Source organism: Muscardinus avellanarius (genome assembly GCF_963383645.1).
Source record: "Muscardinus avellanarius genome assembly, chromosome: 18".
Lineage (NCBI taxonomy): Eukaryota > Metazoa > Chordata > Mammalia > Rodentia > Gliridae > Muscardinus > Muscardinus avellanarius.
In genome coordinates this window covers 7976134-8040034 of record NC_137804.1, presented here as the reverse complement: position 1 = coordinate 8040034, position 63901 = coordinate 7976134, and the positions used below count along the sequence as shown (strand labels likewise).

The 63901-nt window shown below is 60.3% G+C and overlaps 2 protein-coding genes across 2 annotated transcripts; one reads left to right on the top strand and one right to left on the bottom strand.

The window, feature by feature from the left end:
* Positions 1 to 7512: 7512 nt before the first annotated feature.
* Positions 7513 to 25886, bottom strand: PTH1R (parathyroid hormone 1 receptor; the record flags this gene model as incomplete). The annotated part of the gene is made up of 14 exons (XM_080715823.1): positions 7513 to 7899; positions 8271 to 8312; positions 8383 to 8524; positions 8729 to 8823; positions 9010 to 9076; positions 9281 to 9341; positions 11094 to 11247; positions 11319 to 11505; positions 11946 to 12040; positions 12122 to 12240; positions 12311 to 12421; positions 13612 to 13746; positions 14750 to 14852; positions 25812 to 25886. The coding sequence occupies 14 exons, from the start codon at positions 25884 to 25886 to the stop codon at positions 7513 to 7515; spliced, it is 1773 nt and encodes a 590-aa protein (XP_080571949.1).
* Positions 25887 to 43401: 17515 nt separating this feature from the next.
* Positions 43402 to 47338, top strand: MYL3 (myosin light chain 3; the record flags this gene model as incomplete). The annotated part of the gene is made up of 6 exons (XM_080715807.1): positions 43402 to 43542; positions 45430 to 45457; positions 45576 to 45725; positions 46148 to 46321; positions 47149 to 47226; positions 47310 to 47338. 6 exons carry the CDS (start codon positions 43402 to 43404, stop codon positions 47336 to 47338), a joined length of 600 nt encoding a protein of 199 aa, XP_080571933.1.
* Positions 47339 to 63901: the final 16563 nt, after the last annotated feature.

The following is a 63901-nucleotide window of genomic DNA, read 5'->3' as shown; positions in this document are numbered from 1 at the left end:
CACTAGGATTACAGGCGTGTACCGCCCTGCCTAGTGAAACCCTATTTCAGAACTTAAAGAAGGGGGGTAGGGGTGTAGCTCGGAGGTAGAATGCCCCTAGGTTCATTCCCCAGTACTGAAAAGAAGTAGGAAAATAAATAAACCTTCTCCTTAAAAAAAAAAAAAAAAAAGATGTTTTTTCTGAAGGATGCCTCAAACTGTAGGGCACATTCCTGGGGGAAGTCAAGATAGAAGGAGGAATGAGGGGAGAAGGCGCGTGGCTCGGAGACATCGATCTCACGACAGAAACGTGTTTGGAGGAAATGCTCCTGGGGCACTGGGGACAGTTACTGGGACCTTTCTGTGCTCCCTCTTTCATGAGTCTGCATCTCAGAAAGCAGAACTTAACTATATAGGCCAAAGACGAGCAGGTGAAAGCTGCGCTGGGGCCTTTGCCCTGGCACGGAAGATGGAGCCAGGGCCTCGCGTGCCAGGCCAGGTTGTCACAGTCGCGCACCGGCCCTGGGTCTTGACTGTCCCGCCGCCCGGTGCTGAGGGCTCCACGGGTGCTCGGGAGGCAGGAGGGCCTCCGGGCTAGAGGCGCAGGGAGGGAGGTCCTGGGGCCGTGCCCAAGAGGGCGTTGGAGCCCTGGCCCTCCTCTTCACCTGCTTCGGGCTGTGAGGGGCGGCTGGCTCTGCCCTGTGCCTCAACCTGGAGCCTCCAAAGCTGTGAGCGGAAATAAACCTTTCCTCTCTTAAATTCATTGTCTCAGGCTTTGTTATGGTGACAGAAATCTGACGGCATGTTAAAATGTCCCTGTAATGCCGGGCATGGTGGTGCACGCTTCTAATCCCCGCGCTTGGGAGGCTGAGACAGGAGGATCACGCAGGTTCGAAGCCAGCCTCAGCTACTTAGTGAGGCTCTCAGCAACTTAAGTGAGACCGTGTTTCCAAATAAAATATAAAATGGGTCTGGGAGTATAGCCCGGAGGTAGAAAGCCTCTGGGTTCCACCCCCAGTGCCACACATAAATAAATAAATAAATAAATAAATAAATAAATAAATATAAAATGTCTGTGTATGCCGGACGTGGTGGCACATGCTTGTAATCCCTGCGCTTGGGAGCCGGAGACAGGAGGATTGCGCAGGTTCAAAGCCAGCCCTGCTGGCTTAAGAGACCCTGTTTCCAAGTAAAAAAAAAATATAAAAATAGTCTGGGAGTGTAGCCCGGAGTTAGAAGGGCTTCCAGGAACCCCAGTACCACCAAAAATAAAGAATTAAAAAAAAAAAAATAGGGCAGGGGCTGCAGCTTAGAGGTCAAATGTCCCTGCGTTCCATCCCCAGATCCGCAAAAAAAAAAAAAAAAAAAAAAAAAAAACCGCAAAAAATAAAATAAAATGTCTGGATGTTTGCTCTGTGTGTGTGTGTTACTGAGGATTGGATTTAGGGGCATTCTGCTTCTGAGCCACACCCCAGCTCTATTTTATTCTTCTTTCCTTCCTTCCTTTGATTTATTAGTTCATTTATTTATTTTGCATTACTGGGGATGGAACCCAGGAGCATTCTACCTCCGAGCTACGCCCCCGGCTCTATTTTTTATTCTTTATTTTGAAACAGGGTCTCACTGAGTTGCAGAGGGCCTCACTAAGTCGCTGAGGCTGCCCACAAACCACAGTCTTCCTGTCTCAGCCTCCCGAATGCTGGGATTGCAAGTGTGCGCCACGCCCGGCCTTATTCTTGTATTGTAAAGCAGGGTCTCCGTTGTGGAGGCCTAGCTAATTGCTGAGGATGACTGTGATGCCACAATCCTGCCTCAGCCTCCCAAGTGCTGGGATTACAGGTGTTGCATTACACACTTTTTTTTGGGGGGGGCAGTATTGGGGATTGAACTCAGCTATATTCTACCTCCAAGTTATACCCCACCCCCTCTTTAAAAAATTTATTTTGAAATAGTCTTGCTAAATTGCAGGGGACCTCAACTAAGTAGCTGAGGCTGCAGTCCTCCTGTCTCAGGCTCCCAAGTACTGAGATTACAAGAGTGTGCCCTCATGCCTGGCTCAGCTTTATTTTTATTTAATTAATTAATTTGTGTGTGTGTGTGTGTGTGTGTGTGTGTGTGTGTGTGCGTGTGTGTGTGTTACTGAGGGTAGAACCCAGGGGCTTTTCTGCCTCCAGGCTTTACTCCCAGACCTATTTTTTTATACTTTATTTGGAAACAGGGTCTCACTAAGTTGCCAAGAGCCTTACAAAGTATCTGGGGCTGGCTTTGAATCTGTGCAATCCTCCTGTCTCAGGCTCCCAAGCGCTGGGATTAGAAGCGTGGGTCACCATGCCCAGCTTTTTTTTTTTTTCTTTTCTTTAAGATTTAAAGAAGTTTATTAGAAAGATAGAAATACAGAAAATAGAAATACAGCTCCATACCAGACTGGCATGGAGGGGTGACTTGAAATGAATACACCCTAGGAAATTAAATTTAAAGGTACTATTTTAGTATGTTTCTTTTTTTAATTTATTTTTATTGGTGCATTGTAATCATATCTCACATTGAAATACAAGACTTGAGAGGATATACAGCACACATCATCCAATTAGCCCTCATCCAGCCCCCATCCCATCCCTCCTCCTCCCTCGATCCCATGCTTGTTTGGTGATTAACTTTGACACATTTGTTTATGTACCTCCAGCATTTTAAAGAGGCTCCATCCTCCCCTATTCCATACCCTCTCATTGGTCACCTTAGTTGCTTCACTATAGGGCCCTTTCTATAGCTCGACCTCTTCCTGTTGTCCCTTTCCTCCTAGTTATTGCTGATTAAGGGAAGCATCTGGTTTTTATTTTCTGCGATATTTCTCTGTGCATGTCACGTTGCAAGTACCGATCCCACTCTTGACGTCCCCAGTAGTGGCCTGGCCACACGGTGGACTGATCCAGACCTCGCTGGCTCAAGCAGTGGCCTTGCCTCATGGGAGGCCCTGATTCTGGTCTCGCTGGCCCCAGCACCAGCCTAGCCTCAAGGCAGGCTCCGATCACGGCCACGAAGGCCCCAGCACCGGCCTAGCCTCACAGCAGGCTCCGATCCCGGCCTCACTGTCCCCGGCACCGGCCTAACCCCTCGGCAGGCTCCGATCCCGGCCTTGGTGGCCCTAGCACCGGCCTTGCCTCATGGCAGGCTCCGATGCCGGCCGCTGGCCCTGGCATCGGCCTAACCCCTCGGCAGCCAGCTTTTTATTTTGAAACAGGGTGTCACTAAGTTCCGGAAGGCCTTGCTAAATTTCCGAGGCTGGCCTCAAACTTGTGATCCTCCTGTTTCAGCCTCCCAAGTAAGTTTTCTGTGTGTGACAGACTCTTCCTGTGGAGAGGCTCATACAGCTCAGCACAAGTTGCTGAGAGTCCTGCACGGCTCCAGGAGCAGGCCTGCCACGGAGCTCGAGATGGCCGCCAGGCCAGTGCCCAGCTCACCAGGTGCTGCTTCAGGACAGTGCTGAGCAGCTTGGGGCCTGGGGTGTCCTGTGACAGCATGGCTCCCTCTTGCCCAGCAGAGGACAAGTGAACAGCCTGCGGCTCAGGGAGGCAGCAAGGGGTCAGAGGACGTGGGCCTGGAGTCCCGGGGGCTTGGCCAGGCAGGCACCCGCAAGGGCAAGCACTCAGGTCCAGCCAGGAAGGGGCCTGGGATGAGCCCCTGTCTGCGAAGGAGACTGCCGTCCAGCTCCGTGCTGCCGTTCCTGCCTGTGAGGTGCCCAGCCCTTGAGCCGTGTCCAGGGCCTGCTGTCAGGGCAGTGTCATCCTGGTGCCAGCACTGGCCCTGGGGCTTACCTCCCGGAACCCTCGGGCTGGAGAGGCTCTAAGCCCCAAGCACACTGCAGTCTCCCTGCAGCCTTGGCCCTGTTCCTCGTGTGGCCGCTGGGGGGCAGCAGGGGTGTGGTCTCCAGCAGGGCACCCGGGAAGGATCCTCCCTAGCCCAGGGGCCTGTGCCAGAGATGACCCAGGGGTTCAGCCCCCAAGGCCCAACACTCGCATCCTGCCCTGGGCCTGCTCCAGGGTGCAGCAGGCTTGCAGGGTGTCTGCAGTGCCTACCCAGCCCTGAGGACGGGCCCAGCCTTGCCCGCCCCCTCGAGGGTCTGCGTGTGTGGGAAGTGTACACCAGCGCAGGGGCACCTGCCGCTGAGTGGGAGCCGGACTCCCCAGGCGCCCATTGTCCACCCTGCGGCCTGGAGGGGGCAGCGATCTCCCTCAGAGACCATCAAAGAGCACACCGTGGCTGCCTCCCAGCTCAGCCTGGCAGCTGCGGGGGCTTCCCTGACCAGCCACCCCTTCACGTGCTTCTGGTCCTTAAATGTCCCCATCACTCAGGCCCTCCCTGGCACCGACACAGGAGATCCCACACGTGGCCCAGCTGGGAACGCAATCCCCCAGAGACCGAAGAGGTGAGAGCACGCCAGACCATGGCACCCGCGCGTGCCCGCACCCCCAGGCCATGTGCACGCCTTTACCACACTCCATAGGCTTTGCACACGCATGTGCAGCCTTCCCACACACACAACGCACACGCATTCACGCACACGCGTATGTCACTCGCGCACACTCCCCGGTAGCCAGGCCCCCAGCTGGGAGCACAGGCTGTGGCCCACAAGCGCAGCCCTTCCCAGGCCGCGGGGCGGGAGCACAGAGCCGGCCCTGCACAGCTCGGCAGGGAGGGGCCTCATGGGAACGCAGGCCGCAGGCTGCCAGAGCTTCTGAATTTTAAGAGAAGCTGGAAAGCTGAATTTTTATGTGAAATATCCTGATTTTAAAATGTTGGCTCAAGATGTTGAAAATACTGTGAGGGCCAAACCAAACATGCCTGAGAGCCAAATTCTACCCACTGGCGGCATTCGCCGACCATGGTCCACACGGACACACATACACACACACAGCAGACACACACACACATACATGCAACCAACAGTACACACGTGCGAAGACACGCAGATGCGTATACACGTGCATACACGTACATGCATGCAAACAACACTACACACATGCAAATAAAACATGCAGGCATGTATACACATGCAGACAACAAAGTACACATGCAAAAAAATAAACACACGCAGACACATACACACATACATAGACGCGTGCCCGTGTACGCACAGCAAGGCACGCCTGCCGACAGCCACATAGACTGTGCGCCTGCAGGGATACGCTTCCTTCTGTGTGATGCATGCTTGCGGGGTAGGCCACGTGGCCTCGCCATCCTGCACGCTCACACGATGCCGGAGGTGCTGGGCAGAGCGTCCCAGTGAGGCGGGCCAGGTGGTGGAGAGCCTGCCCTCCACACCCAGAGCCCGTCCCGCAGCCCATCCACAGCCCTCCGACCCATTACGAGCCGGCCGCGAGCTCCCAGCGGAGGAGCCAGGGCCACGTCCCACGCCGGTTTCTGTCTCACCACACTGGGAGGACTGGCTGCAAACCCCCAGCCTCGGTGCCAGCCCGCTGTCCCTCACCACCCCTGGTGGGTGGAGGTGCAGTTCACACCCCCCAGCCTCCACCACCTGCAGGATGGACACTGAAGACAGGAGCCCAGGGTGCCTGCCCTCGGGTCCTGAGGGGCCCACTTCTTCTTGAGGGAGGGATGGGGCCTGTCCAGGCAGCTAAAACTCAGCCTGGGCACGCATACTGGGGAGTCAGATGGGCTTCTGAGCCCCCCTGGTCAGGAGGCTTGAGCAGTCAGAGGCCTGACCTCTTGGGAGAAGCCGGGACTCAGAGAGGGCAGGCGGCTTGCACAGGGTCACACAGCCTGAGCCTGCCTCTCTGCGCTTCTTGGCCAGTGAGACCAGCCCCAGCCCAGCCTGCGTCAGTTGGCCATGGTCACCTCCAGCTGGGATTACCTGAGGAGGCATGGGGGCAGGGAGCCAGACTCACCAGATCACGTGCAGAGCAAGCCCCGGCCCCATCTCCACTGGGCCCAGCCTGACCTAACACCCAGGCTGGCGTGGGACCCTGTCAGAATCTCAGGGCAGGGCCATAGCCTCCTCCATCCTCCAGAGAACACAGCCGGTTCCCTCCCACCCACCATCCCGTCCACCTCCTGGCAACCACTGGGGCGTATGGATGACTGGGGCCTGTTCACCCTGGGCCAGGGCCCAGCGTGGCCCTCCTTAGCAGGGGCTTGCTGGCAGAGGGGCAGAGCCAAGAGCTGCGAAGCTGAGCCTGTGTCAGGGACTGGTGGGGAGACAGCCATGGGGAGTAGGCCGCACGCACACCCAGGACAGGTGGGAGGTGGCAGCGGGTCTCCAGCACCTCCCAGCCCGCTCAGCGGCTGTTTACGTGTTCCCTGTGGCTTGGCTGAGCTGTGGGGCCTTGAAGGGAGAAGTGACCACCTGGCTCCGGCTGCTGCCTGAGGCCAGCAGAGACCTGACCATCTGCCAGGCTTGCCCAGGGCTCCCGCTTCCTCAGCCAGCCACTGGCCAGCCAGGCAGGCAGAGCCTGAGCAGAGGCCAGTCCAGGCCCAGGGCTCCAGGCTGAGGGAGAGAACCTTGCCTAGGGTCTGAGTGATGTGAGGTCAGTCCCATCCTGGACACTGAGCCCAACGAGGGGCCTGGCCTGGGCACAAACATCCTGTGGGGCGGTCTTCCTGTACGAGTCCACCATGGGGGCCCGGCCTGGGGACTCGCAACCTGAGATGGGCAGTTAGTCCAAAGGGGAAGAACGGCCCTGTCTTGGGGGCCATGCACAGGCAGGTCTGGGGGCACAGCCCAGTCCTGGGTGGTGGCCTGAGTGTATCGGGGTGTGTGGAGACCCACCATGGTAGACGCCCTGACGGAGGAGCCCGGGCTGAGGGGGGCCAAGTGCCCGCCGTGGTCTCAGGGCTTCGCACTGACTCTTTGGTGTCTGGTCTCCATGGGGAGGGGGATGAAGGTCTGCCTGACTGCAGCCCTTCTCTGGCCGGTGCTTCACTCCGGCCACCATCTCCCCAATGGCTTCCTGCCCAGCCACCCCTCCCTAGGCGCCACACCGGCACTGCTCCTAAGTGCCACTCAGGCCTCACTGCTCTCCCTGTAACTCAAGTGGCCCCCAGACACACAGGCACGCGTGGCTCGGCGGCGCCCCACCGCTCACTGCGTCCTGGTGCACCAGGCCTTGGCGTGGTGCTCGCCTTGCCTGCCACGAGCCCGGCTGAGCAGGGCCTGAGGTTGCTCGGGCAGTGGTTGGGGGCCAGCAGGACTTGGCTCAGGGGTGCCAGTGTCCTGGGTCCTGCGTAAGTGTGGGCAGTGACCAAGGGGACAGCTGAGACTCAGGTCTCCCACGACTCCCGGCCTTCCCACTCCATGGCTCCAGGACCCATCCTCCAGGGTGAGAACCCAGTGCAGGCCAGAGAGCCACGCGGTGCTTCTTTTTCTTTCTTTCTTTCTTTTTTTTTTGTTTTTTTGTTTTTTTCTTTCCCCATTTCCCCTCCTGGCCCAGCCCTGAATGGGCAACAGTCCATCGGTCCCCAGGTCTCCGGGTTCATCTGTCCATCTGCCCGCATCAGCAGGTCCCCTGGTGGTGCCTGTCACATGACTGTCTCCCACTCCTCCCTCAGCAGTGGGGCTGGCCGCTCGGGCCCCGAGGCCTCCTCGTCCAGGCCCGAGCAGGAGCCATTGAGGAAGCCATCCTCCTTGGAAGCCACTGCGGCAGCCGGCGTGGTGTCCTGGGCGTCGAGGGCTGGAGCCCCGGGCTTGGCATGGCTGGGCAGTGGGCAGTGACCGTTGGTGGTGGCAGCAGGCAGCAGGCGGGGGCTGAGCGGCAGGCTGAGCCCGGTGCGGGGACCCACGTTCGTTACGCTGGTGTGGGACACCATTGGGCCGTAGCTGTAGCTGCTGCTGCCGCTGCGAGCCTTCCGCTTGAAGTCCAGGGCCAGGGTCCAGCGGCTCCAAGATTTCTTGATCTCAGCCTGCACCTTGGGGTGGGAGAGATGGCAGTTGGGAGTGCCCCGAAGCCCTGACAGCCCCCCAATGCCCCTGCCCCACCTCTGGGGGGCCCTGCCCTGTGCTGACGGGTAGGGGCCCGCTGGAAGACTCCAGGCCAGGCAAACCCCACATTCTCGGAGCGTTGCACCTGGCCGCAGGCAGCCGGCACATCAGGCCCGCAGGCTCCAGGGCTCCCAAGGTGACCGTGCCTTTGCCTGGGCAGGAAGAGTGTGGCTATGGCCCAGACCCGGGAACCCGCAAAGCCGAGGGCGTCCTGAGCCTGGCCGCCTGCCAGGACCTCTCCTGCCACAAAGAAGGATGGCAGAGGATGGAGGGGCACGGCCCACGCGAGGCCACTTACCTCCCCATTGCAGAAACAGTATATGATGGCGACGAAGAATCCCTGCGGAGAGACGGTGGGTCAGGGCTGCCCGGGAGGGTGCGGGTCGGCCCGAGCCCCGCCCCGGCCGCACCTGAAAGGAGTTGAAGACCATCTCGTAGTGCATCTGGATCTGCCAGAGCGTGCCCGAGACCTCCGTGTAGGGCAGGGCCATGAAGATGGTGTAGTGGACCCCGAAGAGCGGCATGAGCACCAGGGTGGACTTGAGCAACTTCCTGGGGGGAGGGGCGGTCAGCCGCCCGCCCCGCAGGCGTGGAGGCCCACCCAGCGCATCTGACGGGCAAGACCCATGGCTGCGGCCCGGCGGCGGGGTCAGGAGCTGGACCCGCCTGGCCCGGGTTTGCCTGGGGACCTCTGTCTTTCTCTGCCCGGTGCAGGCTGTCAGGGGCCCGAGGAGCCAGGGCGCGGGGTGAGCTCACCGGTACTGCTGCCGTGTGTCGCAGCGGCCGGCGTTGGTCTCCCGCAGCTTGGTGGCCAGCACGCGGACGATGTTGATGAAGAGGATGAAGTTGAGCTGAGGGAGGGAGGGTGGAGCCGCTACCGTGGGGCAGCGAGGCTCGGCCCCGGCCCGCGCGGGCTCTGCTCTGCCTCCCCAGCCCCGGGCGGCTCCCTGGGACTCGGCTTCCCCTGGACTGCAGGGGGGTGGGCCCTGGGGAGCTCCCGGATGTCCTTGTCGGCTGGTGCCGGGGCCCCTGCTCACCACAACGGAAGCCAGGATGGGCACCTGGATGATCCACTTCTTGTGCCCAGAGCTCAGATCCCAGCACCTGGGGGAGGTTGAGACATCGGCCTCTGGCCCCTCCGGTACCCGTGCCCAGCCTGCCCGCGGAGGAGGCCCAGGGTACACAAGTGGCCAGGCCCCCGCCTCTGCGGAAGCCCTGGGGTCCTGGCTGGGGCCGGGGTCAGGAGGGGGACCAGGGCTGTTTCTGGCGTGGGTCAATGCCCCTGGCCCCTTATCCAGCTGGACCTACCCAGTGTTGGCCAGAGTGGCTCTGACACCGACCCACACGGCCACGAATACGGCAGGCAGACCTGTGGGCACAGAGGGTGTGAGGGTCCACGATGCCGCCCCGCAGGTCGCTCCCCGTGCCCACGACCTCCAGCTTCTTCCTCATGCCCTGACACCCTTGCCCCAGGCCCAGGTCTGCAGACAGAACCACGCTCAGCCTGTGCCGCCCTGACAGCCTCCTCTGGGGCTCAGCCCTCTGTCCGTGTGGGTCCTGTCCCACCTACGTGGGTCTGTCTCTCTGCCCTGTGTGGGCCTGCTGGGCACCTGATCCAGCAAGAAGGCACAAGCAGCCCAGCCCTCCCTCCCAGTCCTGCTGCCGCTGCCCCCACTCGGCTTGGGGCTCCCATGGGAGGGGGCCTATAACCAGCACTCTCTTCTCTCAAAGTCCCACCTCTTCCCCCAGTTTGAAAGGTCCTAGCCCCTGCGGGGTGTGGTGTCGCACGTTTGTAATCCCAGCATTCGGGAGGCGGAAACTGGAGGATCACGGTTCACAGACAGCCTCAGCTACTTAGTGAGGGCCTTCGCAACTCAGTGAGACCGGTTTCAGAATAAAGAATTAAAAAACAAAATAGGGCAGGGGATGTAGCTCAGAGGTTGAATGCCTCTGGGTTCCATCCCCAAACCCGCAAAAAATAAAAATAAATAAATAAAATTAAATTAAATAGCCAGGTGTGGTGGCGCACACTTGTCATCCCCGTGCTTGGGAGGCGGAGACAGGAGGATCGCTCAGGTTCTGAGCCAGCCACGCTGGCTTAAAAGACCCGGTTTCCAAACATTAAAAAAAAAGCATAAAATAGGTCTGGAAGTGTAGCCCGGAGGTAGAAGGGCTTCCAGGAACCCCAGTACCACAAAAAAAAAAAAAAAAAAGAAAGAAAGAAAGAAAGAAAGAAAGAAAGAAAGAAAGAAAGAAATAGGGGTAGGGTATAGAATGCCCCTGGATTCAATCCTCAGCACAAAAAAAAGAAAAAAAAAAGGCCCTCATTGGGTAGGTGAGGGTTGGCTCCCAGGCTGGGCAGGGCCCCAGGATTCTGCCTGCTCCTTGACACGTGTGTTTCCGGCCCACCTGGACCCTCCTGGCTCCCAAGCCACCATGGTCCCTGGGACCAGGCGAAATCCCCTAGCTCTGGGGCAGGGTGAGGGCAGGGCAGAGGCTGTGCCTGTCCAGCAGGGGCCTCTGGGTGCTGAGTGCGGTGGCTCCGGCTCCCGGCACGCCCTCTGCAGCCTGGCTGGCTGGTGGCCCCGGAGCCCGGCCAGGCTCCAGAGCTGCCAACACTAACGGGTCATTATCGGTAACTGGATCCCGGGCCTGTGGGGCTGGAGCAGCGAGACCCAGGCACCCACTCTGCAGGGGTTGCGGGGCCAGGTGCTGCCCTGGACCACCAGGGAAGCCCTCTCCAGGTGAGAGGACCAGCAGCTTCAGAGGCCGGCCCCGCGAGCTCCGGGTGGGGAGGGTCGAGCCCCAGCTGAGCTGACTCCAGGTCCCTCTGGCCCCAAGCAGAATCTCCTCCCAACCCAGGGTGGGGGCCTGAACCCAGAGCCTCACACTGGCCAAGCAAGTGCTCCACCACCAAGCCATGTAAACTGCCGGCTGCTCTGGAACGTGAGATCCTCCTGCCTCGGCCTCCTGTCACTACAACTACCGGAGTGGACCGCTGTGCTGGCCCATGCTACATCCGGGCCTGAGGGTCCCCTCTCCGCCCTAGGTGAGCCAGCACCAGGAGAACCCGAGCCCCTGGCCGGCGTGATTCCCGGACCTGGGCAGGCCTGGCCCATACCCCAGCCGAAGACGGTGAAGCCCCACAGGTACTTCTTCTCCGAGAAGAAGGCCATGAAGATGAGGCTGTGCAGGTACAGGCCCTCCACCAGGATCCAGTAGTAGTTGGTGGCCAGGAAGTAGAGGAAGAAGGTCACGGCCACCCGGCAGCCGGCCTAGGAGAGCATCGCGTCAGCCCCGGGGCTGGCAGCCGGGGGCTCGGGGGCAGGGGCGGCCGGGCACTCACGTAGCCCACGGCGGGCGGCGGCGGCGCCTGGGCGATGATGTGCAGCTCCTCCTCCGTGAGGCGCTCCGCCTCGTCCAGCGTGAAGCCCGAGTAGAGCACCGCGTCCTTGACGAAGATGCTGGCAGCGCGCAGCATGAAGGACAGGAACATGTGCAGGTGGATGTAGTTGCGCGTGCAGTGCAGCCGCCTGCGGGACGCGGAGGCGGGGCTGAGCGGCAGGTGCGCAGGCCCCGCCCACCGCGAGCCCCCTCCCCACCCACCGCGAGGCCCCTCCCCGCCCACCGCGAGCCCCCTCCCCACCCACCGCGAGGCCCCTCCCCGCCCACCGCGAGGCCCCGCCCCGCCCACCGCGAGGCCCCGCCCCGCCAGCCCCGAGGCCCCGCCCCGTCAGCCCCGAGGCCCCTCCCCGCCCACCACGAGGCCCCTCCCCGCCCACCACGAGGCCCCTCCCCGTCAGCCCCGAGGCCCCTCCCCGCCCGCCACGAGGCCCCTCCCCGCCAGCCCCGAGGCCCGCCCCACCCACCGCGAGGCCCCTTCTCCCGCCAGCCCCGAGGCCCCTCCCCGCCCACCGCGAGGCCCCGCCCCGCCCCTCCCGCCGCGAGGCCCCGCCCCGCCAGCCCCGCCCACCTGAAGTAGGCCAGGATGAGCACCGCCACGGTGAGCGAGGCCAGCGACGTGGAGTAGCCCACGGTGTAGATCATGCCCAGGCGGTCGAACACCTCCTGCGCGGGGGGACAGAACGGGGCTCAGGGCGCGCCGGGCGGCCGGGCCGGGGTGGGGGCGCCGCGGCGGGGGGCTCGCACCCGTTCTCGCGTCTCGTTGGTCAGGAACTTGAGGCACTCGCTGTAGTTGGCCCACGTGCGGTTGTGCCCGGGCACCACCTCCCAGCTGCCGTTGCGGTCGCAGCGCCGGTAGGCCTGGCCTGCGGGTCCAGGGGGTCAGGGCCGGGCGAGGCTGGAGCCGCCGAGCCCCAGCCCCGCTCCCGGCCTCACCTTTGTGATTGAAGTCGTAAATGTAGTCGGGACAGGGCACGGCCACCACCTCGCCGGGAGCCCCCAGGGGCCAGCACACGATGTTGTCCCACTCGGGCAGGCAGGGGCGTCCTGCCCAGACAGGTGGCAACACCAGGGGAGGTCAACTCAGCTACTCCGGGGTCAGGTGTGCCCGGGCGGGGGCGCAAACTCCAGGCTGTGCCTGGAGGTCCCCCGCAGCCTCAGAGCTTTAGGCCCCGGAGCAGCAGGCTCTGGCACCGCGCCCCTTTCCCAGGGCGCCTAAAGAGGCCAGGAGAAGCGGAGGCTCGGGGACCACAGGACCCTGCCCCTGGAGGCTCAGCCCCGCCAGGCCTCGGCTCCTGGTCCCACGCTCCAGACCAACACCCCGCGCTGGGAGGCTCCCTACACGGACGGCAGTGGGGAGCTCGGCTCCTGCAGCCCCAGCTCTAACGCCAACGGGGAGGTCCCATGGGGCAGCCCCACGGGGAGCCCAGGCCGCACTGCTGGGACGCCAGGTGACCGCGGAGGGTCCCCTCCTCGGGGTCCCCCCTTCCCCCGGGCTCTGACCACAGGGCTGGGCTCCTGGAAGCCTGCTCCATGCCTGCACCCGGCCCGTGTGGTGAAAGGCTCTCTGTGCTGGGCGCCGCGTTCCCAGCCCCACCCAGCCAGCCCCACAATTCCCTCTGGTCCCAGGGGAGCCACAGGGTGACCACAGGCTCCCAGATGTGGCCCATCTGGAATCTACTGCCCACCCGGCTGGTTCCACCCAGCCCCATGACCACAGCCCGGGCTGTTTCTGTCTCTTGGACTCCCGCAGGGCCTGCCCGGCACCTCTGCTTCTCCTCTGCCGTGCCGCTGCTCACAATGTGCCCCAGGCCCTCCATCTGTGGCTGTCTTTCCACCTGTGTGTGCATCTCTCCCTGCCTCTTCTCAACAGTGTGTGTGTGTGTGTGTGTGTGTGTGTGTGTGTGTGTGTGTGTTGCCAGGGATTGAACTCACGGGGCACTTACCTCTGAGCTACCCTTTATAATTTATTTTTGTTCTGTTTTGAATCAGGGTCTCCCTGAGAGTCTTTTACTCGCTGAGGTTGTCCTCAAACCAGCCACCCTCCTGTCTCAGCCTCCCGAGCACCACGGTGCGCCCTGCCCGCTTCTGTGCACCTCTTCCTGCCTGTGACTGGCTCAGCCCTGGGTCCTCTCTGCTCGCATCTCCCTGGGTTACGAGCCTATACAGGCGCCGCCCTGCTTCCCGGGGCTCCGTGTGCACATGCGCAGTGGAGCCAAGCCATGTCCTGGACGTACCTCGGCGCCTGCTGTCGGGGGGTCCCTCCTTGCCCTCCGTGGACTCAGGGTAGAGCTTCCCGGATGCCTTCTCCTTCCTGGGCTTCCCCGACGTGGATGCGGGCGTCCATCCCTTGTCTGATTCCATTATGTTGGCTGAGAAACCGGGCAATCCGGGCTGTCAGTGTGCTACAGGGCTGACCCTGGGACCCCCGATGCGGGCTCCCCCTGCACAATGGGGTTGGCCCCTGCCCAGGCTAGAATGCCTGGGAGACCTGAGACCAGGAGCAAAGTGCTTGCCAGGAAGAGAGGCATCAGGAGCTACCCGAGTGCGGGGTGAGCTGGGCTCAGCAGTAAATGTTGGCCAGACCCTGCAGAGCCAGTGAGCACAGCCTGCAGGGGCCGCCAGGGGGCGCACTGCAGAAACTGACCGAGGGCGGTGCTTGGGGAGCTGGGGTCAGAGGGTGGGCCCTGTGTTTGAGGTGGCTGGTGATGAAGTCCACCTACCCCTTCCTCCTACTTGAGTGGGGGTGTGCAGTTTCCAGAACTCACCCCGGAGACGCCCCTGGCTGGGGCCTGCCCGGCCTGTCTCCCCAGTGGAACAGTGCTGGGAAGTCTACTGCTTATCCGACTTGGGGGACCTTTAGCTAGTCCCAGCCAGACCCCTGACTCCCAAGCTGAGCACCCTGGCTGTGACCACCCTCCTGCCCCTGCCCTACACAGGCCACCTACCCCCAAACCAAGCCCACAGCAGCTGCAGCAGACCTCCACCCCTCTCCCACCGTGGGTCCTGCCTGCCCCAGAGCCCTGTCCCCCTCTGCCCAGGTGGCCATCCCCACACTCTGCTTGGGTGCTCCTCCCTCAGGAAGCTGTCAGGCCACCCTGCGGGCAGCCATCACCCTCGTCAGAGATCGGAACCGTGGCTCATGGGGCTCAAAGCCCACGGGGTGATCTGGCCTTCGTGCCACCCTGCCCCACCGAGAGGAGGCCCAGGTTTCCAGGCCAGTCCTGCAAAGGCTCCTTCCACCCCGAGCCACCACGTTTTTGAGAATGCACACTGCTGAGGGCTCTGGGATCTGGGGCCGGTGGTGGCGGTGCGGGGCTGCTGACTTCACCCCAGCCTGCCCACCCTCCCCTGACTGGGCCACCCGGGGCCCACCTGCAGTGCGCAGGACTTCTCTGAGCAGCTTGTCGCACTGGGCCTGGGCGCGGTGCAGCAGGAAGATCTGTTCCTCCTTGGTGAAGACGTCGTCTGCGTCCACCTGTGAGGTCAAGGGTCAGACTGCAGCAGCACTTCTGGGCAGCAGGCTCAGAGCCAGCCCTCCCTCCAGAGGGCCCCTGGCTTTGAGCTGTGGCCCTGGCCCAGACCGGCCCATCCCAGGGGAAGGTGAGGCTGTCCCCTGCCAGCCCAACACTCTGTGAGAGCAGGCGGAATGTCCCCATGGGCCTCGCAAGGTCGCTGGGGACCAGGGCAGGAGAGGGGTGGATGAGGAATGGGGCCGCAGGAGGCGGTCGCCCACGTGGCCAGGCTGCGTCCCGGTGGATGCTGAGCCCCTGGCCGCCCATCCGGGTCTCCAGTGGGGGAGGCTGGGGCACACCAGGCAGCCACAAGCATGCCATCGGAAGCTCCTCCCACAGGCCACTGGGAAGGACCTTCCACTATGGCCCTCCCCGCAGCAAAGTCCTCCCTTCCTCCCGGCTGCATACACCAGGAGCTTGCTTTTGTTTTTTGGTATTGGGGATTGAAGCCTCCAAGCTATACTTCCAGCCCTATTCATTTTTATTTTTTATTTTATTTTTTGTGGCACTGGGGATGAAACCCAGGGGCATTCTACCTCTGAGCGACACCCCAGCCCTATTTTTTATTTATCTTGAAACAGGGTCTCATTGAGTTGCAAAGGGCCTAAGTAGCTGAGGCTGGTTTTGAACCTACACAATCCTTCTGTCTCAGCCTCCCAAATGCTGGGATTAAAAGCGTGTACCACTTGGGAGGCTGAGACAGGAGCCTCCTCTTGCATAAGAGACCCTGTTTCCAAATAAAAAATATAAAATAGGTCTGGGAGTGTAGCCCAGAGGTAGGAGGCCCCTGGGTTCCATCCCTAGTACCATACACACACACACAGAATAATAAATAAATAAAGAAAGAAAGAAAGAAACAAACAAACAAAATAAAAGCATGTACCACCACGCCCAGCCTTATTTTATTTATTTATTTATTTTTGTGGTACTTGAGATGAAACCCAGGGTCATTCTATGTCCAAGCGACACCCCAGCTCTATTTTTTGTTCTTTTTTATTTTATTTCATTTTATTGCAGTACTGGGAATGGAACCCAGGGGCATTCTACCTCCAAGCTACACCCCCAGCCCTATTTTTTATTTTGAAACAGGGTCTCACTGAGTTGCAAAGGGCCTCACTAAGTAGCTGAGGCTGTCTGCGAACTACAATCCTGTCTCAGCCTCCTGAATGCTGGGATTACAAGTGTGCGCCACCACGCCTGGCTCACTAACATCGTTTTAAGGAAGGAAGAGGGAACCCAGTGAAGGTGCAGGGCCTCACCCTAGCAGGTGGCTGCAGGTCTGTGTGGGGGCAGGGGAGTCAGAGGGTGGTCACTGCACCCTGCACCCTGCCTGGAGCACGCTCATGGATCGGTGCATCCCGAGGACCCCCCAGGATGGAGTCTGATGCCCTGGACGTCTGCCTGGACTCTCCAGGCCTGGGTTCCCGGGCCTGAGTGCCGGGTGGCGGGAGGGAGAGCAGGGCGGGCCCATCGCATGGGGCGGGGCGGGAGGCTGCCGGGGAAGCTAATTGACCGAGTCTCTTGGCGGCGCAGCTGGGACTTCCAGGACAAGGAGTCTCCAACTGGCTGGCGGCGGGTCCTGCTGGTTTTACTTAGTGCAGGAGGAGTGCCATGTCCTCCGAGCGGCGGTGGCACGCACACTGCGCAGTGTCCTCCCATGGGGACTGTCTGGCGCAAAAACGTGAAGCTGGAGTGTGGAGTTCACGTGAAACTCGCGTGGGAGCCCGTTCTTTGCGGACAGCGGCCCAGGTGTACATTCCTTCTTAAAACATTTTTGTGGTGCTGGGGATTGAACCCAGGGGCGTTCTACCCTCTGAGCTACACCTCCAGCCCTTTTTATTTATTTATTTATTTATTTATTTATTTATTTATTTTTGGTGGTATACTGGGGTTCCTGGAAACCCTTCTACCCTGGGCTACGCTCCCAGACCCATTTTTATACTTTTTTTTTTAAATTTGGAAACAGGGTCTGTGGCTGGCTTTGAACTTGCACAATTCTCCTGTCTCTGCCTCCTAAGCCTGGGGATTACAAGGGTGGGCCACCATGCCTGGCAGCCCTTTTTATTTTGAAACAGGGTCTGGCTGAGTCTCTGAAGCTGGCCTTGAAACTGCAATCCTCTTGACTCAGCCTCCCAAGTACTGGGGTTGTAGCAGTGTGTCTCTGAGCGCCCAAGTCCGTGCTTCCCTGCCTCCGGGGTCTGGGGCGCACCCTAGATCTCCAGTGGTCCAGGAAAGGCAGGAGTGGGTGCCCATAACCTGGCTGCTGGCCCCACAACTACTCTCCCTCCTACTCCGCTCCCTGGAGATAGAGGAAGGGCAACTTGGCTGGCCAGGACCCAGAGCCTCCAGAACCAACCTGGAGTGCGCCCTGCACCTCTGGCCTTGGGATCTAGGCTGCTGAAGGGTCTGAAAGTTTCCACCCTACTCTGACTTCAGGACGAATTTGCTACCATGCCTTTGTCCTAAAGAATGCCTCCATCAATAAATAACTCCTCCCTGTTACCGCCACCACCACCACCACTAACATTACCAACACCATCACCACCAACACCAAAACCACCAACACCATCACCATTATCACCATTACCAACACCAACACCACCATCACAATACCAAAATCACCAACAATACCATCTCCAACACCAACACCAAAACCACCAACACCATCAATACCAAAACCACCAACACCATCACCACCATTATCACCATTACCAACACCACCAATGCCGTCACCACCACCATTATCACCAACAATACCATCACCATCACCACCACCACCACAATCACCATAACCACCACCGCTGCCGCCACCCCTGCACCAGCCTCGGCAGCACTGCTGTAACCTCACTGCCATCACCATTTGCATCAGCATGGCCGCCGCCCCCCAGCACCACCACAGGAACACAAACAGTGGCGGCAGACCACCACCTGCCCCATAACCAGTCCTCACCACCGTGCCATCTTCCTGTCCTTATTCCCTCCCACACTGGCCTCCTCTAATCCCCACACAGGAACAAAGGCACCAGCTCCCAGAGTCTGAGGGACCAAGGCTCCTGTGGGTCCCCAAAGGCACACTGATTGACCAGCTCTGACCAGCCACCGGCCTTACAGCTAGACCAGGGCAGGCAGTCACAGGCTGAGAACCGAGATCTGGCAGACTGACGAGCAGAAACCGACCCACGCACCCTCCCCGGGCCCAAGGGGCCTCCAGGACCTCCACCTGCTTCTGCCCCTCCACCCTCTCTGAGGCCAGGGGCTGCATCCTTCCCAGACGCAGAGGGACATGCGCTTCCTGCTCCCTCTGGCCCCAAAGTCCTTCGTGCACCACAGGGGCGAGGCCCACCCCACCTCTGGCCTCCAGGATTTTTTTTTTTTTGTGGGTCTGGGGATGGAACCCAGGGGCACTCAACCTCTGAGCTGCACCCCTGCCCTACTTTTTATTCTTTATTTTGAAACAGGGTCTCACTAGGTTGTGGAGGACCTCACTAAGTAGCTGAGGCTGTCCGCGATCCATAATCCTCTGGTCTCAGCCTCCCGGATGCTGGGATCACAAACGTGCGCCCCCATGCCTGGCTGGCCCCTGGGGCTTTGAAACCCATTTTTCTGCCGTCCAATCAGAGCACGGTGAGACATGTAGGGTGGAGTCAGGGAGGCATCCCCCTCCACGCGTCTGCAACGCTTCCCACCCAAGGACTCTGCCACCAGCACTTGCACTACAATCCCATCCCGTCCCCAAGGCACTGTGCCCTTGTGCCCAAGTGGCTTGCCCTTGCTCTGGGTTCCCTGTAAGAGCTGGGAAGGTTACTACAGGGCCATGGCATGGCCTAGATGGCGGGGGCTAGGGAGAGCTCCTGGGGACCCCCCAGGGACGCTGCTGCCAGATGACGTGGAAGCCCCAGCCTGGGAATCAGGGGTGCTGCATCCAGGGGCCCACAGCAACAGGCAGACGGGTGGTGGGGCCCAGGGAACGCCTGCTGGGTCAGGGTGCTTGGCTAGCTTTGGGGTAGACGGACACCTAGCAACTCCCTGCATTTCTGGATCCAGCCAGGACTCAGGCCAGAGCTCAGATCAGCGCCAGCCCCCGAGCTTGTCCTCTGTGGGGGCAAGAGGGGCTGGGGCGGCCTCATCTCGTGGGGCGGGGTGCGGGAAGAATGCTGACAGCTCTGGCGGGCCTCTCCGTCTGGAGGCTCTGTCTGCAGCTCCCTTCCCCCACGTGGTGGCTCTCCCCTAGAAGACGCCGGCTCTTGGCCCCGCTCCAGGGTGCGGAGGACTCAGACTTGCATCCTCTTACACCCAACATCTGCTTGTCTTGGGCGGGAATGAAGGAACTGGGGGCTGGGTCATGGCCAGGGGCCAGTCAGCCCAGGAGGCACTGACCACTGCCTGGTACCTGCCCCCACAGCCTCTGTGGTCTTGGGCTGGGGTGAAGTGACTCCCTCTGGCCTTCAGAGTCCCTGCTGTGGCGGCCCTCCTGCCCAGCCTCCAAGAGGGAACCTTCCTGTGTGCACACGCGCACAGACTGGGGACTCACGGGAGCTGATGTGCACTGAGCTACTTTTTTTTTTTTTTTTTTTTTTGCAGTACTGGGGATTGGACCCAGTGGTATTTGAGCTACAGCCCCCAGCCCGATTTTTTTATATTCCTATTTGTGTGTGTGTGTGGTCCTGGGGGTGGAACCCAGGGGCTTTTCTACCTCCAGGCTAACTCCCAGACCCATTTTTATACTTTATTTGGAAACAGTTTCTCACTAAGTTGCTGAGAGCCTCACTCAGTAGCTGAGGCCGGCTTTGAACCTGTGCAATCCTCCTGTCTCAGCCTCCCAAGTGCTGGGATTACAAGCGTGCGCCACCACGCCCGGCGTTGCTACTTCTGAGCTCACAGGCTTACTCCACTGAGGCTGGGGCAGGCAGAGGTGGTGACCATCCGGCCATCGTCCAAGTGAGGGCCACTCCTCTCCCTCTCCTGCCTGCCAAATTCTACACCTTTGCTGCCTGGAGCCCAGCAGGCTGAAACTCTCCCCGGGCAGAAAGGAAGGCAGGCCTCTGCAGCTCACTGCCCAATAAGGGCGCCCTGCATGGTGCTGGGGTCATCCTGGTCCCTGGGAGAAAGCCGCAGGAGCCTCTGTGCCCGAGCCACCGCCACCGCCCCCGGGGCTGGCCCGCGGCCCCTCACCTGCCACCAGGCCACCAGGCTACAGAGGGGCTGGAGGCCAGGAGGGGGATGGAGCTGAGGGGCCTCACAGCAGTGCCTTCCAGACCCCATTCCAGCCTCCGCCCCACCAAGCCAGCCTCTTTGCGGCCTCCACACTGAGGCCGGTGGCAACGGTGCTGAGGTCCAGAGGCCCCTGGCCTTCCCTCGGCCCACGTGCAGGCCCACTCCTGGGACCTGGCTGGCACCCCCGCGGTATGCAGGCCAGCTGGCCGCATGGCGCTCTCGCCTCTTGCTGCCCTCTGTCTGTCTGTCTGTCTGTCTGGCCCAGGCAGGCTGGGACGGCTCCTCATCAGCAATGCTGACAAGCGCTGGCTTTTCCTCCCCCTCTGGCCTTCCTGAACAGGCTGCCTGTGTCTGGGGCTGGGAGGGTGGGGGGAGCTCAGTGACGCCTCTTATCCCGCCAGCCAGCGTGGCCAGCTTTGGGGCAGGCAGCAGAATGGCCCGGGATGGCGGAGCTGGCGCTGGGACACGATGGATCTTCACAAGCGCCCGAGGCCTGGCCTGGCCTGGGGACTGTGTGGCCTAAGCCACCTCTGGCTGGGCCAAAGCTGTGGGGTCCGCCCAGTCTCACTCTGGGCACAAGGGTGGCCTCAGAGTCGGGATTCTTAAGGGACAGGCGATCTCTGAGTAAATCCTGGTGCTCTCTCCCCGGCACGCCACGCTCCACAGGCAATTTCAAGGGTCTGCAAAAAAATAAAACCTTACCCACCTCTTATTTTTCCTGGGGCTCTCTGAAATAGCTGCCTACCTGATGTGGTAGCCGGGCCAGAGAGTGTCCCCAGAAAGCCCGCAACAGGAATCTGGGGGAGGCCGCTTGGCGCCTCATTACAACATTCCGAAGAAAACCCCAGTTCCCGGGAGGGCTGGCTCTCTCCTGCCGCTCTGTCCAGCAGTCATGAGAGCCGGGGCAGAGGAGGATGTGTTTAAGGGCAGGTGATATAAAAAGCCCCGACAAATCAATGCGAACGAGATAAATAATCCATAGGAAGACGGTAATGGCTCTGGGCGAGCTCCTCTGAGAAGGTGGTTATAATAAGCGCAACGGCCAACCACGTTGGTAATCAGTAAATTAAAGTGACAGTGAACGCCACCTATAGAAGGCATAGTGAGACCACTCTCCCTCCAGACGGCCGCCTTGCTCTGCAAGTCCATGCGATACATAATTCTTACCCACCCTCTCTGTGTTTAATCGCCCTCCGGCATGAGAGCTAAAAACGTGGAGGTGAAGAGGAAGGACCCTCACCCCGTGAGAGAGGCTGGGGGACGGGGAGTCCAAACCCGCAGGAGCTGCTCAGAGGGCAGTTTGACCGTGGCCATTAAAACGGAAGCGTGTGTGTTCTCAGACCCAGAGGACAGAGAATCTAGAAATATCCTACTGGGAAACAGTCATATGGGGACGCGGGAGGGCAGCTCAAGGAGCTTGCCTGCTGCGATCCGGAGTCTTACACACGTACACACGCTTGCACACACATACAGGAAAAAGCAAAAGAGCAATCTCAGTGTGCATTCCTGTCCTGGGGTGTGCCAGCCACTCCTGAATTTTGGAATAGTATGCAGGACTTAAGAAGATAGATTCAAGCAGGGCACAGTGGTGAACACCTGAATCCCAGCACTTGGGAGGCAGAGACTGGAGGATCAAAGGTTCTAGGCCAGCCTGGGCAACTCAGTGAGGACGGAAAATAAAAAGGGCTGGAGATGTAGCTTAAAATAAAATGCTCTAAGCCGGGCGTGGTGGCGCACGCTTATAATCCCAGCATTCGGGAGGTTGAGACCAGGGGATCTCGGTTCGTGGACAGCCTCAGCTACTTAGTGAGGCCCTCCGCAACTTAGTGAGACCTTTTTCAAAATAAAGAGTAAAAAGTAGGGCAGAGGTTGTAGCTTAGAGATCAAATGCCCCTGGGTTCCATCCTCAAACCCGAAAAAAAAAAAAAGAAAAAGAAAAAGCTCTAGGATCAATTCCCAGTTCAAATAATAAAATAATTTAAAAAGATTTAGCCAGGCACTTAAAATCCCTGTACTTGGGAGGCTGAGACAGGAGAATTATAGGTTCACAGCCAGCCTCAGCTATTTAGTGAGCCCTCCACAATTTAGTGAGTTTCAAAGAATAAAAAATAGGGGTGGGTCCCAGGCGTGGTGGCGCACGCTTGTAATCCCAGCGCTTGGGAGGCTGAGACAGGAGGATCGCACAGGTTCGAAGCCAGCCTCAGCTACTGAGTGAGGCTCTCAGCAACTTAGTGAGACCCTGTTTCCAAATAAAATATAAAATAGGTCTGGGAGTGTATCCCTGAAGTAGAAAAGCCCCTGGGTTCCATCCCCAGTACAAAAAAAAAAAAAAAAGGAGGTGGGGGTGCAGCTCAGAGGTATGTCCCTGGGTTCAATTCCCAGTACTGCAAAAAAAAAAAAAAAAAAAAAGGTAGATTTATATTTACTGACTAAAGATATCCAAGATCCACCCTGAAGTAAAAAGAATGCCTGTGGCGGACCCTATCTAGTAACTGATACCATTTAAAACAACCAAGGAAACTGAACAGAAAACAACAGAACAGAGCTATCTGACTGATACACACACAAAGAGGCGCCAGGCAGGGCGGGAGGCGGCAGTACCCCACCCAGGACCCCCACCCCGCAGAAATGTCTTTTTCTGGAAGGGGGGCTGGGGCTCGAGAGCAAGAAGGATTTGTTTAGTTTGTATTAATAGGAATGAACATACAGTTGTGAAAACAATCGGGAGGCTGAGACAGGAGGATCGCGGGTTCATGGACAGCCTCAGACGCTTAGTGAGGTTCTCTGCAACTTAGTGAGACCTTGTTTCAGAAATAAAATAAAGAATAAAAAACAGGGAGCTGGGTGTGGTGGTGCACGCCTGTAAACCCAGCATTTGGGAGGTGGAGACCAGAGGATCGTGGTTCGCGGACAGCCCCAGCTACTGAGGCCCTTTGCAACTCAGTGAGATCCTGTTTCAAAATAAATAATAAGCCGGGCGTGGTGGCGCACGCTTGTAATCCCAGCGCTTGGGAGGCTGAGAGAGGAGGATCGCACGGGTTTGAAGCCAGCCTCAGCTACTTAGTGAGACCCTGTTTCCAAATAAAGTATTAAATAGATCTGGGAGTATAGCCCAGAGGTAGAAAGGCCCCTGGGTTCCACCCCCAGCACCACAAAATAAATAATAGGGCTGGGGGTGTAGCTTGGAGGTAGAATGCCCCTGGGTTCCATCCCCAGTATCATAAAAAAAAAAAAAAAGCCGGGGTAGGAGGAGGGAGCCCCAGGGCCTGCTCCTAGGTGGACAGGGGCCTCCAGGAATGGCAGCTCTGGCCTGCTTTGGAGGAAGCTGCTCAGTGCAGAAGTCTGAGGACGTTGGTTCAAATCCCACCTCTGTCAGACTCTCTTGTGGCCTGGGGCCTTTCCTGTAAAATGGCTGAGTGAGCAGGTGGAGTGAGAAAATGTGTATGACCCTTTCCAGCTAGAGTCCAGGGACGGCCCTGCTGAAGGCATGCTGGCCCTTCCTGTCTAAACGCAAGCGCGTCACAGCTGCCCCGGCCAGCCGCAGGGTCCTGCTCTCAGCCTGCCCTCCAGGGGACGAGGTGCCCCCAGGGAGGGCTACCCTCTGGCCGTTGCTTCTCCAGACCCCACCTCCCAAGATTCTCCCCTGTGAGGCCCAAGAAGGGTCAGGGCATCTGACTGTGGCCCTGAGGTCACTGGAGAAAGAAGCTGGTGTGGGCCGAGACTGGTGGGCTCGCACGGTGGACACGCTTCTGATCTGGACGGATCAGCAGCCTGGGCTCAGCGGAGGGGGCGGGTGGCTGGCCGGACTCTTGCTGGCTGTCGTGGAGCCCCGGGGGGTCCACAGGGTGGCGGTGGGTCTGCCGCTGAGCCACATCCTCTGCCCCCGAAGCCAGGGAAGGTCCAGTCCACTCATACCTTGGCAAGGTCGGGCGGACTCCAACCGGCTCCCACCCTACCCTCAGCCTTGGGCCAGCCTAAGGCAGGAAAAACGCACCTCCGCTTCTGTAGAGAGCAGTAGGGGCTCTGAGGACCCACGGCCAGATGGAGGCACCTGGCTCTGTGTTTGGTTAGCAAGCAAGAAAGAGTGGCCTGTGATTGGGCTCAGTTTAGACACAGGGACACTCCCTTGGTCAGAGAGTTATGGAGAAGGTTAAATTAGCCAACACACACAAAGCGCTCAGAAAGGGATCTGATAGTAGGCAGTCCAGAAGCTTCCCGGGCGGCGGCTGAGGCAGGAGGACCCGAGCCTCAAGGCCAGAGTGGGCAACTTAAGAGACCTTGGCTCCAAATAAAAAGGGCTGGGGACATAGTTCAATGGAGGAGCGCCCCAGGGTGCAAAACCCAGTGCTGAAGAAAAAAAAGACCTGGGCACGCACACATGCACACAAGATGTACATCCATACACACTCAGGACTGCTTATGCAAGATGTGTACAGACCCACAGCTTCAGGCACATGTGAACTGACCATGCTAGGTACACAGGCCCACAAAACTCGGTAAACACCAGGGCCGGAGTCCTGCGCTCCGTAACATACATACTGCCTCTGAGAACACCCACAGCACCCACCCACCCACAGCGCACACTGCCCTCGGGGCTCCCTGGGGAGGTGGGGAACGGCCGGCCCTGGAGCAACAGTGCTTGCAGCATCTCTCAGCACCAGCATCCCAACCTGCAGGTCCCCGTGGGTGGGTCTGGGGGGTCCTTTGCTGGGAATCTTGAGGACCAGGCACTGGCTAAGGGAGTAGTGGACAGAATTGCATGAGGAGGGCAGAGCCTCAGATTAGGGCAGCGCAGAGAAAGTGTTCCATCTCTTTACAGATTGTGTGGGGCCACACAGGCGTCAGGCTGGAGGAAGCCCAGCGCTCCTGTCTCCCCGCTGGGGCTCTGTCCTGCAGAGGAAGCTGGTGCTGGGCTGCCTGCCCTCCAGCCTCAGTTGCAGGCAGATGCTCCCCCCAGGCTGAGCCGGGGCGGCAAAGGCTTTAAAGTGCTCGGCAATGGGCTAGTGTCCTGGGATGGGACTGAGAGGAAGGGGCATCCTCCTCCCCAGGAAATAGCCCCAGACCCTGGCCCGGGATGACAGGCCCGTCTCTCCCCATGTGTCTGCTGTTCTGGGCCTGTCCTGCCTGGGGAGCTCGGCTCCACAGCCTTCTTCTGCCTCTAGCTTTCCACCACGCTGCCTCTCGGTCTCCACTCTCAGGGGTTGCACAGTTCCCCAAGGGAGCGTCTCAGTTACCCGCATCCCCCCAAGCATTGTGTGCAGAGCCACAGCACAAGCCCTGTGCCCTGGGTCAAGCTGGACCTGTGGGCCGCGCAGGAGAAACCGCTGTGCGCTGTGCTGAAGGGCCCTAGGTCCTACCCCTGCCGGGGACTCTGACCTCGGACCGCAGCTCTGCTTTGGACTGCAAGCAAACTTGCAAGAAACCCCCCAGGCAAAGTCTGCGACTCCTCCTGAGAGCCAAAGTCCTGCCCATCACAGGTCCTCCAGGAAGGGCACAGTCAGAGGGCCGGGACGCCGGCCACACATCCCCAGACCTGGGACCCCAAGCCCAGACTTTGAAAATAGGGAGACTCCGGGCAGCGGAGCCACAGGACAGCCCCCCAGGAAGGGCAGGCACCGCGGACGGGGCTCTGGAGGGACCCCAAAGTCTAGATACCGGGGGCACCAAGCCTCCGGGCCCCAGGCCGTGCCCAGGGCCCCGGGACTTACCAGCGCGTACGCGGAGCCGAGCACCGGGCAGCAGAGCAGGAGCGCCAGGCCGGGTGCGATCCGCGCGGCCCCCATGGCCGCCTCCTAGGGCCACGTCCCTCGGGGCAGCCGCCGCGGGCCCTGGGCGGGTGGGGGTGCAGGTCTGCGTCAGGCCGGGCCGCTCCGCCCGGCCTAGGGGACCCCGGGTCCCGAGGCCCATGCGCCCGCGGCGCGCGGCGAGCGAGGGGCGCGGGAGGAGCGGGCGGCGGGCGCCGAGCGGCGGAGCGGCCCGTCTGCCTCGAGCGCAGAAATCACATCCATATGTCGGGGCCGCGGCCCGCCCCGCCCCCGCGCCTTCCCTTTCTTTGGGCTCCGGGAGCCAGCGGCGCCCCACGCCGGGGGGGCCGGGGGCCGGGGTCGCGGTCTGCGGGGCGCGCGGGTATTTTTAGCGCGGCCGGCGGGGGGCCGGGGGGGGGCTGCGAGCCCGAGCCGCGGGGGTGCGGCCAGGGGGGGCATCCCGCCCGCGACGCCAGCCCCCGGGCGTCCTCCCTCCCGGGCCCCGGACCCCGCGCGCCCAGCCCCAGCCCCCGGGCGCCCTCCCTCCCCATCCCCAGCCCCTGGGCGCCCACCCCCAGCCCCCGGGCGCCCTCCCTCCCCATCCCCAGCCCCCGGGCGCCCTCCCTCCCCATCCCCAGCCCCCCGGGCGCCCTCCCTCCCCATCCCCAGCCCCTGGGCGCCCACCCCCAGCCCCCGGGCGCCCTCCCTCCCCATCCCCAGCCCCCCGGGCGCCCTCCCTCCCCATCCCCAGCCCCTGGGCGCCCTCCCTCCGGGACCCGGGACCCCGGGCGCCCACCCCCAGCCTTCGGGCGCCCGCCTTCCCCATCCCCAGGCCCTCCCTCCCCGGCCCCAGCCCCCGGGTGCCCGCCCTCCCCATCCCCAGCCCCTGGGCGCCCTCCCTCCTGGGCCCGGGACCCCGGGCGCCCATCCCCAGCCCCCGGCGCCCTCCCTCCCCGGCCCCAGCCCCCGGCCGCCCGTCTCGGCCTCGGTCACTCCCTCGCTCCCCTCCCCCTCTCTACGAAAACATTCGCAAGTTTCCAAAAAAGCCTCGGAGGCGCGGAGCTCTCCGGGCTCCTCCGGCTCCCCCGGCCGCGCCCGCCCCCGCCCGGACTCACTCGGGGCGCGCCGCGGCCCCCGCCTAGCCATGGGCGTCGGGGCGCCCCCGACAGCCTCCCCGCGCCCGCGCCCGGCCGCGGCCCCCGGGCGCCGCATGGGTCTGGGTGCCGGCCGGCCGCCGTCCCGGCCCGCGCCGCGCTCGCGCCCTCCCCGCGCCCTCCCCGCCGGCCTCCTCCCGCCCGACCCTCCCCGAGGCCGGCGGGGCCGGGGCGGGCGGGGGCCGGGGCGCCGCGCCCCGGGGTGGGGGCGCTCTCCCGCCGCCCGGCCCCGCCGGAGACCTCAGGCGCCCAGCGGCCTCCCGGGCATCCCGGCGCCCAGCCCGCGGGGCCGACCGACCCCGGCCCGCCCTCGCCTCGCCTCGCCTCGCCTCGCCCCGCACCCCCGGCCCCTCCGGCCCGCCCCCGACCTGCGGGGGTCTCAGGGTCGCTCCTGCCCGGGCTCCCTGGGGCTCGCTCCATTCATCCTCTGCCGGGGCCTCGCCGCTCGCCCGGCCGCAGGACCTGGGACGACGCGGCGGGGACACCGGCCCTTCGCTTTCTCCCTCCTCCCACCCCCAAACGCCGGTCAGGGCCCGGGATCCGAGGGGGCTGTGGGAGGCGGCGGCGGGGGAGAAGACCACGGGGCCGGGGCCAGGTGGGGCGGGCCCTCCTGCCGCCTGGGAGGGGACCTTGGACCCCAGGCCCGCCACCTCCCCAGGACTTTGCAGGGAAAGGTTGGCGGAAGGAGGGGCTGGCGGTGCCTGGGACAGGGGCTGGAGGAAGCTCTTGCGAGGGCCCTGGGGAATGGGATGGGCCAAGACAGCCTCAGCCTGCCCTCCTGGCCACTGCGCTGTCCTGCTGCCTGGACCCCCGCTTCCTTCTCCACAAAATCCGGGAGCTGACCCGCTGACCCAACTGCACTTTAACTAGTTTAGTTCCCCTGAGAGGGTGCCCAGGCCCCCGTGCTGCTGCGGGCTCCCCAGCAGCGTCTTGTCCTGCTGTCCATCACAGGAGGGGCCTTTCAGGCCCCAGCATCTCATCCTGGGATCTGGCTCAGCCATGCTCTCCAGATTCACCTCCGCGCCCACCACCCTGGAGTCTCCCTCTGGCTTTGGGACTGTGCAACTTGAAGCCCTTTCCTCCAAAGCTGCCTCTGGGTATGGTGTCCACCAGACAGCGGCCTTGGGCTTGGTGGGGCGGCCCCTCCTGGTGTCCCTGAGCCCTCCGTGTGGGGGGCTCCTTCGGAATGGGGACGAGGTCCAGGTCCCCCAGTTGGTCCTCCAGAGCACTCGGCCTTCAGTGATGATCGCCGCTTTCTGTTTCTAAGCGACTCTGAGTTTTCTGTCCAGTGACCTCTGCCCCTCCCACCCCGGCTTCCCCTGGCACTGGGAAAAGGACATTTACTAGGCTCAGAGGGCTGAGAGATAAACCTAGGGGCTGAGGGGCAGAGTCCTTCTCGGATCAGACACCAGAAAGCGGGAGACCTGAGAGGAGCACTGTCTGCGCTTGGGTGCGGGCTGGACCGTGGGCAGGGCTGCCCCATTCACGGACCTCACCTCACCCCCGAGTTCCCTGCTGGGCCTTCCACAGCCCAGGACGTGGACTGTCCGATGATTCACCCCCAGGCCCCTGGTTAAAGTGCCACTCTGAGGGTGGGGTGTCCCACCCTAACCCCAGCGCCCCAGTCCGGGACGGACCCAGCATTTCCACAAGAAGGCCCTGGGCCCCAGGGTCAGGTTCAGTGGAGTGTGGAGATGCCTGGCTAGGGCTTGGGAGTGGGTCTGAGTCCCTCCGGCTGATCCCAAGCCGGGCCTAGAAGGAGGAGCCTCAGCCTGCACCTGGGCCTGGATTTGCACTCCACCCCTGCTGGTGCGGCTGGCCGCCCCAGGCCGCAGGCCTCCCTGAGGATGGCTCTGGCCAAGGTACACAGCCCCAAGGCCGGGGTGGGCACCAGGCTTGAAGCAGAAAGGCCGAGGCTCAGCTCCCTGCTCTCTGCTGCTGCCTGTGCCCCAGCCGGGACCTCGGGACAAATGGCCCCGAGGTAGCACAGCCTCTAACACCTCCCTCTGACCTGGCCCAAAGGCCCTCGGCCTCAGGTCAGCTGAAGAGCCCTGAGCCCACACCTCATCCCATGCTCTCTAACCCCTGGATGAACCCTGACCTGGGCCTCTCCAGGCTTCCAGGTCCCTCTGGAAGCTTTGCAAGGCAAGGGGCCAGTAGGGAAGGGGATGGCCAGGCCACCAGTGGAGCAAGGTGCCATTTTTATAGTCTTTCGGCTGCTCATAAACACCCCCACCCGGCCGAGTCCCTGGAGGCCCCCACAGCAGCTGGCCCGGAGCCCCCTCCCCTACAGCAGGGGCCTGACTTCCTCACCTCAGGAAGGCAAAGGGAGGGGGGGATGGGCACGGGGACCAGCAGGCTCTGTCCCTGGCCAGGGAGCCTCCTCCCTGGACCTCATGGCCGCAGCCCCATCACTATACCAGGTACACAGACAAGAGTCTCCGAGGGCGAACTCTCCTGGGTACCACAGGCTCAGCTCGTGGGGGCCAGAGCCCCAGCCTCCCCAGCACCCCACTTGCCTGGAGGCCAGGGGTCTTCAAAATCCTGCGGGAAGCTGCAGGACAGGCTCACGTTGGCCATGGGGACGCCATGAGCAGCACCGCACAGGCCCTCGGTGCCAGCCTGGACTGGGACGCGGCTGCTGGGCAGGAGAAGGCCTGAGTCAGAGCTTTCGCATGAAAGGAGAAATTAATTATTTTTTACCAAGCCCTGTGCTGCCCTAGGACTTTGGCCCAGACCCCAAGCAGGGCAGCTCCAAGGCTGGGCCTCCCCGTGGCCCTCAGGGTGTGCTTCCAGAGGACCCGGGCCCTCGGCCTCCCAGACGCATGCCTGGGTGTTTTCCCGGCCCTTCCGAGGAGTTGCTCTCATTAACCTCCTCTCTCTGTCTCTGTGGCCCTGTCTAGCCCTCCTGGCCCTTTCTACATGTCCATAATTCCCAGTCACCGCAAGGGATGCAGAGTTAAGCACCCCGAGAGAGTTTGGGTGGGCCGGGGCTGCTTCAAACCCACACCCCAGGGAGGGAAAGTGACCACCATGGACACCCAGTGCTCCCGCTAAGAGAAATGGGGGTCCTCCTACTCCCACCCTTGTGCTGTCCCCCACAGCCCCGCGGTCACCCCCATCTGACTCCCTGTCCACCAGGAAGGCTTAGAAAGCCCTGGGTCCACCCACACACCCCCTGGGCTCCATCTGCCCGTGCAGAGGGCAGGGGGCTGCAGCCAGGACCCTCCCTAGTGGGTCTGCAGAACGGCAGAACCAGAGCTGGCAGGTGAGGATCCTGTGGGACCCTGGGTACCTCACCTGGGCCCCCAGCACCCGGACCCCTGCTGGAGGTGCCCCTGCCTGAGCCCAGCCTGAGCTGGTTTGTGTCTGGAAGTCCCAGGCTGGGCCTGTCGAGGTGTAACGATTCACATGGCAGCTGCGCTCAGCACATTCCAGACGCAGCCTCCAGTGCCCAGCGCGTGAGACCGCTGGCCCCGAACCACCCTCCGCACCGGGTGTGCTCCTCGGCCCCACCCCGAGGCCTCCTCTCCCTAGACCTTCTGGGCTCCTGGGGAGGGCACCGCACATGACTGTTTCCAGGGTCTCATTTGGCTCCCGAAGGGAGGCAGGGAGCTCACTCATGCCTGGCGTCCAGGTGGGGGGCACTGAGGCTCAGAGAGCAGAGTGGACTATGTCAACGTGCTCATGGGACCACTGCCCAGGGCTCCTCCAAAGTGTGAGCTACAGGGGCACCCTAGGATGCGCGGGCCGCTGTGGCCAGGGCTCTTTAGGGGCCAGGCTTTAATTGCACAGGGCAGTGGGCAGTTGTGTCCAAAGGAGAAAGGGCTCTTGGAGTCTGTTCAGCCTCCCTCTGCTCCTTCTCCCTCGCCTGGGTCCTTCCTGGGTCCTGTGCCCTGCCTGCCCTTCCCACATACCAATTCTCTGGTGGGGAGCAAGAGGCTGGAGCTTGTTCTGGCCTACCTGTGGGCTGTGAGCTGGATTCATTCCTGTCCTCAGCCTCAGCTTCATATCTGACACGGGCAGGTGGGCAACTTGAGGCTCAGAGAGCCCCTTAGAGTGCCCAAGCCCTGCCGATGAGCATGGCGGCGTGTGCCTGCAATCCTAGTACTTGGAAGGCTGAGACAGGATTGCAGGTTTAAAGAGAGTATCAGCAACCTAGCAAGACCTTGTTTCAAAACAAAAATAAAAACAAAAAGAGCTGGAGTGTAACTCAGAGGTACAATCCTCCTGGGTTCAATCCCTACACACACACACACACACACACACACACACACACACACACACACACACACGTGCCCAAGCCCTTCAGGCCTGGGAGTCTGAGAACCTGAGGTCCTCTCTCCCCTGCAGGCTGGGCTGTGTTGCTCCAGTGAGCCCTAGCCTAGGGCTCCGAGGGGCGAGGGGCGAGTGACAGGAAGTCATATTTTGGTCCTGGGGAAAGAGGCAGGGGAGAATGGCAGCTCAGACCCAGCCATGCTTACTCGGGCTGGGCCCCCTCGGAGCTCAACAGCCTCCCATTCATTGGGAGCCCCATAATCTTTTGGGGCTCCCTGAGGCTCATAGCTCCTGGACACCGCAGCTGGCTGGTGTCCCCCAACCCGCTGGGGACCTGGGGCAGGAGTGCGGAGGACTCAGACTTGCTTCTGATTTTGCATTTTGATTAGAGAGGTGATTTCTGCCCCATGTTCACTGAGGAGCCAGACTGGGGCGAGAGGATCACAGGCTTGAAGACAGCTTCAGCAATTTAGGCCCTCAGCAACTTAGCGAGACTCTATTTCAAAAAAAAAAAAAAAAAATAGGGCTGGGGGCCTAGCCCATAGGAAGAAGGCCCCTGGGCTCAATCTCCATTACAAAAAAAAAAAAAAAAGACAAAAAAAAAAACCCAAACAAACAAAAAATAAAACCGGGTGTGTTGGCACACAGTTGTAATCCCAGCATTCGGGAGGCTGAGACAAGAGAATCATGGTTCATGGACAGCCTCAGCTACTTAGTGAAGCCCTTTGCAACTCAGTGAGACCCTGTTTCAAAATAAAGAATTAAAAATAGGGCTAAGGGTATGGTTCAGAGGTAGAATACCCCTGAGTTCAATCCCCAGAACTGTAAAAAAAAAAAAAAAAAGCAATCAAAAGTCCTATCAGGTCCCCTGAGGCTGCAGAGCCCCCCACCCTGCCTGGCCTGGGGTCGCAGACCCCTGGAGTGGTCATTTGCAGTCCACTGGAGCCGCAGATGCCCTCCTCTCCCGCAGCATTCTTGGCTGTTGTGTAGGTCTTTTGGGAAGCACGAGTGTCAGATTGGGTGGCTGGGTGGGGATGAGGCCCTAGGGGCTCACTCTTGCCCTTAGCAGGCTGAGCCCCCTCTGGAGGGAAGGTGGCAGCAGCCTTTGGTGGACAGAGCCCAGGCTTGGGGCTCAGGGCCCTCTCCTGCGCTCCATGACCTTAAGGTCTCCCCTCTCCAGCCTCTCACTGGTGAGAGTGGACCCTCTTCAGCTGCCCCTGGCCTGGGTGTCCTGCATGGGGAAAGTTCCCAGCATCCCCCACTCAGTAGCCACCCCCGGTGCCCTAGGCAACCTGGCCAGCCTCCGGGGACCCTGGTGGGGGCCCGAGGGGGTCTTGCTTCTCAGACGCCTGCCTTCCGGGTGGGGTGTGACTTCCCGCTCCAGAGGTTGTAAAATGCCCAGAAGCCTGGTGGGTCCCCAGCGTGTGTGGGAGGGGTCTGTGCCTCGGCATGCCCCCTCCCAGGCGTGGGTGATACGCGTTTCCGCCTCTCCCGGCAGGAGTTCCCGCGGCTGCTATTTATAACTTTTAAGAGCTCCTGCTGGCTGCAAAGTTTTCTTAAACTCAAAATATCACCAAGGTCCTGGGCTCGCGTTCCAGAGGCCACTGAGCCCTGCGGTTGGAAGGGAGGAGGGGGCCAGGAAGGAGCAGGAGGGGTGGGAGGGGGTGGGCTCTGACCCGGGGTCCTTGCCGGGGTCTGCTGCAGGGAGACCTCGGGTGGGGAGCCCTGCTCATAACACTCTGGCCCTGTCTGGTCCAGAGGGACCCTCTATGTGGGTGGTCCTTGGTCACGCTGGGCCACTTGAGAACACCTGGGCCATCTCTGAGCCTCAGCTTCCTCTTAGCCGGAAGGCCCAGAGGATATTAGCCAGGGCCAGGAGTGAGCTGGCAGATGCTGGAAGCATCTCTGGGCAGGGTTGGGGCCGCTTCCTTCTGGCTCTCTGGTATCAGAGGAGTCTGGCCCAAGACATACCATGGATGCTGGCTGAACTTTGACAGAGTTTACAGGATTGCATGTGTGTGAGGGGCCTCAGGGAGGCAACGGCTTGCCAGAGGTCGCTGCACGCATACAGAGCCAGTTCCCAGGCGCCATGCCCTCTGGGATCTTGTCAGCTGTGAAAGAGGCTGACGGACCCCCCGTGGGGACAGGTAGGTCCGTGTCTTGTATGGGGTTCCAGAGACAGCTGGAGAGTGGCTTTGATAGCTCAGAAACTGCCCTGAAGCTGGAGGGATCTGGCTCAGGACGCTCAGGGTGTCGCCTAGAGCACGCGCCCAGCTCCAGCCTGGCCTGCCCGCTGCTCTGTCCCTGGCCCCAGGCTTGGCCCTGGGCTGAGCACCTAGCCTCGCAGCACTCCTTTCCTTCCCTGTTTTCCTGAGCCGGGGCGAAGACGTCCCCCAAAGCTAGATCCAAGATGGCGCCATATCAGCCTTCCAACTCAAGTGTGACTTGGAGACTCCGTGGGGAAGACAGGGGCGGGAAGGGATGACCCAGCAGAATTTTGGATGCTAAGCACACTCTACCTCTGAGGCCCGGCACCCTTTCCCCAGAGCTGGGACCTGGGCCTGATGTGCTGTGTCTAAGTGACTGTGGGCCAGGCAGGCCTGGGTCCTCTCTGCGGCCGGATTATTTCCTGAACGGCACCTACAACTGCAGGCTGTGAGTGGCTGTGAGCAAGGGGGTGGCCTGGGGAAGGATTCTTGGGGCCCCAGTGGCAAGCTGGGCTGCACCCACCACAGGCCCTCTTGTTTATTAAACCTTCAGACTGCACCCACCACAGGCCCTCTTGTTTATTAAACCTTCAGACAGGACAGCCCCCCCCCCCCCCCCCCCCCGCTGTCTGGATGGGTGGGGCTCCCTGGGGCAGGAATCCCCTGTCCCTCCCAACTTGTCTGCAGTTTGGGACGGCAGTTGGGGTATACAGAACCCCAGCCGTTGTCCCTCTGTGGACAGGACTCTACGCTGAGACCTGACAGGGGCAAAGGTTGGAGCTGCGGGGGAGGGGAGAGCCTGTGGCCCGGGTCTCTTAGAGGCACACCTGAGCACACGGAAGAGAGGACCCAGGGCTGTCCACTCCTGGCGCCTGACATGCTTTGGATGGGGGCTGATGCTGCAGGTCTCCGGATATTCTGACCGTCCCCTAGAACACCGTCCCCATCCAGCCAGGCTCTGGACCTGAGAGCCTGCCCCAGCCTCAGTCCGTGTGCTCTGGGGAGTGGGGTGCCTGGCAATGCCCCTTCCCACTTGCCCGGGGGATCTCTGGCCTGCACCTGAGGGACACCCCATTCCAGGGCACCCACGAGCCTCTGGCTGCCACGGGAACGCGCCGCCCCCTCCCCGCCATCCTCCGGCCCTTCTGCCTTCTCTCTTCTCACCCTGGGTCCAAGATATGGGAGAGGAATGGGCCGGGAGCCTTCCAGAGAGTCCTTTCCCACGAGAGCCGCGCTCTGACCCCGGCCTTATCTGGCCTGGGTGCGCCAAGAGCAGCACAGATGTGGCGGCTTGTGAGTCCCGAGCCCCGAGCCGGCTCCGACCTCGGCCAGCTGGGTGCTCCCTCTGCCTCCCCTGTGAGCGTGGAGCCCTGCATCTCACAGGCATGCTCACACACATGCGTGTCCGCAGCAGGCAGGCTTGCTGTTGTCTCCAGCCTCACTCCTTCCCTGCCCGTGTCCAGCCCGACTTCTCTCTATACTTGTTAGCTCAAAGGTGCAGGCATTAGATGTGTGTCTGTAAGCGGAGACATATGTGTGCATGTATACATGTGCATCAGAATTACTCATGTGCATCTGGGTGTGGTAGCACATGGCTGTAATCCTAGTACGACTTGGGAGGCTGAGACAGGAGGATCACAGGTTTGCATTCAGCCTCAGCTACTTAGGGAGGCCCTCAGCAACTGAGATCCTTCAAACTGAAAAATAAAATAGGGACACGGGTATAGTTCACAGGTGGCCCACCCCTTGGTTCCATCTCAGGTACCACAGGGTGAAATAAAAGAATTATAAGCCCGGCGTGGTGGCACACGCTTGCAATCCCAGCATTCCGGAGGCTGAGAGAGGAGGATCGCGGTTCGCGGACAGCCTCAGCTACTTAGTGAGGCCCTCTGCAACTCAGTGAGACCCAGTTTCAAAATAAAGAATAAAAAATAGGGCTGAGGGTGTAGTTCAGAGGTAGAATGCCCCTGGGTGCCATCTCCAGTACCGCAAAAAAAGAAAGAAAAAAAAAGAATTAAGTGTGTGCACAGGTGTGCGAATATGTACATATGTACCAAAAGCACATGTGTGCACATGCTTGTTAGTGTGTACAAAGTATAGGCACATGTGTATGTGTGAGTATGTATATATAAACACCAGAAGCACATGTACGCATAGGCATGTGAGTATGTATCTATGCATCAGAAGCACATGTGTATACAGGTGCACGCGTGTGTCTACTTATGCAGACGCACGTGTGTGTGCGGCATGTGAACCTGCAGATCTCTCTGGCACGAGTCTCTGTGGGTCAGCATGTTGGGCAGGAGTGGGCCTGCTCCAGCCCAGGCCCTGTGGTCGGGTTCCCGTGTGCCTGTGTGATTCCTACTGGCCTTTGTACCGGTGGGTCAGGCTGGTGTGCAGAGGTGGAGTGGGGTGTCCAGGGCACTGGTGTCTCCAGACAGATCAGACCCCGGGAAGGCCAGCCAGGCTTCCCTCTGTGCGCATGGGCGCATTTTAGACCAAGCCGCACCAGGTGGTGGCAGCCACCGATTCTCACACCAGCAGCACCCGGCTGATCCGAGCTGCTCCTGGTGGGACCAGGCCGGCTTCGTGCGGATCCACGCTGCGCTGTGCCGGTTGTGCACTGGTGCTGGCAGGGCTGAGTGGCAGTTCCGGGTCTGAACACAACCATGGCCAGAGGGACTGCAGGTGACAGGTCTGCTGCCAGCGCCCCGCCTCCTTACCCCCTCCCCGCCTCTGGCCCAGGAGCCTCTGCTGCGGCTGTGAGCCTGCTCTCTCCCCTGCGTCCCCACCCGGAGCCCACTCTTTTTCATGTGAGCTGTGGGTCGCGAGAGGGCCGTGAGTTCGCCTCATACCCTCTGGGAGCTGAGCAGAGCGGCGACGGGACTTGGCACCAGCGTCTCTCAGCGCACGCTTCCCTGGGTGGTCCCTGTCCCTGACCCTCCTCGACAACCCATCTGTCTCAGCCTCTGCCCTAGTCAAGGGCCCAGTTTCTCCACGGGGGCCGGGGGAGCCGGTCTTCCCTCCCAGCCAGCGTGAAGTGTTTGCCCGAGGCAGTCAGTCCATCCAGGCCAACAAACACTCAATTCAGACTCCTCGTCTGACGGACGGGTTTTTTTTCCCCCCTCTGCTAAATTTACTTGCGTTTTTGACTGAATTGGCCATTCAACAGAGGTTGTGTCCACACTCCCCCACCCCTCCTATGCCAACAGATGAACAGGCCACAGACGGACACGCACACAGGGCCAGGGCACCGGGCATGCTCAGATCCACGCGTGGTCACGGCCTCGTGCCATGGGGACACATGGAGAGGGCCATGCAGTCACACGTGTAGCCCTCATACCCCTGAGGACACAGCAGGCCGCACATGCCTGCAGCCGCACACGTTCACGCCTCGTGGGCAGTACTAGGGTACACTTGGTCCTATTTTGGGGAAGCTTGGGGAAGTGAGACCAGGCAGGGCAGACAGTGGCTCAGGGTCCGGAGCTGGGTGGAGCCGCGCCCAGCACCTTGGGCCGCCACACACAGGCCTTCGCTTCCACCCAGCTCCTGCACCCTCCTCCCTCAGCCTGTCTGGGAGGGGGGGGGGGTTGGTCATCTCAGGCCGCTCCCCAGCCCCTGCAAACCTCATAGCAGCTCCCAGACCCTGATCCTAAAAGGGGACTATTTTTTTTTTTCTTCTAAGGACAATAAATATTTGCTCTTTGGGAGCTTGCTGGTGAGAGAGGACAGGGTTTGGCCCGGTGGCAGGGAATGTCCAGGGCAGCTGAGCGAGGCCACAGGCCATGTCGGCAGGGGGGTGTCCGGAAGCCGCCCCGGCAGGGGCTGGGAGCCGAGGCTCAGGGCCCTGCCTCAGTCCTCTGGCCCCAACCTCCAACCCCCAACCCCGGCCTTTTCCTTAACCGCCTTGGCTGAGATGTGGGCGTCCCTCATCCCAGCCAGAGCCCACGCTGCCCCAGCAGCAGCCCGGTTTGCAGCTCAGTTCACGTTGACAGCCCCTTTCTCCCACACTAAGAATGCACGACCTGGCTTGCATTCTGACTTTTTTGGGTAATAGAGGGGCTCGAGACTCTGAGATACACTTTCAGTCTCTTTCCTTAGGCTTGGGGCAAATGGGCCCGGGCCTGGCCCCTGAGGACAGACTGGAGGCAGGAATTTGCCTTCCTTCCATAACAGACCAAGCAGGGCCCCCTTGCTATCCCCCATGAGGCCCTAGGTCCCGCCCCCAGCCCTCCATGCAGAATTGGGCTCCCAAATATAGCGGCCGTGGCCGCAGCCGGCCAGGACACCACAGCCCCAAGCGTCAGTCCTGGGCCAGGATCAGAGGGGCAGGAGCTGATTATAGGTCCCCGGGCCAAACCCAGGGCTCGCCTGCCAGCCCGCTGAGCCTGCCACCCCCACCCCGAACCACAAGATTGGAGCATCTGGTCCCCGTCAGCACAGTGGGCAGAGGGAGGGGCTGGGAGCCTTGTTTGGCCTGTGGAGGACAGGGTTGTCTGTGTGTGGTGGGGCAGAGAGGATGGCTGGGGCTCCGGGCGGACACTGTCCTCCAAACCCACAGTCATGTTGCCCTACCATTGCCTGTGGTGCAGGTGGGGAAACCGAGGCCAGGAGGGACGGGGAGCAGCCTGGATCCTCTGCCCCCCGCTAGCATGCTTTCCCCTCTTTCAAGGGCTGGGGCTGGGCCTCCGGGAAGCGGGCCACATCCTGTTGGTGGCGGAGCAGTCTGCTGGGAAGTCCTTCTTGGAATCAGGCTTTACCCGAGGCCCCGGGGGATGGTCCCTAGGCCTGCTCCATGACACCTCTCCTCGGGGTTGGGGGCAGCCTTTGCCCCGCTGTGCAGCCGGGCAGGGACCCGGGCCTGGGAGTGCGTGCCACGTGGAGGGATTCACACCTCTGACACCTGTGTGCTGCGGTGGTAAGCTGCAGCCCCGGGCCTGCCCCTGACAGGCAGGTCCCCAGGACCCGCTGCATGGCAACATTTGACCTACTTCTAAGGCCCTGGGCCTGGCCCAGGCCTCGCTCGGACTCCTCCGGGAAGTATGGGCTGTGTCCCAGCCCAGAGGCTGTGGGCCAGGAGGGGCGGGCTGGGGAGGGCGGGGCGGCCTACGGAGGGGACAAGGGCGGTGGGCAGCCAGACCCTCTGTCCCTCCCTACCTCTGGGGCCCAAGGGACACCCCTGCCCTGCGGCCACTAGGCCCTGAGCTCCCCAAGTTGGTGGTATCCTAGGCTTCTGAACCCCGCAGGGACTTGCCAACACCCCCCCCCCCCCCGCAGGGGCTTGCCCTCCGCCTGTCCCGGCCCGGTCCACACAGGGCAGGAAAGCCGGAGGCCCGTCCTGAGCCCTGGTTCTGGAGAGCAGGATATAGGGTTTGGGTTTAAAATCCTGGATCTGAGTTTAGAATTCTGGGAATTGAACGGGGTGTGGTGGCACACACTTATAATCCCAGTCCTTGGGAGGCTTAGACAGGAGGATCACAGGTTCTCGGCCAGCCTCAGCTACTTAGTAAGACCCTGTTTCAAAATAAAGAATAGAAAATACGGCTGGGGGTGTAGCTCAGAGGTAGAATGCCCCTGGGTTCCATCCCCAGTACCAGAAAAAAAAAAAGAAAAAAAAAAGAATTCTGGGAACTGGCTCTGGGTTCTGGTTCCTGAGTTTGGACTTAGAATCCCAGGTTCTGGGTCTAGTGTCTGAGTTTAGGATTGTGGGGCTAGCTGGATTTGGTGGAGCACGCTTGTTATCCCAGCACTTGGGAGGCTGAGACAGGAAGATCACAAGTTTGCAGCCACCCTCTGCAGCTTAGTGAGACCCTGTTTCAAAAAAGAAATAGCTGGGTGTGGTGGCGCACGCTTGTAATCCAAGCATTTGGAGGTTGAGACAGGAGGATCGCAGTTCGCGGACAGCCTCAGCTACTTAGTGAGGCCCTTTGCAACTCAATGAGACCCTGTTTCAAAATAAAAAATAAATCGGTGTGGTGGCACACACTTGTGATCCCAGCATTCGGGAGGCTGAGACCGGAGGATCGTGGTTCACACTAAGTAGCCTCAGCTACTTAGTGAGACTCTTCGCAACTCAGTGAGACCCTATTTCAAAAAATAAAAAAGACTAAGCCGGGTGTGGTGGCGCACGCTTGTAATCCCCGCGCTTGGGAGGCAGAGACAGGAGGATCGTGCAGGTTCAAAGCCAGCCACGCGCACTGGCTTAGGAGACCCTGTTTCCAAATAAAAATGTAAAAAATAGGTCTGGGAGTGTAGCCCGGAGATAGAAGGGCTTCCAGGAACCCCAGTACCACCAAAAATAAATAAATAAATAAATAAATAAATAAATAAATAAATAAATAAAATAAAAACATAAAAAAATAAAAAATAAAGAAGACTAAAAAAATAGGACTGGGGTGTAGCTTGGAGGTGTATAGTGCCCCTGGCTTCCATCTCCAATACTGCAAATAAAATAAAATAAAAATAAAAATAGGGTTGGGAGTGTAGCCAGGAGGTAGAATGCCCCTTGTTCCATTCCCAGTACTACAGTAAACAAACAAACAAACAAACAAATAAATAAAATAGATAAAACAGGGCTGAGGGAATAGCTAAGAGGCAGAATGCCCCCGGGTTCAATACTCAGTATCACCAAAGGGAGGAGGGGGATAATCCTGGGTCCTGAGTTGGGGTTTAAAATCCTGGGTGCTGAATTCTGGGTCTGGGGCCTGGGTCTTGGTTCTGGGTCTAGGTCCTGGTCTGGAGTCTGTGTTTAGAATCCTGGGTCCTAGGTCTGGAGTTTGGGTTCTGGAGGCACAGGGTGCAGACTGGGTCCTCTTCCCCCACTATTATGCTTGGGGCCCTGGGTCCTGAGTCTGGGTTTAGTGTTTGTTTTGTGGTATTAGAGATGGAACTCAGGGGCATTTTTACCTATGAGCTACACCCCAGCCTTTTTAATTTTGTAATTATTTTGTTTTGAAACATGGTCTCACTAGGTTGCTGAGTCTCTCTATGTTGCTGAAGCTGTCTTCGAACCTGTGATGCTCCTGCCTCAGCCTGCATTTGGGTTAGGGTCCTGGCTTCTAGGTCTGGCTTCTGGATTTGGTACCCTGGCTTTGGGGGGCTGGGTTTAGGCTTCGGGTGCCTAGTGTAGTTTAGTGCTGGCCTCTGGGTTCCGGGTTGTGACTTTGGAGTTCAGACTGTGAGGTTTGAGTCTCGGGTCCGAGTTTGGACTTCCTGGTTCCAGGTTTGAGGTCTGGGCTGGGATCCTGGGGCCTGGGGTTTGGGTTTGGGAACTGGAGGTTGGTTCCCATCCCTCCCACGCCCCCTGCTGGCTGGTCACTGTGGTCCAGCATGCCTGTTGTATAGTGGTCACTCTCCTCTGGGGGATACTAAGCCAGGTCTCAGCGGGTAGCCCAGGCGTAGCGCAGGAGAAGGTCTGCACTGAGGGGGTGGAGAGGGGCCTTGGGCAGCCATTGTGCCACTGCCATCTGGAGGGGCATCTGCACCTCTGGAAGCACCACCAGAGCCCCCTCCCCTCCCCCCCTCCAAGGGGTTTAGGAGGGCTTTTAATTCCCCTGAGGGAGATGAGTAAACTGAGAAATTTGGGATACGTGTTCAGCCAACATTTATTTATTTATTTTCTGACATTAGGGATTGAACCCAGAAGGCTCTACTTCTGAGCTTTAGCCCCAACCCCCAGCCTTTTATTCATTTTTAGTTTGAAACAAACAGGGTCTCATTTCATTGCCGAGGGGCTCGCTGAGTTGCTGAGGCTGGCCTTGAACCTGTGAGCCTCCTGTCTCAGCCTCCCAAGTCCTGGGATTTCAGGTCCATGCTGCCAGATCGTTCTTGACCCAACATTTATTGAGAGCCCATGATGGGCACTGGGGATGTAGAGCCAGGCAAGAACTCACGTTTCTCTGATAGCCAAAGCCCCACGAGGCTGGGAGCCGAGGGAGGTAAGGTGGCCGCTCCCAGGGAGGCCTGTGCCTCTGACAGGGCCGCGGCTTGTCCATCCCTCCCAGGTCTGAGGGTGGCCTGTGGCGAGCCCTGGGCTGTCGTGCTCCGGGAGCCTGCAGGACCAGGCCAAAGGGTAGTTGAGACGGTCAGAGGCCTGGCTCAGTCTGCTCCTGAGCACTGGCGAGGACGTGTCCCGCTGCAGGCAGAGGGTGGCACTGCCAGGCGCTTTCCACGGACCAGGACACCATGTCAGCTGTGTGGCCACGGTTGGTGGCTTCTGAGGGGGCAGGGTCTGGAGGACCCAGTGTGCGGCTTCCGACCTGGGCTTCGGTGGGCCTGGTGAATTTTAGGGGCCGGCAGCGTCTTGGCTGCCTGTGGCTGGGCGATTCAGGGGCCACGCTGGCCTCTGGAGGGACCCAGGCTGGGCCACGGGGCACTGTGGGGCTGGGTCCTCCTCGGGCTGTCTTCTCCCGTTGTGGTATTTCTGGCTGTCTCTGTGGTCCCTCCCCCACCTCTTTTTTTTCCCTCAATACTGCTGCCAAACATCTGGAATAAAAGTGAAAAACTCGCCCCCCAGCCCAGACGTTGTCAGATCTCCAGATGTGGGGTGGTGTCTGTCCTCCAGATGGAGGTGGGTGGGCTCCAGAGAGGGAGGGCTTGGCCAAGGACAGCACCCCTCACCCCCAGGCTGAGAGACAAGACCAGAGGCCAGCCACCAGCCACCAGCCAGCAGGGGCGTCCAGGTGTGGAGACCCTAGAGTGCCTTTGGGCTTCAGCCGCCCCCTCCACACCCGGCACACCCCTCGGGGGCCGGGGTGGGTACAGCGCCTCTGAAGTTCCTATCAAAGGCTCCGGGCACTTAAAAATAACCAGGAACACCCCGTTCCCACCCCAGGCGCGGCCTCAATGTGTTTGCAAGATGTCCCTGCTCTGTCCTGGGGGGCTTGTGGCACCTCAGCCTCCTTGCCTCCCTGGACATGGCCCAGCCAGGCTGTGCTCTGCCGGGGCTGGGCGCTCTGAGTGGGGCCTGGGGTCGGTGATAGTGTGAGCACCCTGGGCTGGGCAGCCACAACCCTGCCACACCGTGGGGCGCCCCCAGAGTGCGGTCCCTCGGGCCCTGCAGAAGCCCGCGTGGAGGGAGTCGTGTGGCACTTCCTGGGTGCCTGCGGAGGCCCCAGTGTGGGATCAGAGGCGGGGTGGTGGGGGGGCTGTGGTCTGGCGGGAGCTGGGCCCTGGGTGTGCGGTGTGCGGGAGAAGGGGGTGTTTGGGGCTGCTGCAGTGTGGACAGGAGGAGGCCGGGTGAGACTGAGCGGCCTCAGGGCCAGGCCAGGAGGGAGCGTGGAGCTGGGCCAGGAGGCTGTCAGGCTGGCTGCAGCCCCTGCCACTCTCGCGTACAGGCATCCGCACACCCGGCCATAAACAGAGGCCACAGCACACACTCACCTGGCCCCCGCAGGCAGGCAGGCAGACAGACACACAGACACACACACACACACACACACACACACACACACGCACACGGACTCGTGCTCAGATGGGCGTCCTGAGGGAATCCAGGCCTCCAGCCCCAACGTGGCCAGAGCCCGGACTCAGAACCTTCTTCACCTCTTCAGCGCGCTGGCCTGAGAGGGTGGGGGAGGCAGTGTGCTGTGCGTGTGTGAATGTGTGTGCGTGTGCATGCGTGGGAGCTGGGCAGCGGCCTCGTCCCCACCCCCTTCCCCCAACAGGTGACTAGGAGGATTGGAGAGCCCTCCCTTCCCCCACCGGCTCCTGGGACTGAACAATGCCCTCCCTAGACCCCAAAATAGCCAGCCCCTGAGCTGAGCCAATGTCCTTTTATGGCCCTGTCCCTATTGTGGGTGTGGGGTGGGGCCGGGGTCATGGGTGCCCGGACAGGATAAAGGCCAGGGCAGGAGGCTCACCCACCCTGCCCTCTGCATCCTCTCTCCATCCCACCCTCTTGGTACGCGCAGCCCCATGGCCCCCAAAAAGCCAGAGCCCAAGAAGGACGAGGGCAAGGCAGCCCCCAAAGCTGCGGCGGCCCCTGCGGCGGCCCCTGCTGCGGCCCCTGAGCCCGAGCGCCCCAAGGAGGCCGAATTCGATGCCTCCAAGGTCAAGGTGGGTGTACAGCAGGGGCTGGGGATGGGGCAGTGCAGAGGCAGCTCCCCAGGGGGCCTCCCAGGGGCAGGGCAGGCTCCCCAAGAGCAGCTCCTGAGCCAAGGTCAGACCAGCCCTGTCTCTGCTGGAGGGATGTGGGCAGGCCTCCTGCAGGACCACCCTGGGGCTCCGAGGGTGAGTCTGTGCTGGGGTCTGAAACTTCTCGGTGGTCCTGGAGGTAGAGGCTTCCATGCCCTCTTCATGGGCTCAGACGCTCGGGGAGCCTGGAGCCCCATCCCTGAGTTAGGCAGGGCGGCCTTGTCTGTGCAAGCCTCCCAGGGTGGGCAGAACATGGGTGAGGGGGAACAGCCCCTGTCCAGACTCACCCGGCCAAGACCTCTGAGCCAGAGCTGGGGGCTCGCCTTTCAGGTGTGCCACTGAGCACAGGCTGCGGAGGGAAGCGGGTGGGCAGCTCTGGCCAGTGGCCCCAGGAGCCCTCTCTGTCTGGGAAGCCTTCCCGGCATCTAAACTTGGAGGACGAGCCATGACTCCCACCTGTGGCATCCGCATAGCAGCACGCAGCCCATGCGCTGCCAGTTGCATGGTCCTGGCTGGCCAGCGGCCACTGTGCCCTGGCGGCCTCCCGAGAGACTCCCCAGCCTGCGTGTGCAGGCAGCCTCGGAGGTGCCGCCCCTGTCCCTGCAGATCGGGGTTCACAGCCCCAGTGGGCTCCAGCTCAGGCTGGGTCTCCTCCACTCTGAGGTAGGAAGGCGAGCCCCTTTTCAGGGCTGTTGGGAGCAGAGCTCCTGCACCTGGAGTTGGCCCGGTCCCTGCCACCGCCAGGCACAGACTGGTGTCCTGCCGGGCCCCTGGGGGAGGCTCTGACCACACACACACACACACACACACACACACACACACACACACACACAGGCACCCACAACCCATGGGCCAGACAGGCATCCCCTCTCAAGGTGGGGTAGGGAGGCCCGGCCCATTCATCTGGCAGAGCTGTGCCAGGAGGGAGAGCAGCCTTGCCGGGTCCCCTGCAGAGAGCTGGGGGGCTGGGAATGGGCCTATTCTTCCTGCACTGGTTGAGCCAGAAGCCAGAAGGGGCTGCAGCAGGGTGGGGGCAGCTGTCCCCTTGGCGCTGTGCTGTGGCTGTGGAGGTTGGTGGGGCTCCAGGGAGCCGCGGTGGGGGGCAGGGGGAGGTGCTAGCCACACCCCCTCTCCCCAAGCTCCTTCACTGTGAACTTGACCTTGGGGAGAATGACTGCATGATAAAAATAGACCTGGTATCAGGTGAGGAGGGGGCCGCCGTCCCAGGAGGCCTGCTGACCTCACCAAACCCTGAGTCCTGCTGTGCAGGGGTGGGCAGCCCTGGGCCCACAGACGGCATGTGAGACGTGGAGCCACAGTAGGCCAGCCCCCAGGGGCCAGGGGCTGTGCAGGAGCAAACACACATGCTCACAGGCACATGCACACATGCGCACACACACACGCCCCTCCCGGGGGCGAGCTTCCAGTGGACACAGCCTCGCAATTACTCCTGCCCTCACTGAACCTGCATTTTGTGCATGTTGACTGGCCTGCTCACTGGGTCCCCGACAGAGCCCGTCTGGCCAGCTTGCGGCTTGAGGCTTGTGTGTCTAGAACCAGGCCCACTGTGGGCAGAGGCCCAGGGTGTCCCTTCTTGGTCACTGTCCAGCTGTGGCCCACCAGGGTCCAGGTGTGTAGACCCAAGGCTCTTAGCAGGACAGGCAGGGAGGGTGAGGAGGAGGAGGAGGTCAGGGTGGTGGAGGCTGGGATGCTGGAGGGGACAGGCTGGACCTCAGGCCGAGAGCTGGAGGCTGGGGCTGGCCGGGGTGAGTGGAGGCCGGCGCTCAGAGTCTTGGGGCCTCTTTTCAGATCGAGTTCTCTCCGGAGCAGATTGAAGGTGAGCGGACCCTGAGTTGGGGCTGCAGGGCTGGTGAGGGTCCCTGGCCTGAGGGTCTTGTCAGTGGTGGGGGGAGTGGGCTAGGCTCCCCGCACAGCTCACCACCCTCTCCCGGCAGAATTCAAGGAAGCCTTCATGCTGTTCGACCGCACGCCCAAGGGTGAGATGAAGATCACCTATGGGCAGTGTGGAGACGTCCTCCGGGCTCTGGGCCAGAACCCCACCCAGGCAGAGGTGCTCCGCGTACTGGGGAAGCCGAAACAGGAAGGTAGTGCACCTGTGGGGAGCCCACAGCCAGCCTCCTCCTCCCTGCCCGGCCCTAGCCCCGCATCCACGCTGGCAGGGTGGACACTCCCTGGACCGTCCAGCCCAGTGCTGACAGGCTGGCTCCCCAGCTCCCTGTGGTCACTAACCCATCCCCAGCATGGCCACTGGCTTTGCCCACGAGGAGCTAGGCCAGTCACAGGTGGTGGTGGGGTATGGGCACGGCTACGGGAGGATGGAGCCACTGTGGGTGCACAGCGGCCCCTGGGGACAGCTAGCTGATATCCACCAGGCATGGCTCCACAGGCCGTGAAGTGCCCGTGGTGTCACCCGGTGAATGCCGGCTGGCGGGGCTCTGAGATCCGTGGGGCGAGGGACCTGGTTCCAAGGCCGCCCACCCACCCTGGGCTGGCTCCCCATCCGCAGAGCTCAACACTAAGATGATGGACTTTGAGACCTTCCTGCCCATGCTGCAGCACATTTCCAAGAATCCGGATACAGGCACCTACGAGGACTTCGTGGAGGGGCTGCGGGTCTTCGACAAGGAGGGCAACGGCACGGTCATGGGTGCTGAGCTCCGCCACGTGCTGGCCACCCTGGGTGAGGGCTCTGCACGCCCCCTCTGGGGCATCCCGGGAGAGGGCTCCATGCGCCCCCCTCTGGGACATCCTGGGAGAGGGCTCTGCACCCCCCTCTGGGGCATCCTGGGAGAGGCTTGGTTGCTGCTGGAGCATCTTAGCTGTAAGATGGAGAGAGAAGGCTCAGGACCCTAGATGACTGGTGACAGAAGCACCACGTGGGCAGGGAACAGACAGCAGCTGGCCTGGCCTGGCCTGGGGGCGGGGGCAAAACTGGGCAGGGCTGGGCGGCTGCAGGTGAACAGCTTAGCTCTGTGCTGGGGTCTGTTTCTCTAAATGGCTGAGGAGGCTGCATGCCTGCCTCCTGGGGACATCTTGGCCTCTGTGGGCCTGGAAACCTCCACCGTACAGCAGCTATCATGCGCCTGGCTGTAGCCCTGAGGCCAGGTAGCCTTGGGCTGCGGGGAGGCCATGGGGAGGCCAGGGCAGGAAGCTCAGCTCCTGGTGCATCAGGAAAGTACTGGTCTTGTGGTGGCAGTGGTGGTCTCCCGGCCTCCTTCATGAGCCTTCCCCAGGGTTCCCAGGCCCTCCCACTGGCTTCCCAGGGCTGCCCTGAAGGATGGGTCGAGAGGGTTAGGGTCTCCTCTGGTGGCGGGAGTCCCTGCTAGCCTCGGGGGACAGGGATCATGGAGGAGACACCTGGCCCATCTCTCCACCGTCCCCCTGGCTCAGAAGTGGGGTGCCCGGCCGGCCTTGTGAGCCATGTGGCTGCGGGGGTACAGGAGAGGGTGACCTGCCACCCAGGGCCCCGCCTGCCCGGGCACATGCTGATCAGCTTCTTCCCACCAGGCGAGAGGCTGACGGAAGACGAGGTGGAGAAGCTGATGGCCGGCCAGGAGGATTCCAACGGCTGCATCAACTACGAAGGTGGGCACTGCCCGCTGCCTGCTGCCTGGCTGGGGCATGGGGCCGCCCGCTCAGCCTGATGCACACACTCCCCTTCCCTGCAGCGTTTGTGAAGCATATCATGGCCAGCTGAGCCCCCAGTGGAGACCACTGCCTCCAGCCTGTGGCTGCCGCCCAGTGCCCACCTGCCCATCCACCTTCCTGTGACCTGCGCTGCCTCTGCTGTCAGGAGCTGGGGTCGAGCTGGGCGACTCACCTCCTTCCTGTTGCCACTCTGAGGCCTGGTGCTGCAGGAGGGGGGAGCGGCCAAGACCCCTGCCAGGCCAGCCTCACCCCTCACCCCTCATCCAGCGGCCTCCACCGCCGAGCGCTCCCTGCCTGCGGCTCCACTGGCCTTTCCAATAAATGCCTGCCTCCTCCTCCCTCTCTCCTTCCTTCCTTTTCTCTCTCTTCTGAGTTTGCGGACAGCCCTCTGCAACTTGGGGAGACCCTGTTTCAATCTAAGAGAATAATCAAATCGGGCCGGGGGGTGTAGCTCAGAAGTAGAAGCTCCTGGGTTTGATCAGAAGTACAAAGATAGATAGATATAGATAGATAAATACATACATAAATAAAATGGGGCAAATGACCAGAATAAACATTTCTACAAAGCAGAGGTGTGAGGCGGGCATGCACACACCAAGCTGCTCACTGGCAGTAGTGGCTGGAGCAAAGCACGGCAGACCCGCTGAGCGCCCGCGGCGTCTGCCATCAGGACGGTCCCCAAACAGGAAGTGACACGAGGGGGGGGCGGAGGGAAGGGGGGCTGGCACATTCTGAGCAGGAATGGGAACTGGTGTGGCTCCTCAGAAGATTAAAGGTAGAATTATACAACATCACACTTCTGAGTCAGGCCCTCAAGAGTTGGAAGCAGGGTCCTGAGGAGTATGTGAGCCTCCGTGCCCATAGCAGCGTCGTTCACAGTAGCCGAAAGGTAGAGACAGCGTCCACTGACGGACAAGCAACATGTGGTTTCTACATACAACGGGAGAGTATTCAGCCTTGAAAGAGAAGGGAATTCCTTTTTACGTATAATACTTCTGTGCGCACTGTAGTCTGACATCATAATGTAAATCATGGTGATAGCGACATACATGCACTTGGGGGGCTTCCCGCCGCTCTGTCCCCATCCCACCCCCGGAAAGGAAGGGGGCTCTGACGCCGGCTGCAATGGTGTCCTGACAGGGAGCGCGCCTGCTCCAAGTCCTCTCCAGGCGGGAGGTGGCCCCGCCCAGGGCCCAGAGTCCCAGGGTGCCTGCCCTCCTCCTGCAGGCCCATTCCGCCTCTGCAGCCCCACCGACGGTCCTCTTGTGGCCAGGAAGGGACAAGTGGGTGCGGGGGCAGCTCAGTGGGACGTGACTATCTCAGGCTTGCCAGAGTGGATGGGGCACCCAGAGGTGGCACCCAGCTGCAGAGAGCGCCTTCTCCTAGCTCCGCATCCTCCTGCGTGCCCAGCTAGGGACAAGCCCACCCTGTACGCTTGTTTATGAGTGAGCGTGTGCTTGTGTGTGTTGTGTGTGCCCGTGTCTCTGAGTGTGAGGTCACATATGTATATGTGTTGTGTGTGTGTCCATGTCTGTGAGCATGTGCTCACGTGTGTATATGTGTGTTGTGTGCCCGTGTTTGTGAGTGTGAGCTCACATATGTATATGTGTTCTGTATGTGTATGTAAGCTCACATATGTGTATATGTGTGTTGTGTGTGCCCGTGTCTCTGAGTGTGAGCTCATGCACATGTGCTCGTGAGTGCTGTGTGTCTGGTACATAGGTCTGCATGGGCCCATTTCTCTGCGCATGTGTTTGCATGTTTGCCACTGTGCATGCATGCATGTGTCTGCATTTGTGGCATGTCGGAGCGTGTGCACACTGGGTCTCTGCTGAGTCAGCGCGGGGCTGGCGGCACTGCCAGCCAGGCTGTGGCCTCCCCACAGTTCATAAACAGCGTCCCAGCTCCCCCTCCAGCCGGGTGGTCCAGCCCAGCCCTGCTGCTGATGGAGGGATGGGAAAGGGCCAGCTCTGCTCTGGGCCCAGGGCCTCAAGCGCAGGTGAGGCGGGCCTGGTCTGGGGCTGGGCCTCACACCCCGTTGGGCTGAGCCTGACCTGGGGCTTCTCTCTGGGTGACAAGGCTTCTCTGCAGCCCTGGTCCCTGCTGAACCAGAGGGTTGTTGGGGCAGGCTGAGGGCAGAACGCAGCCTCAGGATCCCAGGCAGGGCCAGACAGCTCCCAGCCCCGAATCTGTAGAACTCAACTGAGAAGCGACCCCCAGGGAAGAGATATCTCAGTGGACTCTCTGAACAGCTGCAGGGCAGAGGTTCAGGGTCTGGAACTTGAACCCAAAGGACAGGACCATGGAGCCGGACTGGCGACGGCCAGGCCACAGCCCTGCCCCTGCTGCCAGGATGTCCTGCAGGCCACCCATGGCTCCTGGCCACCGTCCACATCCCCCAAGCTTCCTCTAGAAGCCATCTCCAGGGACTTAGCCCACGTGGAGCTGGGGTGCCGGAAGGCCAGAAATCCAGGCCAAAGTAGCCCAGGTCGGGCCAGGCCTTGGAAAAATCAGGCACTGGACACAGCACGGGCCAGGCCATGAGGGGGAAAGCAGTTAGCTCTCAGGGATGAGAAACAGGCGGACAGAGCTGAGAGGGCAGGCAGAAGGCTGCAGCCTAGCAGAGAGGAAGAGCCCCCCGGGGGCATGCCTGTTCTGCTGTCTCCTGAGAGGAGTGGGCTGGGGAGGGCGAGGGTTCCTGAAGGCCATGGCCTGGAGAGCAGGGGACCAGGCTGTGAACCCAGGGCTGGGCTCAGAGGTGACTTCCTAGGTCCTCTTTCCCTTCCAGCCAGCCAGCCCCGCCCTCGCCCAAGCCAGGGGGTTATTTGTCCCCACCCTCCCAAAGCCACACAATCCTGGTTTCCCCACTCGCTGACTGAGCACAGCTGGAATGCGGAGGGTGTGAGTGAGCGCAGGCGCACACAGGGCCACCAGCGGCCGCCCAGCAGGCCTGCCCTGGCCTCAGCAGCCAGGGCCCAGGGCTCCTCTTGGACAGAGAAGAGCCTAGAACCAGGGCTGGGGAGGCGTCTTGCCACCCCTCCTCCCCAGCCGGCCGGGTGCCGAGGGTATACTTGTCCTTCCAGGCTCTACCCCCTTTTCTGGTCTATGGGTCGGGCATCTCACATCACTGAAGCCTTGGTAAGAAAAGGTGTTTTGGGCCCTGTCTGGCGGGCTGGTGGGGGTGGGAGCCAGAGATGGGGAATTGATGTCTCCTCAGAAAGCCCAGGTTGTGGCCAGTGTCCCGATACTTATGCTTTAGTCCAGCTGAACCGGAGCAGCCCCTTTCCCCCTCTCCTGCATCCCAGATCAGGAAGCCTCTGTCTCACTCCCATCCTGGCCTCTCTCCCTCTGCCCCCAAAGCCATTTGAAGATGCTCTAGGATGTCATCCCCGGCTCCTGGGCCAACCAGGAGAGATTGTGAGCGCCTGTTGCGAGGGGACCGTAAGCAGGAGAGTGGCTCCCAGCCAGGAAGGCTGCAGTGGGGAGGGTTTCTGCACTGGTGGAGAGGAGGAGCACTTGGCTTCCCCGGCATCGGGCCCAACTTACCTCAATACCCAAGAGAAAAGAAGCCTGTGTGTGGGGTTTCCATGAAGTGCAATCTTCTGCATCTTTGAGACCTGTCTCTCTTCCAAGACCCCATTTTGCTGCTGCTTTCCACCTTGAGAATATCCTTTTGTTTACAAAAGAATGGTGACGTTAGCTGGCAACTGAATCAGACAAGTCAGTTCTTAAGTTTTGAGGAAATCTGGATAGAGGACTTGAATGAAGCAAATATGTTCCAGGGGCAGAGCTCCTTTGAATCAACCCTATCCACCATCCATCTATCCATCCATCTACCCATCCACCCACCCATCCATCTACCCATCCACCCATCCACTCATCCATCCATCCATCCATCCATCCATCCATCCATCCATCCACTTATCCATCTATCCATCCACCTATCCATCCATCCATCACCCACCCACCCACCCATCCATCTATCTACCCGCTTATCCATCCACCCATCCATCCACTCTTCCATCCACCCATCAGTCTATCAACTCATCCATCCATCCATTCACCCATCCACACTCACCCACAACCCACATCCCCCATTCCCCTCATCCATCCCCCCTGTAATGTGGCCCACAGGGGCTGACTGCTGTGGTGACTAACAGTTGCCTGGCCCTGCCAGCTGGGATGGGGACTCAGCAGGGGCCTGCAGATGAGCCCCTCAGGCACAGGTGAGGTTGGGTGGGTCATGGCACCTCAAGCCCTGTCATTGGGGTGTCTGGGACCCTGTGAGTCAGAGACCCTGAGTCACTGGATAACCATCCTGCTCCAGCTGGGGTTGGAGGCAGGAAGCCGGTGGCAGTGCCCTCCCTGCCCTGCTATAGGACAGGGTGGGCTGGCGGGTGCTGTGGCAGACCAGGGGAAGCAGGATGTTGCTGGGGCCGAGGGACCAGCCAGGTGGTGAATTCTCCTCTGCATGGCCCTGGCCTGGACCCCAAGAGGGTGGCATGGCCGGTCAGCTCTGTTCCTAGGGCAGGGCCTGCACTCAGGGCCAGCCAATGGCCGCAGCCTCTTGGGGCTCAGGGGCTGACTCTTCATGGTAAGGGGTTCCCAGGGTAGTTCTGCAGAGACTGTGGACTCCAAGAGCTCTCCAGGGCCACATGCAGAGCACCCCAGCCCTCCTGGCACCTGAGCCAGGTGCAGATGCCTGGCTGAAGGGTCTTCAGGGCAAGACGGCCCAGTTGTGCCCACTCCCGAGCAACCACTGGGCTCAGGCCCAGAACCCGCTTGCCTGCCCACCTGGTTCCGGGTCTGAGTCCCTGCTCAGCCTCTGCCTCTGCTCTCCCGTCAGACATACCCAGGTTGCCAGGACACAGTGACCACATGCCCGTTGCCCTCCCGGCCCTTTGCCGAGGCCAGGATTCGGAAAGCACCTGGAGCCCTGGGTCTTCTGCGCACTCTGGCCTGTGTCCAGACTTAACTAGCCGCCCCTGAGAGAGTGAGAAGGGACTCCAGCCCTGTTTATCTGGGGTGCTGCCCGGCCTGCCAGCCCCAGACTCTGACCTAAAAGTTGGGCAAAGCCAGGCACTAGGGTGTACACACCTGTAATCCCAGTACTTAGGAGGGTGAGACAGGAAGATCATGGGTTTGATGATAGCTTCAGCAATCTAGTGAGATCCTATTTCAAAACAAAAAATAAAATAGGGTTGGGGGTATAGCCTGGAGGTAGAATGCTCCCAGTTTCAATCCCCAGTAGCATGTGTACATACACACGCACATAGAAAGACATACACACAGGCACACACACACACACACACACACACACACACACACACATCAGGAAAGAGCCTCAGACACCTGGGCCAACTTTAAAAAAATTGATTCATTCATTTATTTATTCATTCATTCATGGTACTAGGAATGAAACCCAGGGGCATTCTACCTCCAAGCTATATCCCCAGACCTTTTTTTTATATTTTTAAAGTTCTGAAACAGAATCCCGCTAGGTTGATGAGAGTCTCACTACTTGCTGAGACTGTCCTCGAACCTGCAATCCTCCTGTGCCAGCCTCCCAAGCACTGGGATCACAGGAGTGTGTCTCCACCCCAGCTCCCTGGGCAAGTCTGACGGAGCTGCTGCTTGCTTGAATGCCTCTAACAACAGGGATCTCACTCCACTCCGCAGCTCTGCACAAACACTTCTCTGCTGTGGGGACAAAATTCTGCCAGGAGCGCCCCCTCTGCATCTGAGTCCCCTGGTCCTTCTGTCCGCTAGCTGACCCTGGCCTTGCCTTGTCCTGGGCAGGCCTGGCCGCTGGGGCGGCACTCAGAGCTAGGAGCAGTGCAGGCAGCCCCAAACCTGCCCGGCTCGCTGGGAGGCCTGGGTCCGAACTAGAGGGGCCGCTGAGGTCCCTGTGTGGAAAGGTCCCTGGGGGTGGACAGTGGGATGGGAGGGTGACGGGGCACTGTTTGGGGAGCTCCTGCGGGTTGCCACCCACCATCTCAGGCCTCAGTTTCCCTGCTCTGTGTTGGGGACTCTGGTGTTGTGAGCCCTGGAGAGGCTCCCCACCCTCGTCCTGTCTGGGGGAGGCGACAACTGCTTTAAAATGTGGAGAATAATAAAGTGAGGAATGTCTGAGCTCAGGGGAAAAATAGCCCCCGCCGCCCCCCGCAGGGCCTCCCACCAGGCATGCTTCTTGTGAGGGCATGGGGGAGCAAGGGGCCTCCTAATAAGAAACAGGGTCGTCCTGGTGGGACCCGGAGTGCTGCCTCGCTCCATCCATGGGGACACCTGGCCCGGGCTGCACCCTGGCCCCAGAAGGCCAGAAAAGAGAGGGTGGTGGACTCTGAGGGCCCGTCCCCTGGCCCTGCCTTCTACAGGTACTTACTGAGCCCAGTGACTGCTCCTGACGCGGCCCCTTGCTGGACCCCAGAGGTATAGCCCTGCGCCCTACAGCGCTTGGGGCCTGGGTCCCTGGCCTCCCTTGGCCAGTGTTTCCCACGCCTCCTCCCATGGGGCTCACACCCCAGCCCCGACCTCCCAGGGTTGAACGCCAATGGGCCTCAGGCCCAGCTCTGTCCTCCAACCCACCATTCTCGGGGACAGTGACTTTTTCGTGGTTTCGTGGTTTCGTGGTTGGCTCCCCTCTCCCCACACCCCCCCTCCTGGCTCTTCACTCCTACTCCCCTATCTGTCTGCAGGACGCCAGTCACCGCCCCAGCCCTGCCTCAAGGACCAGCCTCCTCAGGGAAGGGAGCTGTCTGCAGAGGACAGCCGGGTGCCGTGTGGGGTAGGCGGGCTGTGTCCAGGGCCCCTGAGGACTCTCTCTCCCAACTTCTGCCAGCTGGGGGCAAGGCTCCCACTTTATTTTTAAGAAGTCTGGCCCCAGGACTTGAGGCTGTTTGAAATATCCTACCCGTACCATCCCTTCTCTCCCCCACCCACTTTAATTAAAACCATTGTTTTTCAAGCACATGTTAATTAAAAAGCAAACATGTTTTGCTAAGTAATTTGGAAGTTCTGATTGTGCAAACCATAGCCATTCTAGTTAAAAAAAAAAAAAAAAATCCCTCACCCAGCTTGCCCAGGGTCTTGGGAGCCAAGGAGGATTGTGGACAGGCGCTCTTCACAGTTCCTGTGCCTGCACTGGCCTGGGGGCCGGGCGTGGAGGACCACCGCTCCTGGCAAGCTCAGCACCGCTAGCCACCTGCAGTGGAGTGCTGTGGGGGCCGGGAGTGGAGACGCACACTTGTAATCCCAGCATTTGGGACACTGAAACAGGAGGATCGCAGTTTGCGGCCGGCCTCAGCCTGTTTCAAAATAAAGAATAAAAAATAGGGCAGGGGCTTAGCTCGGAGGTAGAATGTCCCTGGGTTCAATCCCCAGACCGGAACGTCGGGCATGGTGGCGCACGCTTGTAATCCCCGCGCTTGGGAGGCGGAGACAGGAGGATCGTGGATGTTAGAAGGCAGCCTTGCTGGCTTAAGAGACCCTGTTTCCAAAAAAATATATAAAAAATAGGTCTGTTAGTGTAACCTGGAGGTAGAAGGGTTTCCAGGAACCCCAGTACCACACACACAAAAATAAATAAGTAAAATAAATAAATAAAAATAAATAAATCCCCAGACCTGCAAAACAAACAAACAAATAAATAAATAAATAAAATAGGGCCAGGTGTGGTGGCATATGTTTGTAATCCCAGCATTTAGGAGGCTGAGACAGGAGGATCGCAGTTTGAGGACAGCCTCAGCTACTTAATGAGGCTCTTTGCAACTCAGTGAGACCCTGTTTCAAAATAAAGAATAAAAAATAGGGTTGGAGGTACAGTTTGGAGGTAGAATGCCCCTAAATTCCATCCCCAGTACTGCAAAAAAGTTAAAAAAAAAAGAATAATAAAATAGGGCTGGGGGAGCAGCTTAGAGACAGAATCCCCTGAGTTTAACTCCCAGCACCCCTAAAAACAAACACAAAAACAAAGTAGTGTGCGGGAAGGCAGGTGATGGGGCGTGGCAAGTCTTGGAGGGCCTCTCCAGGTCTTCAAGTCTGCCCACAGCTCAGCTGTGGCCCCTGGGGCGAGGCCTGGCCTGTGGAGGGGAGCCGGGGTGCTCAGAGGCACCTGGCCAGCTCCCCACAGTCTCAGCCCGCACCCTGGCTCCTGGCCTCAGAGTTTGGGGCTGTGAGGCCAGCGCACCCGAGGCGGACGCTTAGAACAGTGGTAAGGAGCTGGGTCCTCAGGTGCGGGGTGCAGGGACCTGGGCACCCTGCTCCCCAGGAGCCTTTCCCCACCTTGCTGGCTGCCTGGCTCCCCACTGAATGGCCAGGGCCGGTGAGTTCTGCACCTGTGAGTTCTGTCGCAGGCCACCGGTCCAGGCCCCGGCTGTGATCTCCAGAAGGGGAGCGCCCAGCTCCTGGGGAGGGTCAGGGGCAGTCACTAGGAAGAGCCAGGGGGGTCCTGTGCACCGCGGGGCTCCTGGGCTGGCCCACAACTTCCTTGAGGGCCAGGCCAGCCTCCAAGTGGGAGGTGGGGCCACCGGCCAGCCAGGCCAGGTCACGTCTCTGGGCGACGCCAGAGAAGCGCTCGGGGAGGGGGGGGGCCTGAGCCGGGCCGACAGCCACACACACCAGGCGGCGGCTCTGCACCCTGGGCCGGCGCTTCTGGGCTCCTTCGCCTTCGCTGCCGCGTGGAGACCGCAGCCGGGCGGGCGGTGAGCTCAGCGCCCGGGGGCTCTAACTCGCTCCAGATGCTGGCAGGCGGGCAACCGGCCTTGGGCGCGGCTGCCCATCGAGGGGGTGCCCGCCGCCTCGGCTCGGTCCCATCGCCCGAGTTCGTTCCCGCCGCCGGGGTTCGGCGCCGCCGCCCGAGTTCTGTCCCTCCGCCCCAGATCTGTCCCTCCGCCTGAGTTCTGTCCCTCCGCCCGAGTTCTGTCCCTCCGCCCCAGATCTGTCCCTCCGCCCCAGTTCTGTCCCTCCGCCCCAGTTCTGTCCCTCCGCCCCAGTTCTGTCCCTCCGCCCCAGTTCTGTCCCTCCGCCCGAGTTCTGTCCCTCCGCCCGAGTTCTGTCCCTCCGCCCCAGTTCTGTCCCTCCGCCCCAGATCTGTCCCTCCGCCCCAGTTCTGTCCCTCCGCCCCAGTTCTGTCCCTCCGCCCGAGTTCTGTCCCTCCGCCCCAGTTCTGTCCCTCCGCCCCAGTTCTGTCCCTCCGCCCGAGTTCTGTCCCTCCGCCCGAGTTCTGTCCCTCCGCCCCAGTTCTGTCCCTCCGCCCCAGTTCTGTCCCTCCGCCCCAGTTCGTTCCCGCCGCCGGGTTCGGCCCACGAGGCCGCCGCGAGGGGCCCGCCCCTGGCTCAGGCCGGCTCCGGGAGCCTCGGGCCCGCGGGTACGGCTCAGCTCCGCCCGGCCGGCCGGCCCCACGCGCCTTGGAACAAACACGGCTTCGCCGGGAAAGCAGCGGGGCCTGACCGCCGCCTGTTTTCAATAAGGAGCTGGTATTTTCCCGAAATCGCCGGCCGCGCTGGCCTCATGGGGCGGGAGGCTCCGCGCGGCCCTGGCGCCCGGTCGCCTGTCCCGCCCCAGCACGTGTCCTGAGCCTGCCGCCGCCCTGGCAGCTCCAGCCCAGTCCAGGACCCTGCCCAGCCTGCGGGCCCTGGCCGCTCCTGACCTTCTGCAGGACAGCAGAGCCACCTGGACCTCCCGGGAGGCAGGAGGGCGCTGCTGGGAGCCCAGGGCCAGGGGCCTGGCCTGCGGCTTATGCAGGGCCTGGGCATGGCCAGACTATGTATGGGGCGTGGGTGGGGGACAACACGATGTCCTGGAGCCGGTGCCGGTGAGGGCTGGGGGGGGGGCAGTGCGACTCCCAGGGGCACTCCAGGGCCCCGAAGGCCTGGAGGTAAGGCTTCCAGAGGGGAGGGCTGCTTGGCCCTGCAGAGTTGGCGGGGTCCTCAGCACCGAGGGGCACTCAGACATTCAGGTACAGGTGTCTGGATGCCCCAGGGTGCTCGGTGCAGTGCTGGGTGGCGAAGGCCTTGGCGGCAGGTCCAGACTGTGGGGCAGAGGGAGACCCGGAGCCAGAGAAGGGGAGGCAGGGAGTCTGGCAGTGTCCCCAGGTGCCTTCCAGAAGCGGGCGCCCTCCTCACAGACAGCCATGAGCCAGGGCGATTGTGCCCAGCCCGGCACAGGGCATGCCTGCGCTCCGCCGCACCTCTGTGAACCGCTGACTCCTTCACTTACCCGGCAGTGGGTTCAATACCCACGGCAGCCAGGCACATTCCAGATGCTGGGCATACGGCAAGGGACACCAGGCAAACGTCCCTGGCGGGATTACAGGAGAGGACGGGACAGGAAGGCCCGGCCTCCCCGGTGAGGAATTCGGAGGGGAGGAATGCCAGGGAAAAATAGCTTGATTGGGAGGGCAGGATGAGGCACATACAAGGGCCTAAGTAGCTGAGGCTGGCCCTGAACCTGTGACCCCCCTGTTTCAGCTTCCCAAGTACTGAGACTACAGGTGTGAGCCACCATGTCCGGCGGGACACAGGCTTTGAGAGTGCCCTGGGAGGCCTCATGAAGAGGTAACCTCTAGGTACATCAAATCTGTCCCTGCTGACTGAGCTAAGATTATATATTTATACACACACACACACACACACACACACACACACACATATACATATACATATACATATGTACTGAGAATTGAACCCAGAGGCATCTTGCCTGAGTTACACCCCTGCCCATTTATTTTATATTTATTTATTTATTTATTTATTTATTTATTTACTTATTTATTGTGAGGTACTGGGGATGGAATCCAGGGGCATTCTGCCTCTGAGCTATACTCTCAGTCCTATTTTTTATTCATTTTGAAACAGGGTTGCCGGGCGTGGTGGCGCACGCTTGTAATCCCCGCGCTTGGGAGGCAGAGACAGGAGGATCGCGCAGGTTCGAAGCCAGCCGCGCTGGCTTAGGAGACTCTGTTTCCAAAAATAAAATAGGTCTGGGAGTGTAGTCCGGAGATAGACGGGCTTCCAGGAACCCCAGTACCGCCCAAAAAAAAAAACAAAAAAAACAAAACAAAAAAAAAACCAGGGTCTCACTGAGTTGCAAAGGGCCTCACTAAGTAGTAGCTGAGGCTGTCTGCGAACCATGATCCCCCCGAATGCTGCATAAGCGTGCGCCACCATGCCTGGCTCCTGTATTTTATTCTTTATTTTGAAACAGGGTCTCACTGAGTAGCGGAGGCTTCACGAAGTAGCTGAGGCTGTCCGTGAATCGCGATCCTCCTGTCTCAGCCTCCCAAGAACTAGGATCACAGGTGTGCACCACGATGCCTGGCTAGCACCTATTTCTTATCTGCTGCAAGGTTCTTACAACAGCAGTTTCCCTGTCCCTCTCTCCCATCCTGAACTAGTTTTCTATTGCTGTCTATACTGTGGTAAAGTCACTGTGATGGTAACTCATGCTTGAATCCCACAGAATCTTTCTTTCTTTCTTTCTTTCTGTCTTTTTTGTTGGTACTGGGGGTGGAACCCAGAGGCTTTCTACCTCTGGGCTATACTCCGAGACCCATTTTATATTTTATTTGGAAACAGGGTCTCACTGAGTTGCTGAGAGCCTCACTCAGTAGCCGAGGCTGGCTTTGAACCCGTGCGATCCTCCTGTCTCAGCCTCCCAAGCGCGGGGATTACAAGCGTGCGCCACCACACCCGGCCATCTTTTTCTTTAAAAAAATTTTTTTTTGTGGTACTGAGGATGGAACCGAGGGGCTTTTCTACCTCCAGACTACACTCTCAGACCTATTTTCTATTTTATTTGGAAACAGGGTCTCACTAAGTTGCTGAGAGCCTCACTAAGTAGCTGGGGCTGGCTTCGAACCTGCGTGATCCTCCTGTCTCAGCCTCCCAAGCACTGGGATTACAAGCGCACCACCACGCTCGGCATGTCATCTTTCTTTATTCTGTGCAATCAAAAGTTAAAACAAAGCCAGGCGTGGTGCTGCACACTTGTAATCCCAGCACTCAGGAGGCTGAGACAGGAGGATCGTGGTTCACGGACAGCCTCAGCTACTTAGTGAGGCCCTCTGCAACTGAGTGAGAAATTCTTTCAAAATAAAGAATAAAAAAGGCTGGGCGTGGTGGCGCATACTTGTAATCCCTGCGCTTGGGAGGCAGAGACAGGAGGATTGCGCAGGTTCGAAGCCAGCCATGCGTGCTGGCTTAGGAGACCCTGTTTCCAAATAAAAATGTAAAAATAGGTCCTGGGAGTGTGTAGCCCGGAGGTAGAAGGGCTTCCAGGAACCCCAGTACCACCACCAAAAAAAAAAAAAAAAAAAAAAAAAAAAAAAAAAAAAAAAAAAATTAAAAATAAAAAAAATAAGCCGGGCGTGGTGGCGCACACTTGTAATCCCAGCATTTGGGAGGCTGAGAAAGGAGATCGTGGTTCGAGGACAGCCTCAGCTACTTAGTGAGGCCCACTGCAACTCAGTGAGACCCTGTTTCAAAATAAAGAATAAAAAATAGGGCTGAGGGTGTAGCTCGGAGGTAGAATGCCCCTGGGTTCCATCTGTAGTACTGCAAAAAGAAAAAAAAAAAAAAATTAAAACAAGCTGGGCATGGGTGACACACGCCTATAATTCTAGTAACTTGGGAGGCTAAGACAGGAAGAGTGAGGGTTCAAGGATAGCCTCAACAAGTAGTGAGATTCTCATCGACCTCATGAGACCCTGTTTAAAAGAAATTGGGCTGGGGGCATAGCTCGGAGGTAGAGTGCCCCTGGGCTCCATCCCCAGTGTCCCCAAAGGTAAAACCAGAAGCAACCTCATTATCCCACCCAAATTTGCAGTGGATATCTTTTTCTAAGCTCTTTGTTACAAGTCCATAAACAATGTTTTAAACTTCAATGTAAGTGCAAAGGAACCTTACATATTTCAGAATTCATTTAACTGTGCAGTTGAGAGGTTTCCTCCTAAACGTCAATGGAAATGATTAATGTACAGGATGTAGGCTAAAGGCAGGCGTTAGAGAAGGGTCTCCTGGAATTCAGTACACAGCTTCCAAATAAGGAATATGCTCAATCCAGCCATATGCTTGTGGGTTAATATCAGCACTTGGCAGCACATATCTGCATGAAAAGATATTTTTATTTATTTATTTTATTTATTTAATTTTGTGGGTCTGGAGATGGAACCCAGGGGGCATTCTACCTCTGAGCTATATATTTATTTTTTATTCGTGTGTGTGTGTGTGTGTGTGTGTGTGTGTGTGTGTGTGTACTGGAGGTGGAACCCAGGGGGCATTCTACCTCTGAGCTATATATTTATTTTTTATTCTTTTGTGTGTGTGTGTGTGTGTGTGTGTGTGTGTGTACTGGAGGTGGAACCCAGGGGCTTTCTACCTCCAGGCTACACTCCCAGACCTATTTTATATTTTATTTGGAAACAGGGTCTCACTAAGTAGCTGAGGCTGGCTTCGAACCTGCGCGATCCTCCTGTCTCAGCCTCCCAAGCGCGGGGATTACAAGCGTGCGCCACCACGCCCGGCTCTATTTTTTATTCTTTATTTTGAAACGGGGTCTCAGTTGCAGAGGGCCTCACTAAGTACCCGAGGCTGTTGGCGAACTGCGATCCTCCTCTCTCTCTGCCTCCCAAATGCCGGGATTACAAGCGTGTGCCACCATGCCTGCCTGAAAAGATATTTTTAAAGATGAATATGCCAGGCACGGTGGTGCACTCCTGTAATCCCAGTACTTGGGAGGCTGAAACCGAAGGATTGAAGATTTGGGGACAGCCTCAGCAACTTAGTGAGACCCTGTTTCAAAGTAAAAGAATAAAAAAGAGCCAGGGGTGTAGTTGAGAGGTAGAATGCCCCTGGGTGACTTCCATGTTTTCCATAAAGGGCTGGGGAGAGCTAGACCTGGGGAGTGGAGCCGCAGGTTCCTGACAGAGGGCTCGGACCTCCGAGAGGGTCTCAGAGCACGGCCCCTTCACCAGGTCACTGAGGTGGGGCGCTGAACAACACCAACACCCGCGCTGCCTTCTCCAGGTGGGGGAAGCAGGGAGCCAGCAGCTGAGGCTCGGGGGCAGCTGGCCTGCGCCGAGCTCAGACACCAGGGCCCGGGAAGAGCCGGCTGCCAGCGAGATAGAGCAGCCCCGCCTGCGGCCGTCCTGGAGAACTCCACCTGTGCGCGCACACCCAGGCCGGGGCGCACTAGCGAGAGCAGCCAGGTAAGGGCCCGCCCTGGGGGCTGGCGTCCTCCGAGGGAGCCCAGGCCGGCTCTGCCACGCCGACTTCAGACTTTGAGCTCAGGCAGGCCGGGGCTCGGCGCCCCGCGGGGCAGCCCCCCAGGGCGGGCGGCGGCGGGAGGAGGCTGGGCCTCCTGCGGCCGCGAGGGGGCGGCGCGGCGGCACCATGGCGTCCCCGGGCGGTGCGCTCGGCCTGCTGTGCTGGCTCGCGCTGCTGCGGCCCCTCCCGGGCGCGCCCTCGGGCGGCGGCGCCCCCCGGGCCGGCCCGGCGGGCTCCCCGGTGCCGTCGAACCTGCTGGCGTTCGACACAGGTGCGTGCCCGCGGGCGGGCGGGGGCGGGAGCCCGGGCGCCGCTGACCCCTGTCCTCGCAGCGTGCGGCCGCCCGGTCCTGAAGATCGTGGGGGGCGCCGAGGCCGAGGAGGGCAAGTGGCCCTGGCAGGTGAGCGTGCGCGTCCGGCAGCAGCACGTGTGCGGAGGCTCGCTCATCCAGGCGCAGTGGGTGCTGACCGCCGCGCACTGCATTCACAGGTAGGTGGCCGGCCTGCCTGGGGATGGAGCCGGGCGGCGGGCGCAGGCGGGGGCTCTGAGCCGCTCCCGCCCCGCAGCCGGTACCAGTACAGCGTGAAGATAGGAGACCGGCACCTCCAGGTCCAGAACACCAGCCTCGTGATCCCCGTGGAGTCCGTCGTCGTCCACCCCGAGTACTCGACAGCCGCCACCGTGCAAAACGACGTGGCCCTCCTCCGGCTGGCCCACCCTGTGAATTTCGCCCCCACCATCCACCCGATATGCGTGCCCTCCAAGACCTTCCAGGTGGAGGCGGGGACCACGTGCTGGGTGACCGGATGGGGCAGAGTCAAGGAGACCAGTAAGGCCACCAGCAGCCTGGAAGCAAGGGGGAGGCCGGCTGCGGGGGCAGGTGGGGCCGGGGAGGCCGCTCAGCAGCCAGGGCGACCCGCTCCAGAGCCACCCTGCCTGGGGACGGGCTCCTTTTGCAGATCTGTGGGATGGCCCTGTTACAGGCTGGTTCGGGGTGGGCGAGTCAGATAAGGGGGCATTTTCTCCAGAGTGGACTTCTGTTCAGGGTGATGAGCAGTCCTCTAGTCAGAGAGGCTTCTGCCTTCAGGGTTTAGGGAGCACCCTGTCCAGGGCCTGTAGCAGAAGACCTCTGTTTGGGGTCCAGTGCTGCCTGGCTTTCTGTCCTGGGGAAGAGGTTGCATTTGGTAGCTTTGGGGGGCTACCTGTCCAAGAGTTTACGATCGTCTTCTAGAAATCGGATGCTTTAAGGTGGCATGCCTATAATCCCAGTACTTGGGAAGCTGAGACAGGAGGATGGCAGGTTGGAGGCCAGCTGCAGCAACTTAGTGAGACCCTGTTTCAAAAAAACTAAAATAAAATATGAAAAGTGGTGGGGTATAGCTTGGAGGCAGAATGCCCCTGGTTTCCATCCCAGCTCGGGGGTGGGGTGGGGTGGGGGTGCCTCACATCAGCACAGGGCGACTGTCATGGCTTCCATCCCAGCTCTGGGGAGGGGAGGGTGCTTCGCATCAGCACAGGGCGACTGTCACTGTTACTGCTGATACTCAGAGTGTCAGGTACTTGGCTTTCATTTCGCGGGCCGCTAGGGCCTTGCCTCCTCTCTTCTGAAGCAGTCTTCCATCTCCTGTGGCCTTTGGTCTCAGTGGCCTGCTGGGTCAAAGGGCCAACTGTCACCCACCTTCTCCAGGGATGCTGGGCGCAAGGGGCTTGCGGTCCACGCGGGCAGGTCCTCACAGTGCTTGATCTCCTTCACCAGTGTATGGACTTACATCAGAAGTTCTGATGGAGGTGGACCAAAATATCATCCATTATGAGAAATGTAACGAGATGTACAAGACCCTGCTGTCACATGGCAGAAATCTGGTCCTGCAAGGGATGATCTGTGGCTACAAGGACGGAGGAAAGGATTCTTGTCAGGTACGTTCATGACCCAGTACTCCGTCTCAGGTGGCAGGCCGAGTCCTTTGCTCGCTCCCTCCGCCCTTCACCCCTACTTGGGTTCGGAGGTTCACAGGGAGCAGGCACCCAAACTCCTCAGGCTCGCTCTCTTAGGGGCAGTATGATGAGGGATGGGACGCTGATGGCGCATGCGCCCATCGGTTTGCCTAGGCTCAGTGCTGATGGCGCATGCGCCCATTGGTTCTCCCGTACACAATCGCCAGGGCAACGTGAGCACAGCAGATGGGGGTCCCGGAAGACCCCTATGCCCTCCCGCAGTGCACACCTCATACCTGTAACTCAGGTGTGGCAGGAGACCCAGCGACCTTCGCTCCAGGTCTCCCGGGCACCTGTGGGACCCGAGTCCGGGCTCTGCCCTCTGCCCCGCAGAGGGGGCTTCGGGCCAGGTCTGA